Source organism: Melozone crissalis, unplaced genomic scaffold, assembly GCF_028551555.1.
Source record: "Melozone crissalis strain CALT ecotype California unplaced genomic scaffold, PUWL_Pcris_2 ptg000086l_1, whole genome shotgun sequence".
In the NCBI taxonomy this organism is placed as follows: domain Eukaryota; kingdom Metazoa; phylum Chordata; class Aves; order Passeriformes; family Passerellidae; genus Melozone; species Melozone crissalis.
Window position 1 is genome coordinate 2080142 of NW_026535863.1, and position 53135 is coordinate 2133276.

The 53135-nt window shown below is 51.0% G+C and overlaps 1 protein-coding gene across 1 annotated transcript; it reads left to right on the plus strand.

Annotated features, from left to right (window-relative positions):
- The first annotated feature begins 23555 nt into the window (after window positions 1–23555).
- On the plus strand, window positions 23556–52258 carry SLC6A17 (solute carrier family 6 member 17). The gene is made up of 12 exons (XM_054290830.1): window positions 23556–23917; window positions 32904–33308; window positions 38763–38920; window positions 40148–40274; window positions 41731–41912; window positions 43328–43438; window positions 45094–45335; window positions 45611–45803; window positions 46647–46839; window positions 47154–47313; window positions 48516–48678; window positions 50738–52258. The coding sequence occupies exons 2-12, from the start codon at window positions 33023–33025 to the stop codon at window positions 51104–51106; spliced, it is 2184 nt and encodes a 727-aa protein (XP_054146805.1). The 5' UTR covers window positions 23556–23917; window positions 32904–33022; the 3' UTR covers window positions 51107–52258.
- Window positions 52259–53135: the final 877 nt, after the last annotated feature.

Genomic DNA, 53135 nt, shown 5'->3' on the forward strand with positions numbered 1-53135 from the left:
GCCTAGTCTCCCAGGCTGAGATCCACACACTGATTCCAGCAGGGCTGACTCCCAGCCCAGCCTGGATCCATCAATTCACTTTTCCCCAGGAAAACAACCACGTCTGGGCAAGGGCACAGCAGCTCACAGCTGCTCAGATGCTTCCCAGGAAGGAGTGAGGTTCTATCCGGCCCTAAAAGGGGCATTTTCCCTCCTTGGGTGGGAGGGAGAGCATGTGCTACAGGAAAAATAATTCACCTGGAGTCAGATGTGGTAAGATCCATCATCCTGCTGGGACACCCCACCCTGCTGGGGCTCCATGAGCTGCAGCCCCTGTTCCTATGGGGGACCCATCCCCAGCATGTTCTACCCGGGTAGGTGAGCTCAGGGGGACCTGGGCTCTGTGACTGTCCTGGCAGCTGCTGATCCACCCTCCCAGCCCCATCCTGGCTTCCAGGGCCTCCCATCAGCCCCAATTTCCTGCAGCTCCTGGTGATAAGAGGCTGATGCTCAGCCATGGAAACCTGATGCCCCGATGTCAGGAGCACAGCTCCTGGGGGATGTGGAAATCTGGCTGAGAATGAGCAGATCTCGCTGCTTTCCCTCCTTCCCACTGCAAAAAACCCCTTTGGAGGATGGATGGGGTCTTAGTGCCTCTCACTGGGGTTGTGCTGGGCTTCATCCCCCCTGATCTGTGCTGGCAGTGCTGCATTCTGAGGGTTAAAAGCTTCCAGGTGCACCCCCTGAAGCACCCCAAAAATGTGTGGGTGCTCATTGGGAATTAATATCATCTCTTTTTTAGGCTTTGCTGTGGTTGCTGAGTCCCAGGGACTCGTGGGTCCCACCTGCTGTCAGGGAAGGTGTCAGGGCTGTTCCCATCCCTCTGCTCTCTTCATGTGGGGTCTGTCCTGTCCCCAAAAGGAGGAAGTAAACCCCAAAATCTCTCTCCCAAGCTGGTCTGGGGGCACCTCCTGGGCAGGTTGTGGGTCTGGCCTGATGAAGGGACTGTGGGATACTGGTTTTACTGGGCTGGAGGGGATGTCCCTTACCACAGCAGCCCTGCAGCAATGCTCTCTGCCCAGCAAGGACCAGGGTCATTCCAGTTTATTTATTGCCTTCTTTTCTCACACCCAGGTGTGCTCTGCCTGTGCTGGGTCATCCTTCTGCTCTGCTGGCCCTGGGGTCTTTGTCCTCCCAGCTAATCTTGAATTTTGGCTAGATTTCTCCCTTCTCAGGTATCCCTGTGCATTCTGAGCAGGACTCTCATCCTGCAGCAGCACATCCCAGACCTGACCTCGCTGGGGTGAAACCATCTCCAGGTTTTGCTGTCTCTTTCCCAGGCAGGAATTGATTCAGCTCCAGGACTGTTGGTCCTGCAGGGCAGAGGGAAGGTCCTGAGGTAGGAAAACCAGACCTCTCTGGACAGTGCCCTGCTGGGAGGTCTGTAAATCCAGAGCTGATCCACGCCCAGAAATTACAGTAATTTAATGGAGCTGGTTCCTAGATTGGCTCATCTCCGTGCCAGCCACTGCAGCGACTGAACTAATCTGATTTTCCTGAGGAATTCCTTGTTTGGGAGTGCTGGGATCCCCTGCTCTGCTGCAAACTCAGTTTAGCTGCCTTGGGGGGTTGTTCCCGTGTGATTGTGCCCTGGTTAAAGAGCTGGGATTTATTCCATGGGAGCTCCAGGGTTTGTCTTCCCTCTCCCCTTTATGGCTTGGAGCACACGGGGTCCCTGCCCTTGGTGCTGTCCCCATTCTGAGGGGACAGCTGGGGTCTGACAGGGTCTGATGTGGGAACCCAGGAAATTCCTCTGGCTGCCCTGGAGGGCTTGAGACCCTGCCCAAGGGGATCAGAGACCTTGGCACAGAGCCCCAGACCCCTGTGCCTTTGATTTAGCCCTTGGAAAAAACAATTACCAACCTTTACATGAGGAATTACAAGCCACGGCACTTTAAGTAGAATGATAGTGAATTTGTCACAGGGTGAAAAAGTAGATTTTGGGTTTTTAGAATGGGGGTTCAGGAGGCGAGATGGAGGAATCTGGGTGTGTCCAGCATTTCTTCTTCTTCTTCTTGGCCTCCATCTTCTGCTGTGATGGTGGCACTTACAGATTGGTTTAGTGTAGAAGCTCACTGTCTAACATAGGTGATAGGTATTGAAAAGCAATTGTAAATATTGTACAGGTAGTTTTTAGTATAAAGACATAACACTGCCCTGGGGACAGGCAGAGTGCCTGGAACTGTCCTGCTGGACAGACCTGGGCAGGAGAGAGAATTTTATAGGTAAGAGACAATAAACAATCTTGAGACAGAGAACTAAAGAGCTCTGACTCGTTCTTCGAGCACCAGGCTGGGAAAAGAGGCTTTCCAACTTTTCTCGGGGTCACTGTGACAAGCCAAAGATCCCGACAGTCTGACAGGGTTATTTGTAGGGATAGAGAGGAGGATTTGGGATCTGCATCCTGCCCGTGCTGCCGCCCGACAGAGCCCAGACTGGGCAGGGATGTCAGTCCAGAACCGAGCCCGCTGCAGGACAAATCCTGCCTCAGCAGCCAAAATCTTCGGTTTTCCACCCAAATACATCTCAGCCAGAAACCGGGTTGTATCCAGGGCGCTCGGGGGTGCCGGGATCCCCTCGGGATCCCCTCGGGAGCAGCCCCAGGCTGGGATGGGACAGGCTCGGAGGGTCTGCAAGGCTGGGACACCCCCGAGCCCCACCGAGATGCTCCACTGCCATCTAGTGACAACGGGACCCGCCACAGGGGTGGCACCGGCCCCGCTGGGTCCTCCTGGCTCCTCCCGAAAGGATGGAGGGGAGAGCGGAACGGTCCTTCCCTAGGAAAAGGGGTTTTTCCTTTCCGTGTTGATTCCTTCCCTGCAAACACAACCCGAACATCTCCAAACCGGGCTGTTCAATCTTAAAAACTGGGGTTTTTTTTCCCAAAGGAATTGTGGGGAACGAGGTGTCTGAGCAGCTTTGGCTGAAAATATATAATATAATATAATATAATATAATATAATATAATATAATATAATATAATATAATATAATATAATATAATATTTTTAATATATCTCATCTTATTTCCTCCTGCACCTCTGTCATGTTGATGCTGGTGCAATGTCAGTGCCCCCATGAAAATATATTCTCCAAGAGAACTCACTTCCTTTTCAAACCAGACATCCTCGGACATCCAGAGCATCCCTCCCTCTCTCATTAACACAGTTAAATTATTTAGCGCCTTTGACATAATTAACACGTTGCAATCTTAAACTGCCAGCAGCTGCCCAGCCCTGCAATTTCTCCTTCCAGCTGCCCGTTAATGCCTCCCTGCGGGCGATTAGAAGGAAAAGGCCACAAATCCCAGCCCTGCGCTAGAGGAGAAGGAAGGGGCAGGGCAGAGAACTCGTGTGCTTTAACATAACTCATCCACCGCAATCCCAGGCTGCTCAGAGGCTGCTGAATCCCCGATTTATCTGGCCCACAGCAATGCAAAGGTGTGTGCGGGGCTGGACCGCTGCTCCCTCCCTGGTTTCTGCAGGTGATTTGGTTTTTGCTCCCTGATTTTTGCAGATGATTTAATTTTTTGCTCCCTGGTTTTTGCAGGCGATATATTTTTTGTGCTGTTTCACTCCTCGGTTTCCCATGGAAATCACTATGTGAGGATGATGCTGATGCGCCTCCCATCTGTAATTCCCTTTGCATATGCTAATTGTGTAATTGTGAGAGGTAATTAGGCAGGGAAAGGAGTTGGGAAGCAGGGCTGGGTCACTGTCCTGGGCTGGATCTGCCTGAGGTCCCTCGGTGGCCCTGAGGCACATCAGGCAGAGGTGCTCTCTGCTTTCCCCATCACCCTTTCAGTGCTCAGGTGTCCAATCCTCAGGTTTATCCCGGCTCGGGTGGCTCCCTCAGGAGCACCAGCCCATTCCAGCCCCACATGTGCCAGAAGCTCCTCATGGGCAGGATACCCTGTGTGGGTCAGACGCATCTCCCATGAGCTCGCGTGTTTGTGGAGGGATGTCCTCAGCCTGTCCCCTCCCTGCGATCCACCTTGGATAAACCTTCCTGGGATGCTGGAAAAAGGAACCTGAAGTTCCAACGGCCAGGATAAGGTGGGGAGGGGAGAGCTGGGAGCAGGATTTGATCCAAGATTAAAAATCCAATTTTCACCTGCAGCTTTTTCCTGTTGGTGCTCTCAGCTGGTTGTACTGAGCTGCTGGGTGAGTGACCTCTTTTGATGTATATGGTGGTTTTAGTTTAAAGAATCACTTTAAAGAATTTACTTCTTTAAATTCTTTTCATGTCAAACTATGACATTGTATTTTCCCAGTTGTGCCTGGCAATCCTTCAGGCAGGTTTTTATTTTGGTCCTGAAAACACAGGGCACTTATTCACCTCCACATGTGTGACAGTGTTCACAGGGGTCTGAGGATGAGGGAAGAGATGAGGATCTGACTCCATGTTTCAGAAGGCTTGATTTATTATTTTATGATATATATTACATTAAAACAATACTAAAAGAATAGAAGAAAGGATTTCATCAGAAGGCTAGCTAAGAACAGAATAGAAAAGAATGATAACAAAGGTTTGTGGCTCGGGCTATGTGTCTGAGCCAACTGGGCAACCAACATGGGCCAATCACAGATGCACCTGTTGCATTTCACAGCAGCAGATAATCAATATTTACATTTTGTTCCTGAGGCCTATCAGCTTCTCAGGAGGAAAAATCCTAAGGGAAGGATTTTCCATAAAAGATGTCTGCGACACACATCCTCCACTGATGCCCACAGGTCCGTCCCCATCTTTTGGCTTTGCTGGGATCATTTTCCCCACGGCGATTAACAAGCAGAGACTGAGCACTGACCAGGTGCCAGCTCCTCACACCCAGCACTGGGTGAGTGCAGCTCTCTGCAGCTCTGGATTTCAGCACCAGCCTTCCCTCAGGAGGGGATTTAAACCCCAGGCACGGCATGTTTGTTCTGCTGGCAGCTCTGATCCTGTTTGTAAACACTGCAGGGAGGGATGGGCACTTCTGCTGCTTGTCCAAACTCTGAGCTTCCCAACCAGATCCCTGCTGCCCTCTGGCATGGTGAGAACAGCTGCCTTTGCCCCTCTGCATCCCAACCCCACAAGTTTTGTAGGATATCAAGTGTCCCCTGCGGCAGGGCAGCACACAGCTCAATATTCCCAGTGTGCAGCACTGGAATCCCCTGTGGGACCACCCTGCAAACGTCCAGGGGTGCCAGGAGCTGGAACCACAGCTCCTGCTGCCTTTTCCTGCTGTGTGGGGACACGTGGCTGCAGCATTGTCTCTGCATTTCCCTCCCAGGACCGTCCCTGCTGTGAACAGCAATTAACAGGCTCTGGTTAATGGGATCCGTGGTGGTTCTTGGCAGCTCCACCCAGCCCAGGAAGGGTTGGGGGGGTCTTGGGGAGCCCCTAAAGGGCAGGTGGTGCCCAGCTGTGAACCAACAGCAGCCCCCGGAGAGGGGATGCTGCACGGTCTGGGTCCATCCATGCTGCACATGTGGTGAGGGAATAATTAACAGCCAGGGTTCCCCCCAGCCCAAACAAAGGGTGAAAGGGCTGTGGGGATAACGGTGGCTTGTTGTTATTGTTTGTGTTATGGTAGGGCAAACAAAACACCTCATGAACTGCAGCCCTTGTGATGAGGGGGACCCCCAAACCCACCCAGAGTGGTGCAGCCTGGCAGGGGAGGTCCCCCAGTGGGAGATCTCGCACTCAGAAGGGATGCCCAAATTTTATTTTAATTTTAATTTTATTTTTAATTTTATTTTTATTGTTTATTTTAATTTTAATTTTATTTTAATTTTATTTATATTTTGATATTTTTATTTTTATTTTTTAAACTTTATTTTATTCTATATTTTGATTTTCATTCCTGCTCCTGCCCATTGGCAAAAGTGATTTTGAGGTGTGGGGAAAGGGGAATGGGAACACTGAGTGAGGGTTTTGGGGATTCACAGGTGTGAGGGCAGCAATGGAGAGCACAAGGAGGTCTTGGGGATGCTGACAGATCCTAAGAAGCTGCTGTGGGGAGCAGAGGGGTATTTATAGCCTAGAGCAGAACTCAGCAGCCTCAGGTGCACTCTGAGCACTCCAATTGAGGCCTCCTTAAAAAGCTGCAAGGGCTCAGGCGTCTGCCTGGTTCTGTGAAGCCTCTGCAGCTGCTCCCAGCAGCTTTTCCTTCCCCTGCTCCAGCGTGGCTCTGTCTCCAGAGGTTCCCCAGCCCTGGTTTGGTGTCAGAGCCATCCCTGGCAGGTGCTACTCTCCAGCTCTGTTGGGGAAGATGAGGCAGGAAAGCTTTATAAATATGATTGTCAAAAGATTTTGAGAATATGGGAACTATAAGTGAGATTGAAATGAAAGCAAGCTTTGAGATCCCTCAGTTACTGAACAACTGGAAAACAATGGTGTGGCCACTGAAGGTGATCCCCCTTTTGATGGAACAACACCCTCTGCTTGCAGACAGCCCCAAGGGTCAGAGCAGACCCTACAGCTTGGCAGAAGGGCCCAAAGAGGAGTTTTTAGGGTTTAAAATGTAACACAGTGTGGTAATGTAATGATTCTTACAGGCTGTATGGAAATGCTGTAGGATTTGTATCTTGGACTAGATTGGTTAGTGAGAACTAGAATATTCAACACAGAAGAAGATTTATGGTATTGTAATGGGAACCTCGCTCTCTTACTCTCTTATCCTCTCTTTTATTCTCTCATCCTCTTTACCATGCTCTTGTCTTCCCTCTCTTTACCTCTTTTTGGGGCTCTTCTCTCAGTCCTGCTCCAGCTGTTGCTGGCAGCTCCCAGCAGGGCCCTGCACTGAGGCCGTTTGCAATAACCCACAAGTTCCCAGCCCTACACAGCTCAGCCCCACAAAACGCAGCTCTGCCCTCGTCCCTGGACTGCTCGGGGGCTGGGGCTCACCCTGCCCCATTCCCTGGTGCTGGGGATGGTTCCCCTCAGCTGCAGCCCCTCAGAGGAGCTGTGACAGCAGACCTGGAGCGAGCCCGAGTGGTGCAGAGCGCTCACAGATGGTCGGTGCCGTCTGGTCCCCGCCGCCGCCTCCTCCTCGCTCTTCCTCTCCTCCTTCTCTCTCCCAGCTCCTCTTATTCTTCTATTTTGCTGATTTATCCCCCTGAGGACTACCCAGCCAAGCAGGACCCCCACATTCTCCTGCACCCCCAGCCCCTATTCCCACCCTGTGCATGGTGCAAAGCCAAAGCTTCAGCTGTCACAGACGTCTTTTATGGAAAATCCTTTCCTTAGGATTTTTTCTCCTGAGAAGCTGGGAGGCCTCAAGAACAAAATGTAAACAATGGTTATCTGCTGCTGTGGAATGCAACAGGTGCATCTGTGATTGGTCTCATGTTGGTTGTTTTTAATTAGTGGCCAATCACAATCAGCTGGCTTAGACTCTTTGAGCCACAAGCCTTTGTTATCATTCTTTCTTTTTCTATTCTTAGCTAGCCTTCTGATGAAATCCTTTCTTCTATTCTTTCAGTATAGTTTTAATATAATATATATAATAAAATAATAAATCAAGCCTTCTGAAACATGGAGTCAGATCCTCATCTCTTCCCTCATCCTCAGACCCCTGTGAACACGGTCACATTCAGCTGCTAAGGAATTGGTGTGAACAGTTCCCTCTGAGGGGAAACTGAGGCACAGAGGAGGCTCAGACCTGCTGGTTCCACCTTCCTCTCCCAGCTGCAGAGAGCATCCACGTGTTTTGTGTCCTTGGCTCCAGACCCAAGCATCTTTTTGGAGGAGCTGTAAATTCCAGGTACCAAAGAGAAGGGAAGGTTAGAACATCCATAAAATCAGCCTGATTGGGTGATTTATCTCCCTCTGCACCCCCAAATTCTTCCTTTGATTCCTGGATTGTTCTTAGTCCCAGGGATAAAATCTCCATAAAATCAGCCCGGTTGGGTGATTTATCTCTCTTTGCACCCCAAAACTCTTCTCTTAACTCCCCAGATCGTTCTCAACTCCAGGGGTCCATAAAATCAGCCTGATTGGATTTATCTCCCTCCACACCCCAAAATTCTTCCCTTGACTCCCGGATTGTTCTCAGCCCCAGGGGTTAGATCTCCTTAAAATCTGACAGATTGGATGATTTTTCTCCCTTTGCATCCCCAAACTCTTCCCTTGACTCCTGGATTGTTCTCAGCCCCAGGGATTAAATTTCCATAAAATCAGCCTGACTGGATGATTTATCTCCTTCTGCACCCCCAAACTCTTCCCTTTACTCCCCAAATCCCTGATTGTCCCCAGCCCAGGGGTTAAATCCCCAAGTGGCACAGCCAAAATGGAGACCCAAGCCTCTGAAAAGGCCATGGGCTTTGCAATCCCCTCTCCCCTCTCCCAAACTCTTCCTTTGACTCCCAGGTTGTTCCCAGCTCCAGGGGTTAAATCTCAATAAAATCAGCCTGACTGGATTTATCTCCCTCTGCACCCTAAAATTCTTCCCTTGACTCCCCAGAACCCAGATTGTTCCCAGCCCCAGGGATTAAATGTCCATAAAATCAGCCTGACTGGATGATTTATCTCCTTCTGCACCCCCAAACTCTTCCCTTTACTCCCCAAATCCCTGATTGTCCCCAGCCCAGGGGTTAAATCCCCAGGTGGCACAGCCAAAACGGAGCTCCAAGCCTCTGAAAAGGCCACGGGCTTTGCAATTCCCTCTCCCAAACTCTTCCCTTGACTCCCAGATTGTTCTCAGCCCCTGGAGTTAAATCTCCATAAAACCAGCCTGATTGGATGATTTATCTCCTTCTGCATCTTCCCTGGACTCCCCAAATCCCAGATTGTTCTCAACCCCAGGGGTTAAATCCCCAGGTGGCACAGCCAAAACAGAGCCCCAAGCCTCTGAAAAGGCCACGGGCTTTGCAATCCCCTCTCCCCTGTCCCAAACACGAATTTCCCCCGCTCCCCCTCTGCCCGGACCCCCGCTGCCCGCATTCCTCCGCGCTCCCTTTCCCCCCGAGCCCTGCAGCAGCGGGGACGATCCCGGCTTGATCCGAGAGCCGCATTGTTTGTTCGGAGGGGTTGATTTCTCCTCTCGTTTGTCTCCTCGCCTCCTCCGGGCTCTCTTTGGCCGCGCCAGTTTTGTTGGACGCCCGGAGCTCCTCGCGGGTGGCAGCGGCTGATGCGGCGCGGACAATGGGGCGTGCTGGGCAGCGAGGAGGGACGGGCACCCACAGGCAGGATGGCTTGGATGGTTTCCCTCTAATGCTGATCTGCATTTCCACTGGAAGATGTGTCCCTGATCCCCCGTGCCCGGGGATGCCCGTGGGAGGGGTGGTAGGGTGTTCCCAGTGGGATCCTAAAGCTCTAAATGCTCTTGGATAGGGAGCAAAGTCCCGTTTGTAAATCCTCCCCTGATCCCATTAAGTGTTGCTGGATCTCAGCGCTGGCTGCAGCTTCCCCTGGCTCCGGGTGGTGCTGGAGCTGTGGGAGAAGGGGTGGGGCAGGGCAGAGGAATCTCCACTTGGAGCCAGCTCAGAAAGCTCTAAGGGAAAGGAGGAGACGCCAGAAACAAGGGAGGATGGAGCAGGTACAAACCAGACCCTCAAGCACAGCCAGCCCTGCTCATCCAGGTGGGAAGCTCTGGCTGGGAGCACCTCCCGCTGTCCTGTTAATCCCCACCCTGCTCCCGCTTGGTTTTGGGGAGAAATCTGCCTTTGGGAGCTGTTTCACCCTCGGAGGAGGCACTCAGGTGGGTTCTAAAGGCAGCTGTCTCCTCCCAGAGGCACAGGAGGGGGCTGACGTGGATGACATGGGAAGAGCAGCTCCCTCCTGATGCTCCGAAACTCCTGGAGGAAGATCCCTGGAGGCGCCCATTCATGCCTTGTAGCCATGATATTTTCTGAAAAATCCTTTCCTTAGGATTTGTCCTCCTGAGGAGCTGAGAGGCCTCAGGAACAAAATGTAAACATTGATTATCTGCTGCTGTGGAATGCAACGGGTGCATCTGTGATTGGTCTCATGTTGGTTGTTTCTAATTAATGGCCAATCACATTCAGCTGGCTTGGACTCTCTGTCTGGGACCCAAGCCTTTGTAACTCTTTCTTTCTTTTTCTATTCTTAGCCAGCCTTCTGATGAAATCCATTCTTCTATTCTTTTAGTATAGTTTTAATATAATATATATCATAAAATAATATATCAAGCCTTGTGAAACATGGAGTCAGATCCTCATCTCTTCCCTCATCCTCAGACCCCCGTGAACACGGTCACAATGCTTGGTTTCTGTCAGGTAAGGATAAAAATCCCCCTCTCAGAGAGCCTTGCCAAACGGCAGGAAATGTTTCCCAGCCTGAAAAATCCCCCTGTCCCTGCAGAGCTCCTCGGTGCGGGATGCTCAAGGCACGACCCGGCACCCCTGGTGACACTCAGAGCTCACCCCAGGAGGTTCTGCGTGGGCAGGATCGCTCCTCAAAGCCCTCCCGAGCCTGATTCCCTCCCCTGGCTGTGTTTCAGGCAGGCTGGGGCTGTGTGCTGAGAGCAGAGAGCAGAACCAGCCCGGGGCTGACAGGGGGAGCTGCCCTGGCTGCTGCCAGCCCTGCTGGGAGCCTGGCTCGATGGCAGCAGGGACGGCATCCAGGCTCCTCTCTCCAGCAGCGTTCCTCATTCCTCGGGGCTTTTTCTGTCCTTAAAGCTCGATGAGGACCCTGGAGGGTTGAGGGGCACCAAGGAGGGAGGGGAGAGTAGGGCAGCTCATCCCAAGCCGCCTGTCTTCACGTGGATGATCGTTTCCAGCTGAATTTCTGCGATGGGATTTTTAATTTTTTTTTTTTTAATCAGCTGCTTTAGTCCTCCCAGTGACATCTCCCAGGCCTGAGCCCTCCTGTGCTTGTGCAGCTCGAGTGGGGCTGGATCACAGAGTGAGACATTCTGGTACAGGGCAGATGTGGAAACACCTGGCTTGGTGATCCCAACAGAGAAACCTGGCTCAGTGATCCCAACAGAAACACCTGGGCTGGGTGATCCCAACAGAGAAACCTGGGCTGGGCCCGTTCAGGGGAAGGAAAGGGTCCCTTGGCCAGGTGTCAGAACCCAGGACATCCCTCTGGCTGTCCTGAGCAGCCCAGACCCCTGTCAGGGGACTCAGAGACCCTGCCACAGAGCCCAAAATACCCCTGTGTGTTTGATTATGATCATGGAGCAAGTTACCAACCTTAGATGAAGATCAGCAAGCCGCAACACTTTAGGTAGAATAATAGTGAAGTTATCATGGGGTGGAAAAGTAGATTTTGGGGTTTCTGGTATGGGGGTTCAGGGAGCAAGATGGAGGGATCTGGGTGTGTCCAGCCTTTCTCCTTCTTCTTGGCCTCCATCTTCTGCTGTGATGGTGGCACTTACAGATTGGTTTAGAGTAGAAGCTCACTGTCTAACATAGGTGATAGGTATTGGAAAGTAATTATAAATATTGTACACATAGTTTTAAGTATAAAGACATGACACTGCCCTGGGGGAAGGCAGAGTGCCTGGAACTGTCCTGCTGGATGGACCTGGGCAGGGCAGGAGAGAGAATTTTATAGATAAGATACAATAAACAACCTTGAGAATGAGAAATGAAGAGCCCTGACTCCTTCTTCAAGCACCAGGCTGGGAAAAGAGACTTTCCAACTTTTCTTGGGGTCACTCTGACAAGCTAAAGATCCCAACAGCCAGGTGTTCTGGGTTTATTTCAGACCAGGGGTGCTCTCAGGGCACTGAAGGGTGGCTTTGTGCCATGTGGGGGTCAGGGGGTGTTCCTACAGCACCTCCTGGCTTTGGGGACATCCAGGGAAGAACAAAGAGCGTTTGTGTGCCTGGTGCTGGTACTGGGATCCAGTGGGATGTGCTGAGACACAGCCAAAAATGAGAATTCCCAGCAGGAGGGAGAACAGGCTGGATCATTGCCCCCATGGCCCAGCCCAAACTGCTGGGTCAGAGGTGGTGGGAGGCTCGGGTGAGGCTCTCTGGGGGTGTTTCAGGGATGAGCTGTGTGAGCTCCAAGCTCAGTTCGTGCTGTGCTGCAGCACTGCCGAGCTCTGTCCAGCCACCAGAGCCAGCACAGTGTCCTGCTGCTCTGTCCCTGTCCAGGTCCTTTGCCTCAGGTGGCTGGAGAGGCTGGAATGAGGAATTTGGAGGCTTGGAATGAGGAATTTGGAGTCTTGATGCTGGTTTGGGGCAGGATGCAGCACTTCATGTGATCCAGGAGTGCAGCTGGGGTGGAGACGATGGAACAGGGTTTGATGGGGTTTTTTGAGGTGGTCTGTCAGGACAAAGGAAAGATTTTTATTTGTGTCAAGGTCTAAAAAGAAGAAGGGAGTAGGATGAACCCCCCATTCTGTGTGGATCCATCCCTGATGCCTCACTCCCCAGACCCACCCTGTTGGGACGCAGGAAGGATTTTTCATTTGTGCCAAGCTCCAAAAAGAAGAAGGGAGCAGGCTGAACCCACCACCTGCATGGATCCATCCCTGATTCTTCACTCCCCACACTCACCCTGTGGGGCTGATGGAGCCATCCTGCCCCAGCCTGGTTGCTGGCTGAGCTGGGCATCTCACAGCCTGCTTTTCCACCTTTTCCCTGTTCTCCCCAAGGGATCATTAACCCCTCCCTGCCCCTCAGTTCTGCTCAGCTGCCAAGGTGTGACCTGGCTGTGTGGAGCCAATGCTGCAGGGAAAGAGAGAGATCAAGGCCAGGGTGGCTCTGTGCCTGCTGGGGGGAAGCTGAAAAGGAGATTTGGGAACGTTTTTGCCTGGAAACTTATAGAGAGCAGCATCCTGGGGAAGAAGGTGTGACGTCAAACGCAGCGCTTAAAATATACCCAGGGCAAAATCACATGGCAGCTGGTGAAACAGGAGCTCTGAGCACGAGTCCCAGGGGAGCCTGGGGATCTGTGCTCCTGCAGGAGCTGCTTCCCAGCCCTTGCCATTGATAATTTAGGGATAAAATGTTTCTAAAATCATGGGATATTCAGGGGAGTTGGAAAGAAAGGTTGGCCCCTGGGAAAATGTTAGGCTTTACTGGATCAGGTGAAACTGCACCTGTATAATCATTTAATGGCTGTGATAAAAGATATGGTTGTTATATGATAAATGATATGAATTTTAAATGTGGTGATTGTTTGGTAATTGGATATAATTATTGTTTAATCCTGACAAGAATAATGAGAAAAGATGTTTGGGGGGTTTGATGGAAATTACAAAAATCCATGTTTGGATGAAATCAATGTATACAATAGGACAATATAAGTTTAATAATTAATATGTAGTTATATGTCAGAACTCAGGACATTCCTCTGGCTGCCCTGGATGGCCTGAGACCCTGGCAGGGGGCTCAGAGACCTTGGCACAGAGTCAGAAACACCTGTGCCTTCGATTTTAACCCATGGAAACAATTACCAACTTCGTGTGAAGATTTACAAGCCACAAGAGTTTGAACAGAATGATAGTGAATTTGTCACAAGGTGAAAAAGTAGAATTTTGGGGTTTTAGAATGGGGGTTCAAGAGGCAAGATGGAGGAATCTGGGTGTGTCCTGTACTACTTCTCCTCCTTCTTCTTCTTCTTGTCCTCCATCTTCTGCTGTGATTGTGACACTTTTGGATTGGTTTAGAGTAGAGATAGACTGTTTAACATAGGTGATAGGTATTGGAAAATTATTGTAAATAAATACAGGTAGTTTGTAGTATAAAAAGATAACACCACCCCAAGGGCAGGGACTGTGCCACAACTTAACCTGCTGGACAGATCTCAGCAAGTCAGAGAAAAAATGGAATAGATAAGGAAAAATAAACTCTGAAAAGCAGAACCAACAAATCTTGACTTCTTCATCTGTTGCAGGGCTGGGAAAAAAAGACTCTTTAATATCTCAGGAATCATTTCAACCACAGAAGCCCAAGAGTTATATAACAATAAGTGTATAAAAATGTGTTCATCCCGAGCCCATGTTGGAGAGAGGTTTGGGTCTGTAGCCCTGACACTCAGAGCTCTTCAATAAAAGCACCTGCATAGAATCATCCTGTGATTCTGTGTTCCTAACACCATGACCAGGGAGCTGCTCTGCCAGCCCGGGGACAGCAGGGAGGGCCGTGTGCTGGGAAGGATGAAAGTTTGACAAGAAAGACTCACAGATATGCGTGCTTGGCTTGGCAGAAAGATTTTTGAATGTAGAATCTGAAGAAGGAATAGAGATGGAAGCAAGTTTTGATATAGAAGAATTGCTGAGCCAGTCTTACTGGATAACCAAGCAGGCAAAGGGTCTGTTAGTTAGAAGGGGTTTTTATGACTTAGAGGAAAGGATAAACTTACTTTAAACAAGAAGATGTTTTTACCAAGCAGAAAGATACCACGGGCAAACAAGTCAGCAAATGTGGCAAGTAGAAAAATGGTCTCCAAATTTTCTACTGCAAGAAAACTGAAAAACAACTTCTAGCTTAAACTGTAATGCACTAACTTTTAGTGACTGGAGAGTAGTAACATTTTAAACCCTAAAAACTCCTCTTTGGGCCCCTTCTGCCAAGCTGTAGGGTCTGCTCTGACCCTTGGGGCTGTCTGCAAGCAGAGGGTGTTGTTCCATCAAAAGGGGATCACCCTCAGCTGGCCACACCATTGTTTTCCAGTTGTTCAGTAACTGAGGTATCTCAAAGCTTGCTTTCATTTCAATCTCACTTATAGTTTCCATATTCTCAAAATCTTTTTCCAGGCAATCATATTTATAAGGCTTTCCTGTTTCATCTTCCTCAACAAATATGGTAATTACAGTAGTTATGGTAGGCTATAGATGAAAGTTAAGGTATAGATTGGTTCTACTGTATTGAGATGCTCAGCAAAGAAAAGTATATAATGCATTGTAACCAAAAGAAAAGTATATAATGCACTGTAACCAAAACCAAGGGGTCTCCAGGCCTGCCTGCAGCTGGAGCTGACAGCTGTAGGCACAGGTCTGTCACCCACAACCCTGGACTGTTGTGACATCTTGAATGCAATAAACTGCATTTTGGAGAGCTGCCTGGAGTCCCACATCTCTCATTCAGGCTCTTACAGCTGGGGAGAGCAGGCAGGGCTGGGGAGAGCAGGCAGGGTTGGGGACAGCAGGCAGGGTTGGGGACAGCAGAGAGGGCTGGGGACAGCAGGGAGGGATGGGGACAGCAGGTGGCCGCCTGTTTCCCATCTGCTCCCACAGCTGGGGCCATGGCTGCTCGGCCCCGAGGCGATTCTTGTGTGACTTCTGTTGGAAGCAGCTACTGGTGGGGACTGGCTGGATCGTGTCTGGCTGCTTCTCATTAGCTGGGTAGAAAATGCTGCTGGGTGCCAAGTTGCTGAGGGTCACCATGATGAGCAGCTTGGAAGGGTTGGCTCAGGAGCTCAGGACATGATTTTGCCACACAGAAGATGCAGGCTTGGGTAAAAATCCTGCATTTTTGGCACTTTGAGCTCTGCAGAGCCCACCAGGCAGGTTTGCACAGTCAGGATGAGCACTGCAGGAACAAGCCAAGTGCTGGTTTGGGCAGCATCAGACAAAACCATTGCAAACTCCTTCCTGCAGGGCTGTGCTCTCCCTTTGGGCCTCGGGGTTAATATCAAACTGTTTTTAAAGTTTTTGCTCTGTTTCCTTGATACAGGAATGTTTAAAAAATGTAACATGAAAAAATGTAAAAGGAATGTTTAAAAAATGTAAAAAATGTTATCTTAACTTCCTGAAACACTTACTGCTGATGTATTGATTATGTAATGTGAATGTATTGATTTTTATGATAAGCATTATTTATAAAGTATTGTCATTATATTTTTAGCCAGCTCTCATCTGCTTTCCCATCTCCTTGTGTGATCACCTACAAGGGACGTGTCGCTTTCAGGATCCTTCTTTTTGTTCTCTGCTGACATCTTATAACCAGCCCCACTCAGAGAAACTTGCCCCAAGTCAGACTGAGATTTATATTTATATTTATATTTATATTTATATTTATATTTTATTATTTTAGATTTAGATTCATACTTATATTTTAGTTTTAGTTTCTATTTTTATTTTTATTGTCTTTATTTTTAGTTTGTTTTGTTGTTTTTATTTTTATTTTTATAGTAATTTTTATTTTTATTGTTTTTATTTTTATATTTATTTTAATTTTTATTTCATTTTTATTTATTTTTATTTTTACTTTTACTTTTACTTTTACTTTTTATTTTTATTTTTTTATTTTTATTTTTCATGTATTTTTATTTTTACTTTTTATTTTTATTTTCATTTCCAAGGACAAAATGTCCAAGGACCGTGTAGCTCCCCAGAGTGGGTCCAGGCACTGAGACCATCCCAGATCCCAACTCAGGCCTCTGTGCAGGGCAGAGAGGGCTGGATACAGCTATGAGAGAGGGATTTGGGGTCTGTCCCACTGAAAACCCTCCAGGGAGATGGAGCTGGCTCAGATGGACCCTGCAGACGGTGAAGGGCAGCACCAGAGATCTGATGTGAGGATCAACATCACCCAAACTATGGGAAAAACCCTAAAAAGCTCTCTGAGATCACCCAAATCCCTTCGAAAAATGCATCCAGGCCACCAAAAGCAGCTGGAAATGCAGTGCCAGGCTGAGCTGGAGTGGTGCCACCCAGCCCTGGTGCTCCTGAGCTCGCCCCGTTGCACAACATCACCCTGGCTGCCTCTGCCCCGCTTGGCATGTGGAGAAAATTAATACCAGAACTCTGGAGCAGCAGCAGCAGCTCTTTAAAGCATGTCCCAGTGCTTGGAGCCCTTCCCAGGGGCCGTGGGACATGGTTCTCATTCCTCTGCCTGGGCTGGGGTTTATTATTTTTCCCTCTATTGTGCAGAGTCCCCTTTATTCCCTGCATGCCTATCCCCCGGGGCTGAGGGAAGCAGTGTGGTTTTCTTGTGCTCAGACGTGGCTTGCTGCCTCCTCCCAACCACCCTTTTGTCTTTCTGACATGATCTTTAGGCCAAAAATAGATGATCCCTGCCCCTTCTAACACAGCCTACAGGTGAGTGCATGGAGAGGCACCAGGCTGGGTTAATTAGAACCCCTGAAAAGGGGAAATGATGGTTTTAAAGGTGATTTTCTCTGTGATTCCTGATGTTTCCAGCTGAGGCTGTCTGCCATCAACCCCTTTTATGGGGACACACTGCCCTGTGATGCTGTCATCCCACTCTTGAGTGACCCAAGAGGTTTGGGATCCTTGGAAGTGCCACCAGGTTGATAGTCACAGGCTCAAGCTGTCCCTGAGGAAGGGACATCTCTGAAAAAGGGAGATGAGGCTTTTAAAGGTGATTTTAACTGAGATTCCTCATGTTTCCAGCTGGGGCTGTCTGCCATCAACCCCTTTTATGGGGACACACTGCCCTGTGGTGCTGTCATCTTACTCTTGAGTGACCCAAGAGTTTTGGGAGCCCTTGGAAGTGCCACCAGGTCTGTGTGTGCTCAACAGTCACAGGCTCAAGCTGTCCCTGAGGAAGGGACGTCTCTGAAAAAGGGAGATGAGGCTTTTAAAGGTAATTTTTTCTGTGATTCCTGATATTTCCAGCTGGGGCTGTCTGCCATCAACCCCTTTTATGGGGACACACTGCCCTGTGGGGCTGTCATCCCATTCTTGAGTGAGCCTTTGGAATTGCCACCAGGTCGATGGTCACAGGCTCAAGCTGTCCCTGAGGAAGGGACATCTCTGTGATGGGGAAGCAAACCCAAGGGGAATGCCCTGCTTGGGATCCCAGCCGTGCTGCAGCCTCTCCCATTCTTGGACACTTCTCTCTGCCTCATGGGATGAGAGAAACACCCTGGCAGAGAGAGCTGGGATTGGGATTCTTGGGTGCAAAATGTTCTGTAAGAGCCAGAAATTCCTCTGCTCTGAGTCAGGCCGGGCTCTCCTTCCCCGGGTCTGCTCCTTCCCCTCCTTGTTTGCAGTTCTGGCCCCGAATGAGCCACGACAGGCCCTGGCTTTGCAGGCAAATTCCTATTTAGAAACCAGAGGGCTTTATCCCCTGCAATTATTATCACTTGAATGTAGGTCGGCTTGACAGCTTAGGTGGAAAATCATCTCCAGAGCGTTCTGGCACTCTGCACTCACTGTCCTGTTAATCCCCAGCCTGTTCCCAGTTGGTTTTGGGGGAGAAATCTGCCTTTTGGGGGCTGTTTCACCCACAGAGGAGGCACTCAGATGGGTTATAGAGGCATAGGAGATGCTCAGGTGGGTTCTAAAGGCACAGGAGGAGGCTAGGGTAGATGAGATGAGAAAAGCAGCTCCCTCCTGATACTCCAAAATGCCTGAGGGGGAGATCCATTCATCCCTGCGCTCCTTGGAGGTGTCCATTCAAGCCTGGTTTCTGTCCATCCCGGTTTGTCTGTCCGTCTGTCTGTCCGTCCCTCCCCACAGCGTCTTTGGGAGCGGCTCTGCCGCATCCCTCCCGGGAGGCCCCGCTCATTCTCCGCCTGCTCCATCCTCACCCTCTCCCTCGGATCCTCCCCCCTTGTATTTTTCCTCCCGAAATCACAACTTCCAATCCTTTAAAAAGCCTCCCCCGCGCCGGACCCCCCTCCCCCGGGCCAGCGCGATGAATGAATGGCTGGTGGCCGTGTGATGCCATTTCCATGGTGACAGATGGCAGCGGGAAATGCGGGGATCAGGGTCACATGAGAGCAGCGGTAAATTCAGGCAGTTATTTATAGGCTGCTGCTCCAGCGTTTATGGAAATGCGTCTGCCTTGGACCGTGCTATCAGCCCTCCGCCGGCTCTCCGGGGCACTGCTCTTCCAGGAGAGACATTACTCATGCTCTGCTTTAATCCAGACTGTTCCTGCTGCTCAGCCTGGTGTCGGAAAAGTACCGGGCAGAGGGTCTGGTTTATTTTTTCCTGTGCCTGAATCTCTCTGAATCAGCTTCAGCCAAACGCAGCCGTAACCTTCCTGCATCTGCCCTGGCATCTCCTCTGCTGGTGGCTGCAGGGTGACAGTCTGGGCCATAACCTGACTTTTTGGTCCTAGAAATGTTCATGGCAGAGCCCAAACCCAGCTTTGTCTCATCTGGTTTTAGCTCTGATACATCTGGGATTATTTCCATGCCTCTGCTTACCGACCAACCTTTTGGTGATGTGTGGTGAACTAAAGGGAGATTTTAAATCCACAGGGGGAGGATTTGAGAGACCTTAAGGTGTCATTGAGTTTACCAACCAACATTTTGGTGATGTGTGGTGAACAAAGGCAGATTTTAAATCCACAAGGGAGAATTTGAGAGATCTTAAGGTGTCATTGAGTCAGCCCATCTGCAGTGGGGTTATCCCTGCTCCCCGATGAGATGTGCAGGAGCAGGGAGCTCAGTGGCTGGTTCAGCCCCTCCTTCAGAAGGATCCTTGGTTTCTCTTTGCTTAAGACCCCCTAATCAGGTTGCCTGATCGTCTTTCTGTTAATCTGGGTGTGCTGAGTTTGCTGCTGCTGGCACTTGCAGCCTGTGGGATCTGCAGCTCCCCTTCCCCAGCCCTCCAAGCTCAGGCCCATCTTCCCATGGAGGCAAGAAAAATCCCCATCTTCAGAAATCAGAGTCAGGGAATCATGGAGTGGTTTGGGTTGAAGGGACCTTAAAGCCCATCCAGTGTCACCCCTGCCATGGCAGGGACACCTTCCACTGTCCCAGGTTGCTCCAAGCCCTGTCCAGCCTGGCTTTGGACACTTCCAGGGATCCAGGGGCAGCCACAACTGCTCTGGGCACCCTGTGCCAGGGCCTCACCTCCCTGAGGCGTCCCCTGTCAGATTATGCCCTTTTCTGACCTTGTTTCTTGTTCAATTTCTTGTTTCTAGTTCCATTTCTTGTTTCTATCTCCATTTCGCTGTCCTATTCCATGACATTTCCAAGGCAGCATTTCTTATCTCAAGGTTTACATTTCTTATCTCAAGGTTTGCAGATGCACACCATGTGAGCCTTCTGTCAAGCTTTGTAGAGAATTCTCTACAAATCCATTTCCCACATCCCCTGCATGTGCCCATTGGGGTCCTGGCTGTCTGTCCTGTCCATGTCTGCCTGTCCCAGCCTGGGCATCTCCTCCTTGGCTTCCCTGTTTTCTTCCCCACCACCCAAGGGATGTTCCACAGGGAGGGCTGTGCCACAAACACAGGAAGTGCCAAATCTTTGGAGACATCACAAGGACTGACCACAGCCCAGAGCTTGGCAGGCACTGACCACATCCCACCTCTCCCAGGCTGTCTTGGTTTGGAAAGCCAGGTGTCTGCTAAGGAAGGCAGGAGCCTTCCCTGAAATGGAAAATGTAACCCCTCCCTCTGAATTGTTATAAATTTTAAGTTAAGGGAACTCTCAGGCAAAAATATGGGAGCAGGAATAACAGTTCTCTACTAGGGAAGAAAATAAAAGGATAAAATAAACAATGCAGTACACTAGAACAACACTGACAGAGTCAGAACCCAGCCTGACACCCTGTGGGTCAGGCTGTTGGCAGCAGTCCCATTGGAATTGTGGCTCAGCCCTCCTGCAGTGTCAGGGCTGGTTCTGCTGGAGCAGGGATCCTGGAGAAAGGTGCAGCCTCTGCCTCTGAAGATGCAGTGGAAGAAGAGGCAGCTGCTGTTCCTCTGGGCAATCCAGTGCAGAAGCTGTGCTGGTGTTCCAGAATCTCCAGATTATATCCAGGTAGGAATGCTTGGCTCCTCCCTCTGGGCTCACATCTCCCAATGGGATGCTGTAGTTCTTAGCCATGCAGTGACATTCAATAGCTGTTATCAGCAGGTGTCTCTTCAGAGGAAGGATTGGGTGGAAGATGTCAGCAATGGAGAGAGAAAGGGAGACTGACTCAGTGATCAGAATCCAATTTTATTGTGGGATACAAATGCTTATATACTATTTCAGGGAGACTATGATTTTATTTTTAAATTATTTAAAATCACATACACAAACTTTTATTATTTAAAATCACATACATAAACTTATGCATATAGCAACATCTCTTGCTTGCAGAGTTTAATGGGATTTTCTTTTTCTGGTAACCCGTTTGATTTCATCTTCTTGCAATCCAGGTCTAATTTTCCAAGTTCTGTTTGTTTTTGCCAAGGCATCCTGTTATCAAATCTCTTTTGTTAACCAGGTCCAAAGTCCATCCTCTGTCTTGTGTCCCCCAACATTCCAACAGGGGAGATAAGGAAAACTGCCCGCTGGACAGAAGCCAAGTGCCACCCAGATGGCAAATGGAATCCAATTTTCAATCCAGGACAGGGGCTGGATGCATCACGCATCACTCCTGGATCAGAGGAGATGTTGCCACACTGGGAGTGTGTTTTGATTTTTAAATCATGAGTGTGATGGGTTCATTCCCTTTTCAGGGCTGCCTTCCCCAGAGCCAGGCTGGGAGAGGCACAGTTAATGGAGTGTGGCTTGTTCCTCCCAGGGATAGGCAGAGTTATGGCCATTGCTGCTGGCCCGGCTCCCAAGCACCTGGGAGAATTGATCCTTCTGTGCCTAATAGGCTGGAAAGGCCAGGAATGTGTATAAACACTGTGATCCAGGAGCTGAGGCAGCGTGGCTTGGGGATGGAGGTTTGAATCCTCTGGAGTTTCTCTCTTCCAAACGTGCTTTTCCTCCTATCAGGGTTTTTCTTGCTACCGGCATCATCAGCACCAGAAATACACTGGTTGGGAAATGCAGCCAGGCTCCATTGCTGAATGTGTATTTTCAGGAGCAGGAGACTTTTCTGTGAGATATTTAACCAGAAATGAGCTCTTCTGAAAACTTTTCCCCAGTTTTCCCTGCAGTAAAACCTCATAACAGCCCTGTGCTTTTCCTGATAAATCAGATTAGAGGTTTTCTGAGGGCAGCACAGAATAAATGGGGAAGGCTGAGCCCTCCTGCTGTCCTGGGCTCTGCCCCCCACACCAAGCAGCCTGAGGAGCTGTGGGAAATTTGGCTTAAAAAGCTGGATTTGGGGTTTGCTCCCCCTCAAGAGATGTTTGTGCTCCCCACACCAAGCAGCCTGAGGAGCTGTGGGAAATTGGGCCTAAAAAGCTGGATTTGGGGTTTGCTCACCCCTCAAGAGCTGTTTGTTCTCCCCATACCAAGCAGCCTGAGAAGCTGTAGGAAACTGGGCCTGAAAAGCTGGATTTGGGGTTTGCTCACCTCAAGAGCTCTTTGTGGTCCCAACACCAAGCAGCCTGAGGAGCTGTGGGAAATTTGGCCTAAAAAGCTGGATTTGGGGTTTTCGCACCCTCAAGAGCTGTTGGTGCAAGGCATTTCTGCCTTTTCCAGATGGAATGTGCTGCTGTATCCCACGTCCTGCTGGGAAGGAAAGGGAAGTGGTGTCCTTTCACCTGAAGGGTTTTATTGTCTGCATTAAGGGTGGGTGTAAGGTGGAGCCCTCAGAGCAGCCTTGCTGGAGCTGAGGGGCCTACAAGGGAGCCAGAGGGGGACTGAACCCAGAAATTGGAGTGACAGGACAAGGGGAGTGGATTTGCACTGAAAAAAGGGGAATTTTGGTCAGATATTAGAAAAAAATCCTGCCCTGTGAGGGTGGGCAGGCCCTGGCACAGGGTGCCCAGAGCAGCTGTGGCTGCCCCTGGATCCCTGGCAGTGCCCAAGGCCAGGCTGGACAGGGCTGGAACCAACCTGGGATGGTGAAGGTGTCCCCCATGGTGGGGTGGAATGAGAAGGGCTTGAAGGTCCCTTCCAAGCCAAACCATTCTGTAATAAATGCAAATATCTGCAATATCTCAGAGCTGGCTGGGCCCAGCTCAGCCCATCAGGCCAGGGCTGCTCCTGGCTCCCCTGGCAGGGGAACTGCTGTGCCCAGGGCTGTGGTGTCCCCTGAGCCCAGGGCTGCCTCTGGGCTCCCCGAGTGTCCCAGGGCTCAGCACCAGCCCTGAGCACCCTCACACTGAAGGGGCAGCTGAAGGATTCACACCTGAGTGAGGGGAGCAGAGTTTGGGGCCTGGCCACTGCTGCTGCTCCCTCCTGCGTGCTCCCAGCCAAAGAAAATCCTCTGAAACACCAAATTATAAAAGAGATATTAAATACCTCTTTCAAATAATGAAATATAGTGAGTTTAGATTAGATTTTAGGAAAAAAATCCTTCCCTGTGAGGGTGGGCAGGCCCTGGCACAGGTGCCCAAAGCAGCTGTGGCTGCCCCTGGATCCCTGGCAGTGCCCAAGGCCAGGCTGGATGGGGCATGGAGCAACCTGGGACATTGGAAGGTGTCCCTGCCCCTGGCAGGGCTGGGATGAAGCGATCATCAAAGCTCTTTCCAATGCAAACCACACTACAAGTCTCTGACAATAAATCAGGGCAAAGGGGCTCCCAAACCCCCCAAACCCTCCCTCCCCCAGGGGAGGCAGCAGCCAGCAGGGCCATTTTAAAGGGATTTTCTTTTCCCCACAGCAAAACCAGACCCACCCCTTTGTGTCAGGACTCGACGCTACTTTTTTTTCGCCTGCCAGAGCCTCCCTCGTTGCAGGGGGGGTGGCCGGGCACCCCAGCTTTGACGCGCAGCGCTGGTGACTCAAGCCTGCGTCAGGGGCTGCGTGTCCCTTCGCGCTGATTTTTTTTTTTTTTTTTTAATAATTTCTCTCTTATTTTAAATTTTCTATCCCGTTTCTCCGCTGATTTCCCGGGAGCCGCTCGGAGTTGCCTCCCTCCGGCGGGGCCGGGCGAGCCCAGCGCGCATCCACCGGGCGGCGGCGGCGGGGCGGGCGGGGACCGTGAGCGGAGCGGAGCCGCCGGTGCCTCGGAGCATCCCCCAGGAGCCCTTCCCGAGCCCTGCCCGCCGTTCTCGGCCGCTGCCGCTCCCGTCTGCCCGGCTCCCTGCCACCTCCCTCCGCCCGCGCTCTCCTCTGGTGATTTCTGCCGGGATTTTGCGCCGTTTCCTCCAGCACCGGGCGAATTTCTCCTGGAATCGGGTTGGTTTTATCCTCCCTAGGAGCCGCCGCAGCGCCGAGGTGAGGATGCTCCCCCCATCCCCGCCCTGCCCGCCCTGGTGCCCCTTCCCCAGCGGGGAAAAGATGCTCAGGACCTGGGTGAGGTTAATGGAGGGGACAGCCCAGCCTGGACGCATCAGGCGTGGCCCTCGGGTGGTGGCATCCAGGGCTGGGGGGACATTTGAGGGCACTCCAGGGGCTGGGGGGTCACGGCCGGGGGTGGCTCTGGGTCCCTGCCCGGCTCCTGCTGCTGGGGGGGCTCATCCCGTGTGAGGATGGGTGGGAATGCAGCCTCCAGGTTGACCTTGACGGTAACATTGGGAGAGGAGAAAGCATTGGGCTGCAATGAGTATTTCAGTCCTGGTCCCTGGTGTGGTGATGGTGTTTTTGTCCCTTCTTTTATTTTTGTGCTGCTCTTTGAGTGTTTGGTTTGAGGTAGAAAATGGGGTTTGGGGTCCTTTTCACCAGGAAACGGGAATTTCCTGGTGAAATTCCCAGGATTGGGTGTGGGGAGCCCTCTGTGCACGCTGGATAAACCCAAAGGTGTGGGTTTTGGGCTGGTCCAAATTTCCACCGCTCTCGGAATGTGGGGCTCAAAGCAGCTGAGGAATCTGCTCCCAGCTCTTTGTAGAGGACCCAGAAGGTGAAATGCTGCTCCCTGGATCACGCCTTGTGTCTGAAGCACCTGAGCTTCCAATCCATCAGGAGCTGATGTAACTATTTCTGGTCTTGGGAGGAAAAAAACCCGGAGCAGGGCGGCAGCTGAGCTATTCTCGGCAGGGTGGAGAGTTCCTTGTGAATATTCCTCCAGAGGTGTCAGGACTAGGTCAAGGAACCTGGCTGGGGCTGTGACTGCTCCCAGGGAAATAAAATGTGGGTCTGAGCTGTCCACTGGGATGGAATGGAGATGGCTGTGCTGAAATCAGTAGGGATAAAAGGGTTCATTTTAAATCTGGAGTGACTCCACTGCTGCTTGAGGCTTGCAGAGAAATCTGGAGTTCCAGCAGAGCTGGAGTCACGAGGATCAGATTCACCCCAAATCAGATGCTGACCTGCCCACGTCCAGGTGAAATCACTGCCTTGGGAGGAGCAGCCCTGCTTTCACCCCATCCCGGGCTGGGTTTGGGTTTGTTTGTTTACAAACGTAGCAGCAGCTCCATGAATTACAACGGGGAAAAGCAGCACTCAGGGCGGGCTTTGGGTGCTGCCTTTTCGTTGCTTTTTAGGGCAAATCTTGGCTGGTTTGGGGCTCATTCAGTAACCTTTGGCTGGAAGTGGATGAGTTACAAAGGATCGCTGAGGTCTAAGTGGAAAACGATCATCTGGTGAATCAAACCAGCCCTGAAGGGGTCATATGATGGTTGCCTTTGCTCTGGTGTCACGTTATTGCAGCTGTGTGTGTTTTCATGCTGCTGAATGAGACATGAAAGGAGCCCTAAGCCCATGAACCCACGGGCTCACAGCTTCGTGACAAACCCGAGTGCCAGGGCTGCTTCTCTTGTGACCCATCAGCAAAACCCACCCGGAGGTTCCTTGGCACCTCCTGGTCACTGTCAGGTCACAGCCGTGTCCCTCTGGGGTGGGACAGACCCACCTGGTTGAAATGCTCATTTTTAATTCGCCCAACGTCATCTTGTGGCTTTTCCTGCCTCAGTTTCTCCTTTCTGGATCTGGGGCTTCTCCTCCCGTGCCTGTCTTGTGACCCATCAACAAAAACCCATCCGGAGGTTCTGTGGCACCTCCTGGGGACAAAGAGTTGCTATTGGGTCACAGCCATGTCCCTCTGAGGTGGGACAGACCCACCTGGGCTGGGCAGAGCTGGTGCAGCCCCAGCCCTGATTTCTGGAGAGGAATTTGGGATATTTATAACATCTGGGCGCTCTCAGCCAGCGGGGTGGGTGTAAGACAGAAGCGGGGGCAGCTCTGATTCATCAGCTCTCCTGTGTCACGATGCTAAAGCGGGAAGGGAAGGACGAGGGGCGGCTCCAGCTCGGGGGGAAATGTGAGAGGCTGGGCTCCTTAAGCCTTAGCCAGCCCTGGGGTGCTTCCCGTGCTCTGTCACCTTCTGACACCGACCCCAGCTGCAGTTTGTGCCTCCCCAGGGGTGGGTGTGAGGAGGGGACAGCCCTGGTGGCACTGTGTCACCCTGTGTCATTTCCACACAGTAGCAGAGCTCGTTTTAACGAGGGGACAATGGGAGCAGCCCTAATGAGCCCAGATGGTAAAACCCCTCTTCCAAGGAGCCACAGGCCGGGCAAGGAGGAGCAGATTTAAGATGGAGGTGTCTTGGACCAGCCTCTCTGGTGGAAAAGGGAGGTTTGAGTGGTGGAGGCCGTGGGAAGGCCCTCAGAGCAGGGCAGGGGTGGACAGAGCTGCAAAAGCTCTGCCTTGGGCAGGAATCTCTCCTTGGGGCTTTGAAGAGAAGTTTGGATGCGCTGGGAGGGCCCTGCCCTTGGTTTCCTGTGGCTTGGAGGAGCTGGATGCTTCCCAAATGACCAGCTCTGCCAGGGCCATCCCCACCCCAGCAGAGAGGCTCCCCTGACCTCAGGGAGCAGCAGGAAGGGGCCTGGAGCTGTTCTTCTCATGCTTGGGATGAGCATCCAGGTCTCCTTCCCTTGGCTCTTGGCTGTGCAGCACAGAGGGAGGACAGGAGGGATCCGTGCTCCTTCCTCCTCCTCTGCTCCTTGGTGACCTTGGATCTGTCCCTTCTCCTCCCTGGGCCAGGCTCCCCATCTCACTGAGCAGCCTTGCCCTGGGTGCAGCATTTCCCTGGCTCTGTGTGTATCAGGAGCTGCAAATTGATGCTCAGCTCTCCCAGCCCCAAGCTGAGAGTAGATTTCCACCTCCCGAAATCCCTCAGCTCCTCTGTCCCCACTCCTCCGTCCTTTCCCTGCTCTGTGACCTTGATGGGGTGAGCTGGAGCTTCCCAGGCCTGCTGAGCTGGGTACTGCACCAGGAACATCTCTGCCCTCTCCTTTAGGAGCTGTGGGGGATTTCTGTGCAAGCTGAAGGGGGAGAAATGGTAATGGTTGGGCAGGGAGGGACCAGCAGAGTCCCCAGGGATTGAAATGCTCATTTTTAATTCACCCAATCTCATCTTGTGGCTTTTCTTGCCTCAGTTTCTCCTTTCTGGACCCAAATGAGGGATAAATGTAGAATTTGGACACAGGAGTGGAGAGATTCCCCTGCACCCCATCATTTGGACCCGGAGCACGTTTGCTGCTCTCCTTGGGCTCTGCTGTAAATCCCCATCTCCTCCCTGCCTTCTCCTGCTCTCCCAGGCCCAGCTGAAAGCTTTGCTGACACATTTCCAGCCTGTTATTGCTCCCCAGCTGCTTTCCCAAGAAAGCAAGGATGGGCAGAGCCAGAACACGTGGCCTGGAGCCTCCCTCCTCCCCTGGCCCTTGGTGATGCTGCTGCCAGGGCTGGGAGTCTGGGGAGTCTTCATTCCCCCCAAATAGCACCCCAAAATCAGATTTTCTCCATGGCTGCTTTTGGGATCAATGGAAAGCTCTGAGCAAGGATTAAACCCCTGGGTGTGACAAGGCAGGAGCTTTCCTTCTCTCCTGACCCTTAGTGATACTGGGGATGTGGGGAGTCTTCACTCACCCCAAATAGCACCCCAAAAAGCAGCATTTCCCCATGGCTGCTTTTGGGATTTTTTGAAGCTTCTGAGCAGGATTAAACCCCTGGGTGTGACAAGGCAGGAGCTTCCTTCCTCCCCTGACCTTTGGTGATGCTGCTGTCAGGGCTGGGGGTCTAGGGGATCTTCACTCACCCCAAATAGCACCCCAAAAAGCAGCTTTTCCCCATGGCTGCTTTTGGGATTGTTGGGAGCTTCTGAGAAAGGATTAAACCACTGTGTGTGACAAGGCAGGAGCTTCTCCATCCCTGCCCTTCCCCTGGTGGGTTAAATCCAGTTTGTCCCATGGCAAACCAGTCCCACGTGCCTTAGATCTGCTGCTGTGGTGGTGCCCACACCAGTCCAAAGGGATGGGGTGCTTGGAGTCCCCCTGTGTCACCTGGGCATGGATGGGGACTCTCACTTTGTGCCAGCAGGAGCCCTGGACTCAGCCCAGGGCTCAGGGAATGGTGGAATGGTGCTCAGGGCTCAGGGAATGGTGTTTGCTGTCTGATGAGTTCAATGTGAAGGTTTCCACCGGGACCAGGGAAGTGGGAATCTCATTCAAGGACACAGCCAGGGACATGGAGCAGGATGAGGTGAGTTATTCCCTCCCCTTGTAATGCCTGCAGCACAAACTGGTCCTTTCCAGGGTCCTGCTGTGGCAAAAGCCACATTCCCTCTCCAGCTGGGTGCCACCAGTGCTGGTTTTACCTGGGCAAAGCTGTGGGTGCAAAGGCAGCCCTGGTCTGGCAGCACAAGTGAGGTTCTTGCAAGCCATGGGCTCTCAAAGACCCTAATCTGTCTTCTAAAGAGAGAGAAAAAATGCACATTTAAGAAAATTAAGGTCATGGGGACTAAGTAAACAAGCTGAATCTCCATCTGTCAGTGACAAGGGTTTTCTATCTCGCTCCAGCCCGGAAAGCTCCTGCTCATCAGCTGATCTGCCTTGTCTTTCTCACAGGGTGGTTGTTATTTTTGGCAGATGATTTTTTGATTAAATTCCCTTTTCCTACCAAAGGAATGCGCAGAAATACCTTTCTCAGATGGATTTGGGCTGTGCTTTTTCGTTTGAGGGTGCAGCCCTCGGGGCTGGTGCAAAAAGCTGGGGAAATGAGGAGGAAGAGCCCTGCTGACCTGGCTTTCCCTGGGCCCTGTTCCTGTCTGTGTGGGCTGGTGGCTTCGTGCAGGCTCTGCCTGGGCTCATCTCCCATTCCCAGCAGGGATGGCGATGGAGAAGGCTGGGTGTGCTCATCGGGAATGATCCTCTCTCCTCCAGCTGGGATCTCTGCCAGGATCTCAGGCTGGGGCTGAGCCATGGGGATACAGCAGGAACTCCCCAGAGCAGCCATGGGGCACTGCCAGAGCCATGCCAGGAGCAGGATCTGGATCTCTTCTCAATTTTCCCCTCTAATTCAGCTTGGGCATGGGCAGGAAGGCTTGTACCTGTCCTTCACCCTCCTGCCAATGTTTGGAGAGCCCATCCCCATCCCGTTAAAGCATCCCTGCTGATCCCACAAATCCTTTGGGAATGTTGCTGTCTGGAGTGTCCTACAAGGCTCTGAGAGCCTCTGGGGCTTTGTGGGTGCTGGAAGGACCCTGCTGATCCCCCAAATCCTTTGGGAACGTTGCTGTCTGGAGTGTCCTCCAAGGCTCTGAGAGCTTCTGAGGCTTTGTAGGCGGTGGAAGGACCCTGCTCTTTCAGGATCTGTGTCCTGGTGCCTCCCAGCTCCTCAGAACAACTTGGGGGGACCTAAACTGAGGAGAGGAACAGGCTGAGATCCACAGGGATGCTGTGGGGTCTGTGCTGACCCCTGGCTCAGCACCACCTACCCTGGAGCTGGCATCTCCCAGGGTTGGGGTGTCCCCTAAAAGCTCTTTGGGTGCCCTCACTGTGGGTCACTGTACTCTGGGGGCTTGGCCAGCACATCCTGCATCTTCTTGGCTCTCTCCCTAATCCTAAAGAGAAACTTTAGAGATCCTAAAGACTTATTTTAGGGGTCCTAAAGAGATATTTTAGAGATCCTGAAGAGAAACATTAGAGATCCTAAAGAGAAACTTTAGAGATCCTAAAGAGATATTTTAGGGATCCCAAAGAGAAACTTTAGGGATCCTAAAGAGATATTTAGGGGTCCTAAATAGATATTTTAGAGATCCTGAAGAGATATTTCAGGGGTCCTAAAGAGACGTTTTAGAGATCCTGAAGAGAAACATTAGAGATCCTAAAGAGAAACTTTGCAGATCCTAAAGAGATATTTTAGGGATCCTGAAGAGAAACATTAGAGATCCTAAAGAGAAACTTTAGAGATCCTAAAGAAATATTTTAGGGATCCTGAATAGATATTTTAGAAATCCTAAAGAGATACTTTAACCCCAAGCCCTCCTGGTGCTCTGCAGGAGCTGCTGAGCAGACAGGGAGCAGCGAACAGCCCGTGGGTGATTTATCCAGCTCTGCACAAACCCACACCGAGCCCGAGCCAGCTCGGATGGGAATCCTGCCCTTTCCTGGCTGCCGGGTGGTGCCCTGGCCGTGCTCGGAGCCCATCCCCAGCCGGCTGAGGATGCTCCAGCCCCGGGCAGCCACGTGCCGGTAATTGCCGCGATCGAGCAGCGAGCGCTGCTGTGAATGAGCCCTCGTTAGGAAATTAAACATCGCCGGCCTGGCCTCGACAAAATAACTCAAGCGGCTTCTCCGGAGGAGCCGGATCCGGGAAAGATGTGGAGCCGAGATGGTTGCTTGGCAACGGATGCAGCCGACGGTTGAAAATAGATTTTTAATTTTTTTTGATACAGGAACAGGGCCTGGGAAAGGGGGAACTTCCGACAGGGGTGAGAAAACACCGAGGTGAGGGTGGCTGAGGGGGAGGTTTCCTGCTCCTGGTGCTTTGCTGATGGGCTTTGCTGCCTGGGCTGAACCCACTGCCCTGAGTAGGGATGGGATTTTGGGCTGAGCTGGATCAAAAATGTCCAAGAGGAGATGAAATAAACAGGGCAGGAGACTTTTTCTTCTTTAAATGCTTTATTAAAAGTGATCAGCTCAAGGTTGGGAAGCTCGATGAGTCCGTGGTTTCTCCATCGTTGCTCCCAGGGTGACTCGGAGGAGGAGGAATATGCAGCTTTATCCACTGAAGGGCAGAGCTGGGGGTCCCATCCTCATGAAAACAGTGGGGATATACCCCGTGTTACGACTTTTGGGTTTTCCAGTCTCGTGGTCTTGGTTCCAGCTGAGGTCTTTGCTCAGGATGAGGGACAAGAAAGGTTCTCAGCATCTCTGCAGGCTCATCACTCTATTCCTCATGTCCAGACATCGCTCTGATCTCTTAATTCTGTGTTGGCTCATTGTTTTTGGGGTCTTTTCGGTAAGTTTGGTGGGGTAGCTTCTCATGGCATGCGGGTCCCGAGGTTATTTTGCATTCTCTCTGATGTCCCCTCCTCTCACCCATCTGGGGAGAAGAACCATCAACTTAGCCCCAAGCAGGGCTATATTGATACAAAAGGAGCAATTAATGAAAATGATTTATGGTTACAATAACAAACAAACAGGTAGAACTTCACCTTGGCAGCACTGGTTTCACTCTGCAACCCTTTTTTTCTCCAAAATAAGATTTTTTTGCTTATAACAGGAGAGAAGAGCTGGGAATGGCTCTGGAAAAGCCCCCAGGGTGGGAGAAGGTGGTACTGCACCCAGCTGGGGTGGGTCAGGTCTGGGAGCAGAGCACCACCATGGCCCAGGCACCAGCCTGGTGTCCCCTGGGAGCAGAGATGGAGAGGACAGCAAAGACAAGAGTGCAGCTCTTCAGGAGGGTCCCTTTTCCAAGCTGGGGGATTTATTGTGGCAGGTCTGTGTTTTCTCCCCAGCTGATGTTGCACCATGGTCCAGTTTGGGTCCAGTCTCTGTCCCATCTGACCCCAGTGCTCCCAGTATGGAGAGGAAGCACATGGTGCTTTCCCAGTTTGGGGATCCCCAGCCCAGTGGAGCAGATTTCCACAATGAACCCAAGATTTTTGAGGCAGGGGGAAAATCTGCAGGGCTGGGCTGGGTTCTGGGCACCTCCTGAGGTGCTTCTGTGCAGGATTGCTCCTCCTGACCCACTCTGAAGGCTGGGGAAGTGAAGGTGCCAGGGGTGATGGCTTTGCCTTGGCTGCTGCTGTTTTTGCAGCTGTTATCTGCTGTAAAGCTGCCTGGGGAGATTGAGCACCAGGCTCCAAGGCTTTTCAGTCACTCTTGATAACTTTCTGGGATGCAGAGATAGCCTGGGCATGTGTCACTGTGCCCTGAGTGCTCCCAAGCTGTCGTGGAGCGAAGCTGGGGCTGTTCTGATGGTCAGGAGGGGAGGGAGCAGGACAGGCAGGGCAGAGCCTGGGTTTGGTGTCAGGCCTTGGGAGGTTCAGCTGCTGGGCTGGAGGTGTTAGAGGAGAGAAGAGGTGTCACAGGTATGTGACCTGTCATCACCTGTCACTGTCCTCTGGAGCACAGGGAAACTCCTCTCTCTGGGACACAGGAGGCTCTTCTCCATTTCTCCATGGATGAGAGCAGCTGTGGTTGGCCTTGGTACCCTGGGAGTGTCCAAGGACAAGGCTGGACAGGGCTTGGAGCAGCCTGGGGCAGTGGAAGGTGTCCCTGGTCTATGGATGGTGTCCCTGGTCTATGGGTGGTGTCCCTGGTCTATGGAAGGTGTCCCTGCCCATGGCAGGGGTGGGCTTGGATGAGCTTTAAGGTCCTTTCAACCCATACCATCCTGGTACTCTCTAATTCTCAACCAGAACGTTGCTCCTGGTCCATCATTCCTGGAGCAGGAGACCCTCCAGGTTCAGGTGAATGTCCCAAGACACGGGGGTTGGACGCCCTTCTCTCCTGGTGCTGCAGGTCCCACCAGCTCACAGGGATGGACACCCTTCTCTCCTGGTGTTGCAGGTCCCAAATCACAGGGGATTCCTTCTCTCCTTACAGGGGAACCTTTCTCGCTGGGTGCTGCAGGTCCCACCAGCTCACAGGGGGTGGACACCTTTCTCTCCTGGTGCTGCAGGTCCAAAACCACAGGGGATGGACACCCTTCCCTTCTGGTGCTGCAGGGATGGATACCCTTCTCTCTGGGTGCTGCAGGGATGGACACCCTTCTTTCCAGGTGCTGCAGGTCCCAAACCTCAGGGAATGGCCACCCTTCTCTCTGGGTGCTGTAGGTGCCAGCTCACAGGGGGTGGACACCTTTCTCTCTGGGTGCTGCCACTCCCACCAGCTCACAGTGGTGGACACCCTTCTCTCCTGGTGCTGCAGGTCCCAGTCACAGGGGATGTTCACCCTTCTCTCCTGGTGCTGCCGTTCCCACCATCCCACTGCAGATAAGCCAAACCCAACTGACCCTGGCTGACCCTTTCCCCACACAGGTCCTGCTGATGAAGAGGAGGTGAGCCCCGAGCTGTAGCTCCCACTCTGTGCTGCTCCCTGCGGGACCTTCCTCCTCTTCCTCCTCCTCCGTGCCCGATCCCGCCCCGGGGCCGCCCCGATGCCGAAGAACAGCAAGGTGACGCAGCGGGAGCACAGCAGCGAGCATGTCACCGAGTCGGTGGCCGACCTGCTGGCCCACCAGGAGCCCGTGGACTACAAACGCAGCGTCCTCAACGTGACAGGGGATGCGTGGGACAAGCAGAAGGAGGGGGACGAGGATCTGGAGGCGGAGAACCGGCCGGCATGGAACAGCAAGCTGCAGTACATCCTGGCGCAGATCGGCTACTCCGTGGGGCTGGGCAACGTCTGGCGCTTCCCCTACCTGTGCCAGAAGAATGGAGGAGGTGAGACATGGGCAGGGATGGGCTCAGGGTTTGAAATGGGGCAGGGATGGGCTCGGGTTTGGTGTTGCTGAAATGGCTCCCAAGGGATTAAAGAGTCTTTTTGCCAACCCCGTGACAGAAGAAGTCGAGATTCCTCAGCTCTGGTTTTCAAGGTTTATTTTCTGTTATCTATTCCATTCTTTCTCTGACCCACCGAGAGCTGTCCAGCAGGTTGGGTTGTGGCACAGTGACTGCCCTTGGGGTGGTTCTAGTTCTTTATACTGAGAACTACGCGTACTTTATTTACCTTTATTTACCCTACCTCTGCCAGAAGAATGAAGGAGATGAGACATGGGGAGGGATGGTCTTGGGTTTGGTGTTGCTGAAATGGCTCCCGAGGGATTAAAGAGTCTTTTTCCCCACACCTGTGACCAAAGAAGAAGATGAGATTCCTCAGCTCTGGTTTTCAAGGTTGTTGATTTTTCCTTATCTATTCCATTCTTTGAGATCTGTCCAGCAGGTTGGGTTGTGGCACAGTGACTGCCCTTGGGGTGGTGTTAGTTCTTTATACTAAGAACTACATGTACTTTATTTACCTTTATTTACCCTACCTCTGCCAGAAGAATGGAGGAGGTGAGAGATGGGGCAGGGATGGGCTCGGGTTTGGTGTTGCTGAAATGGCTCCCGAGGGATTAAAGAGTCTTTTTCCCAGCCGTGTGACCAAAGAAGAAGTTGCGATTCCTTGGTTCTGGTTTTCAAGGTTGTTTATTTTTCCTTATCTATTCCATTCTTTCTCTGACCTGCTGAGGTCTGTCCAGCAGGTTTCCAAGAGCAGCCCAGAGGGTCAGGTCCCTCCCAGCTGTGCTGAGCCCCACTACCCTTCATAACACTGATTACAGAGTGGGTTCCTCATCATTAATCCAAACCCAACCATGCTGGAGGGAGCCAGGACAGTGCCCCTGTCCTCTCTGTGTTCCCAGTGCTCCATCTTTTACCATGGCCCCAGCCCTGCAGCTGCCCTCAATAATTCAAACATCTCCCGTGTCACATCAGGATGAGTCATTCGTGAGTGCAGTCAGCACTCCCCTCCCTCCCAGGGCTGCTCAGCCACGTTCCCTTCCCTCCCCATCCAGGATGGAGCTGGAAGTGCCTGACTCCTGCATCCCAGCACCTCCCAGAGCCCTGCTTGGCTCAGTTTGGCTTGGTTTTGGCTAAGCACAGCTCTTCATGGGTGTTCACCCCAAATTCAGGGCTGGGAGAGGTCAGTACAGCCCTGCTGGCTTCATCACACAGCTGGCCTCTGATTGCCAAGAAAGTTTTCCCCACTAAATGAGATTTAGAACCACATTTCCCCATTAAATGAGATTTTAAAACCAGATTTAGAGCCAGAGGTTGGAGAAGCAGCATCCTCCTTCTCTGCAAGGATTAACCCGGCTGTGCTTCAGTTTCCCCATGCCACAGCAATCTGTAATTAACCATAATTAGTGCACTCAGTGAAAAATCCTCAGCTTAGGCTGAGCTCTCTGCTGTCCTGTTATTTGGGGGCTTTTTTCCTCAGCTGAGCAGTTCAGGGGTTTGGGTGTTGGGGAAGATGAAACAGGAAAGCCTTATAAATATGATTGCCTGCCAAAAGATTTTGAGAAAATGGAAACTATAAGTGAGATTGAAATGAAAGCAAGTTTTGAGATCCCTCAGTTACTGAACAACTGGAAAACAATGGTGTGGCCAGATGAAAGTAATCCCCTTTGGATGGAACAACACCCTCTGCTTGCAGACAGGCCCAAGGGTCAGAGCAGACCCTGCCAGCTTGGCAGAAGGGGCCCAAAGAGGAGTTTTTAGGGTTTAAAATGTAACACAGTGTGGTAATGTAATGATTCTTATGGCTGTATGGAAATGCTGTAGGATTTGTATCTTGTACTAGATTGGTTAGTGAGAATCACAATATTCAACACAGAAGATGATTTATGGTATTGTAACGGGAACTTCACTGTCTTAACTCTTACCTCTTGTCTCTTAGCTGTTGCCTTTTACTCTCTTACCCCGTTTATTCTCTTACCCCCTCTTTTACTCTCTTACCCTTTTACTCCCTCACCCTCTCATCCTCTCTGCCCCTCTCTTCTCTCAGTCCTGCTCCAGCTGTGGCTGGCAGCTCCCAGCAGGGCCCTGCACCCAGGCCCTTTGCAATAACCCACAAGTTCCCAGCCCTGGCTGCAGAGATCTCTCGTTTCCATCCATCCCCACCGTTCTACCCCCGACGCTCTGACATTTGGGGGGGACGGACAGACAGACAGACAGACAGACAGAGCTTTCCTGGCGCTGTGAGCAGCTCCAGGATGCGATGACTGTGGCTGCTTTCCCTGCTGTTCTCCCAGCAGGTGTGTGCGGGGGCCGAGCGGCTCCGTGCTGCTGCCAGGATGGGCTGCAGCCAAATCCCCGGGACTCGGCGTGCCGGGAGCCAGCAGGGGCTGCCAGCTCTGCCCTGGTGCTGCACAGGCATGAGCTGCTCACCTTTACAGGCACCACAGCAGGGAAATCTCCAATGCTGGACAAATCTGCATCTGAATCTGTCTCGCGTCCACCTGTCTGCAGGGTGAGATAGCCAGGAGAGTGTTGCACAGATGGGATGCTCATGGTCCTCCCTGGATTTCCCTGAGCTCCAGCTCTGCTCTCTGCCTCTCCTTTTACCCTCCTTCTACCCTCACCCTGGGCTGCTGCACCTCAATATTGCCAGCTGGGGTCTATGTGCAAATCAGAAATGGGATGGGACTGTTAGGAATGTGCCTTGAGCTGTTTTATTTTCCAGCCTCACTCTCATTACATGGTTATGACAATAGGAAGATGCCACTGGCTCACATCCCAGGCTGCAGATGAACAACTCAATGTTACAACTCACTTTAAAAGTTTTTTGACCAATCACACAAAGCAAAAGCACATTGACAGTATTTATATCTGCATAATATATATTCTATATTGACAGTAGTTCTATCCAACCACTATAAGCACATGTACCTGTGGTTAAAACAATGCTTGCTTATTTAGAATACAATACCTGCTTGTAAGCCTTAAAATACAATGCACAGAGCTCCATTATTAAGCTTCAACGTTCCTAATATCTCACTAGATACACTTTTCTGTAGCTTAGGGAGTTATTCTAGACAAGCATTAATACACAGACCGTTGATCTATTCGTCCTTACTTTTCTACTTATATAACTTTTCTGCTAGCAAACCTTATGGCTGCTGCTTAGCTCCAATCACAGTTCTGCTGTCTCTAAGGCCTTTTGCAGCTGTCCCAAAACCCTCCGATTTTATGGATTCCTACACTCAATTTCTCTCCCTGCCTCCATTTTTAACTCACCATCCCCATCCATGCTGGGGCTGGTTCACTTATCAGAGTCCCTGCTTGGAGCAGCACCCCCTGCCCTGGTCCTGCCTGGCCGGGGGAGTGGTGTGTTTCCGTGTTCACAAGGGTCCCTGGATGAGGGAAGAGATGAGGATCTGACTCCATGTTGCAGAAGGCTTGATTTATTATTTTATGATATATATTATATAATACTAATATATTATATAGTATATATAATATATTATATATATTATATTATATTAAAACTATACTAAAAGAATAGAAGAAAGGACTTCATCAGAAGGCTGGCTAAGAATAGGAAAAGAAGGAATGATCACAAAGGCTTGTGACTGAGACAGTCAAGACAGCTGACTGTGATTGGCCATTAATTACAAACAACCAACATGAGACCAATCACAGATGCACCTGTTGCATTCCACAGCAGCAGATAATCAATGTTTACATTTTGTTCCTGAGGCCACTCAGCTTCTCAGGAGGAAGAATCCTAAGGAAAGGATTTTTCATGAAAAGATGTCTGTGACAGTGGTGGCTGTCACTGGAGTGTCAATCCAGGCGGGAATTTTGGTTGCCTTTGGACCTTCTGCTGCCCTGCAGGAGCCAGGCCCATTCTCCTGAGCCCATTCCTGAGCTTCTGGCAGGAGCTGGAGCTGTTCCTCAGGCAGAAGGTGCAGCGTGAGTCATCGCATCCCTTACGGTCATCGCTTCTGCTTTGGGAACCACCAGCTCCTCTCCAGCCCCAGCACTCAGACAGACATTAATTGAGTTTTAATCTGAGCTGTTTCCACTCCTTGGCCATGCAGGGTGGCACATGGCACGGTGATGGTGCTGCTGGGAATGTGGGATGTCCAGGGGGATGTGTTGGGACAGGGGGACAGGACAGCTCCAGGAATGTGGCTGTGTCCCCAGGGGTCAGCTCATGGAGGTGGCTCCTTGCACATGGTGTCTCGGTTTGGAAAGCCAGGTGTCTGCTAAGGAAGGCAGGAGCCTCCACTGAAATGGAAAATGTAAACCCCCTCCCTCTGAATTGCTATAAATTTTAAATTAAGGGGCTCTCAGGCAAAAATATGGGAGCAGGAATAACAGTTCTTTATTGGGGAAGAAAATAAAAGGATAAAATAAACAATGCAGTACAAAGAACAACACTGCCAGAGTCAGAACCCAGCCTGACACCCTGTGGGTCAGGGTGTTGGCAGCAGTCCCATTGAAATTGTGGCTCAGCCCTCCTGCAGTGTCAGGGCTGGTTCTGCTGGAGCAGGGATCCTGGAGAAAGGTGCAGTCTCTGCCTCTGAAGATGCAGTGGAAGAAGAGGCAGCTGCTGTTCCTCTGGGCAATCCAGTGGAGAAGCTGTGCTGGTGTTCCAGAATCTCCAGATTATATCTGGGTAGGAATGCTTGGCTCCTCCCTCTGGGCTCACATCTCCCAATGGGATGCTGTAGTTCTTATCAGCCATGCAGGGACATTCACTGGCCATGGACAGAAGAGATCTGGAGGGAGGACTGGCTGTAGTAGAGATAAAGAAAGCTGCCCAATGAACAGAAGATAACTGCCTCATCTCTGACAGATGGCAATGAAATGCACATTGCTTTGCAATCCAGGACACATTGGAGATTTGTCTGTGTGGATTCAGGGTGTCCTTGGGGGCCTTGGGGTCAATCCCACATGATCCACACTGGCAGGGAATGCAACAGCCATTGCTTCCACACGTTTGCTCCTCTGCACAGCTTGTCCTCTGGCCCAGCTCTGATCTGCATTCCTGGACCACAAAACTATGGAAACCTTTAGGCTGGAAAAGCTCTTGCAGATCATTGAGTCCAAATATGAACCCAGCACAAGGCCACCACCAGCCCATGTTCCCACCTGGCACACCCCCATGGTTTTTAAGCCCTTGCAGGGATGGGGATTGCCCTGCTGCCCTGCATAGCCTGTGCCAGTGCCTGACCATCCTTCCATGAAGAAATTTGTCCCCATATCCAATCTCAGCCTCCCATGGTACAACTTGAGGCTGTTTGCAAATGAAGTGATGGACCAGGCAGAGCCTGCTCAGCTCTGCCCTGCTTGTCCATCTGTCCTCGGAGCAGGGAGATTTGCAATGACTTTTCTCTCCCCTTCCAGGTGCCTACCTGGTCCCTTACCTGGTCCTGCTCATCATCATCGGGCTGCCCCTTTTCTTCCTGGAGCTGGCCGTGGGGCAGAGGATCCGCCGGGGCAGCATCGGCGTCTGGAACTACATCTGCCCCCGCCTGGGGGGCATCGGCTATGCCAGCTGCCTGGTGAGCACAGCCCTGCCCCAGGGACCCTCCAGGGCCACTCTGGGACCCTCCAGGGCCACCCCGGGACCCTCCAGCTTCACCTGGGGACCCTCCAGGGCCACCCTGGGACCCTCCAGCTTCACCTGGGGATGCTCCAGTCCCATCCCAGGGGACCCTCCAGGGCCACCTCGGGGACCCTCTAGCCCTGCCCTGGAGTCTGCAGGGTGAGGCAAACCTCGAGGAGCCCCAGGGTGTAGGAATGGGCTCTCTGTTAACAGAGTGACAAAACTATCCTCTGTCTCCTTAAAAAGGAAAAAAGCCCAGAAGTTTCTCTCCTCAATTAGGTGAAAGGACACCTTATAGGACTTGGGGGACTTCACCGCAAACTTAAGGATAGCCAATTGGACAGGAGCTAAAAAGTCTCACCTAATCAATTTACTAGAAAAAGAAGTGAACAAAGAAACAAATTGCTTTTGTGAGGTGTTTTACCAGGAGCAAGAACCTCTTGCACTTAGCTCAGTTTTTCTCTGTTTGTTATTTTGCCTTTTATTAAACCTTTTTGTTTCCAACACTGCAACAAGAGCCATCCTGCTGATTTTATGCCTCCAAAGGTAGCTGAGCTATCTTGGGTGAGTAATAGACCTCCAAGAGCTCATGAGACCTGGCTCAAAGAATCTCCTGTAACACCAGGGGGAGGCTGGAGAGGTCAAGAGGTGTTTTTGCAGCTCCACCCATGGCTAGGGGCTTGTGACCATGTTCACAGGAGTCTTAGGATGAGGGAAGAGATGAGGATTTGACTCCATGTTTCAGAAGGCTTGATTTATTATTTTATTATATATATTACATTAAAACTATACTAAAAGAATAGAAGAAAAGGTTTCATCAGAAGGCTAGCTAAGCTAAGAATAGAATGGAATGATAACAAAGGCTTGTGGCTCAGACAGAGAGTCCGAGCCAGCTGACTGTGATTGGCCATTAATTAGAAACAACCACATGAGACCAATCACAGATGCACCTGTTGCATTCCACAGCAGCACATAACCATTGTTTACATTTTGTTCCTGAGGCCTCCCACCTTCTCAGGAGGAAAAATCCTAAGGAAAGGATTTATCATAAAAGTTGTCTGTGACACGGGCTGGTGTGGGAATGCTCCCACCCCTGGTCCCGGCAGCCCCAGAGATGCCCTGGGCACATTTCACTGCCCTGTGGTTTGATGCTGTGTTCTCCTCCCTCCTTCCTCCCTTCCAGGTCTGTTTTTTTGTTGGTCTCTACTACAACGTTATCATTGGCTGGAGCATCTTTTACTTCTTCAAGTCCTTCCAGTACCCCCTGCCCTGGAGTGAGTGCCCCATCGTGAGGAATGGCTCGGTGGCTGGTGAGGCACAGGGAATGGGCTGGGAGGGGGCAGGGATCAGGCAAGGGGGGCTCTGGGACACTGGGGGACGTGTCACCAAGCCCAGCAGAACGTGGGGCCACAGCAGGTAGAGGTTCCTCTCTGGTCCAACTGACCATGTGAAGAGCTTCCCCTTGGGTTGGATGAGTGTCTCTGGTGTTCTCTGTCCCCAGTGATGGGATTTGATGCCAGTTTGTCAATCCAGAATCCCCACTGATGGGATTTGATGCCAGTTTGTCAATCCAGAATCCCGAATCCTCACTCATGGGATTTGTTACCAGTTTGGGAATCCACAAACCCCACTGATGGGATTTGATGCCAGTTTGGGAATCCAGAATGGGATTTGATTCCAATTTGTCGATCCAGAATCCCCACTGATGGGATTTGATGCCACTTCAGGAATCCAAAGTCCCGAATCTCCACTGATGGGATTTGATACCAGTTTGGGAGTCCAGAATCTCCACTGATGGGATTTGATGACACTCTGGCAATCCAGAATCCCGAATCCCCACTGATGGGATTTGATGCCGGTTTGGGAATCCAGAATGGAATTTGATACCAGTTTGGGTATCCAGAATGGGATTTGATGCCACTTCGGCAATCCAGAATCCCCACTGATGGGATTTGATGCCAGTTTGGCCATCCAGAGTCCCCACTGATGGGATTTTCAGGCTGCCTCAGTGCTTGAGGCCAGGATCTCACCCAGGATTGTGGAGGGAAGCAGTGAGAATCAGGCAGGGGCTGCTCCACTGCCTGACTGAGACATGGATGGAGCTAATGAGGTTTTATAACATCTGAGCATCAGCCTGGGACTCTCTGAGAGGTTTTATAGCAAATGAAAATGTCTCTCCCCGTATTTAACATCTCATTTTCACCTGGCAGTAGTTTTATGTCCTGTCTCTTCTTTTCCCTGCTAAGAATAAGCCCCATAAATTTCTGCCCCTCAGTTTCCAGGGGTGTCTCCCTTCCCTGGCTGCCTCCAGCAGGTCTGTGTGACCGTGTTCACAGGGTGTGAGGATGAGGGAAGAGATGAGGATCTGACTCCGTGTTTCAGAAGGCTGATTTATTACTTTATGATATATATTACACTAAAATTATACTAAAAGAATAGAAGAAAGGATTTCATCAGAAGGCCAGCTAAGAATAGAATAGCAAAGAAGAATGATAATAAACGTTTGTGGCTCAGACTCTCTCCGATCCAGCTGACTGTGATTGGCCATTAATTAGAAACAACCACATGAGACTAATCACAGATGCACCTGTTGCATCCCACAGCAGCAGATAACCATTGGTTACATTTTGTTCCTGAGGCCTCCCAGCTTCTCAGGAGGAAAAATCCTAAGGAAAGGATTTTCCATAAAAGATGTCTCTGACATTTGATCAGCCCAGGAGACAGTGGATGCCTCTCCCCTCATGCTCTCCTGCCTCTCTCCTGCAGTTGTGGAGCCAGAATGTGAGAGGAGCTCGGCCACCACCTACTTCTGGTACCGGGAGACCCTGGACATCTCCAACTCTATCTCTGAGAGCGGGGGGCTCAACTGGAAGATGACCCTGTGTCTGCTGGTGGCCTGGAGCCTGGTTGGCTTGGCCATGATCAAAGGCATCCAGTCCTCAGGGAAGGTGGGTGTTGGTGGCCACCTGAGCCTGGCTGGGCTCTGTCCTGGGAGTGGGAACCTGCTGGACACACTGTCCTGTGTCCCATTTCCAGAGGAATGCTGTGTCCCCTGGGATGGTCACACCCGCTCCACAGTTGGGGTCACCTCTGGAGGATCAAGAATAAGATCAAAAGAGGGTTTAGGGAAGAGGCTTAGTTCAACTGATACATGGAGCCAGGCCTCAGCCACACCAGCATAGAGAATCCCCCTGAGCTCCAGCACTTCTCAGAATCACTTTGGTTGGAAAAGGCCTTTGAGGTCATCAAGTCCTACCTGTGACCCAACACCACCCTGTCAACCAGACTATGGCACTGAGAGCTACATCCAGCCTTTCATTAAACACCTCCTGGGATGGTGACTCCAGCAGCTCCCTGGCCAGCCCCTTGTGGTGCCCATTCGCTTGTTCTGTGAAGATCTTCTTCCTAATGCCCACCTAAAGCTCCCTTGGTGCAGCTTGAGGCTGTGTCCTCTTGTCTTTCCTGGGAGCAGAGCCTGACCCCCCCCTGGCTGCACTCTCCTGTCAGGGAGCTGTAGAGAGTGATGGGGTCACCCCTGAGCCTCCTCTTCTCCAGGATAAACAGCACTGACAGAGTCAGAACCCAACCTGACAGCCTGTGGGTCAGGGTGTTGGCAGCAGTCCCATTGGAATTGTGGCTCAGCCCTCCTGCAGTGTCAGGGCTGGTTCTGCTGGAGCAGGGATCCTGGAGAAAGGTGCAGTCTCTGCCTCTGAAGATGCAGTGGAAGAAGAGGCAGCTGCTGTTCCTCTGGGCAATCCAGTGGAGAAGCTGTGCTGGTGTTCCAGAATCTCCAGATTATATCTGGGTAGGAATGCTTGGCTCCTCCCTCTGGGCTCCCATCTCCCAGTGGGATGCTGTAGTTCTTATCAGCCATGCAGGGACATTCAATGGCTGTTATCAGCAGATGTCCCCTCCCCAGGGGGGAGTGATTGTGGTCACTCAGAGAGAGAGAAGGAAAACTGCCCACTTGACAAAGGTAATCTGCCATACAGATGGTAATGGAAAACATCTTGCCTTGCAATCTGGAAGAACAGGTGAAGAATCCCTGCCCTGCTCCTGCTGGCCACACCATTCCTGATCCAGGCCAGGAGCCATTGGCCTCCTTGGCCACCAGAGCACTGCTTGCTCATGTCCAGCTGCTGTCCATCAGTGCCCCCAGGTCCCTTTCAGCCTGGCCACTGCCCAGCCACCTGCGCCATCCTGCCCGAGGGGTCCCACAGTTCATCCCTGGGGATCCAGCCCATCCTGGGGAGGGAAACGCTCCCTTCTCCCCCCTGTGAGCTGTTCCAGGGCTGGGTGGGAGGGTGGCTGGGCCCAGGGGCAGGAATTGAGGCTCTGTGTGTGTTCATCTCTCCTGCTCCAGGTGATGTACTTCAGCTCCCTCTTCCCATACCTGGTGCTTGTTTGCTTCTTGGTGCGGGGGCTGCTGCTGCGTGGGGCAGTGGATGGGATCATGCACATGTTCACACCCAAGGTGAGAGTTCAAAGTTCTACTTTCCCTCCTGGCTGGTCATGCCCTATTTTCCCTTATTCTCTTATTATTCCCCTTAATTTCCTCCCCACCCCAAAAATCAAAGTACCAGCCCCAAACTTGGGGACCCCGATAGATCATCAGGATGTGGAATGGCCCCCAAAATTCAGGATGGGGCCAGGACAGCCTGAGCCTCACAAACTCCATCCTCAGCTACCCAGATGCAATATTATATTTATTGCTTCTATTAAAATTTTCAAATATCAATATTTGAAAATTTTAATGTATTTCTATATACATTCCCTTGGGCACCTCTGTACCCCCCAATATATTTCTGGGGGGCACAGAGGTGCCCAAGGGAATGTATAAATACAAAGATTTAATGGAGAGATGCTAGCTGGCAGAAAAACCTCTGCTGGTGGTATGCACTTATTAATTGAGCAGCTAATTAATTAATTAGGCGAAGATGTAGATGAATCAGCTCAGCCGGCGAGGCTGTTAGAAGACATTAATTATAGTTCCTTGATGAATGATGCTGGGAGGTCTCCAGACTGCAGCTCTGGCTCCTGGGAGAGGGAGAACGTGGCTGGGGGCGACCACAGCAGAAACTAAGAGGGTTTAACTCTTGTTTAAGGTTTTGAAGGCCTTCAGTTTAGGTAATCCTAAATTCCTTAGACAATGGTAAGGATTATAGGGGAGATAGGAAAGAGGATGATGGACATGGTGGTTAAGATGGCAATTATGATGCTGGTTGGTTTGCTAATACGTCATTGTTTTATATGGTTTGTGGTGTGTGTTGTCCTGACCTCTCTGTGCCTCAGTTTCCCTCTCTGTGTGAATGAGGAGTATCACCGGCTGGGGTCTCTGTACAAATCACAAATGGGACAGGACTGCTGTGGAACTGCCTTGAGCTGTTTTATTTTTCAGCATCAGTCTCATTACGTGGTTATGACAATGGGAAGATGCCAGCAGCTCACATCCCAGGCAGCAGACAAAGAACTCAATGTTACAATTCACTTTATAAGTTTTTTGCCCAATCACACAAAGCAAAAGCACATTGACAGTATTTATATCTGTATTCTATATATTGACAGTAGTTCTATCCACCACTATAAGCACTTGTACCTTTGGCTAAAACAATGCTTGCTTATTTCAAATACAATACCTGCCTGTAAGCTTTAAAACACAATGCACAGAGCTGCATTATTAAGCTTCAAACTTCCTAATATCTTGCTAGATATACTTTTCTGTAGCTTAGGGATTTATTCTGGACAAGCGTTAATACACAGACGATTGTTCTATCTGTCCCTGCTTTTCTACTTTTTAAGTAATTTTTCTGCTGACCAACCTCATGGCTACTGCTTAGCTCCAGTCACAGTTCTGCTGTCTCTGAGGCCTTTTTCAGCTTTCCCAAACCCCTCTGATTTTATGGATTCCCGCAATGAGAAGGACCTCTGAGTGCTGGGTAAAGCCAGACCTGAACATGGCAGATCATGGAATAACAGAGTGGTTTGGGTTGGAAGGAGCCATAGAGATCATTTCCTTCCACCACCCCACCAAAGCAGCCACAGCTGCCCCAAAACCATCTCAGCCCTTTTAATGTAGCTCTGGGATGGTTCATCAGGCCACCTAACTCCTTCTTCTGTCTTCCCTCCAAGCTGGACAAGATGCTGGACCCTCAGGTATGGCGTGAAGCAGCCACGCAGGTTTTCTTCGCCCTGGGCCTGGGTTTTGGGGGGGTCATTGCCTTCTCCAGCTACAACAAGCAGGACAACAACTGCCACTTCGATGCCACCCTTGTCTCCTTCATCAACTTCTTCACGTCCGTGCTGGCCACCCTGGTTGTGTTCGCTGTGCTGGGCTTCAAGGCCAACATCATGAATGAGAAATGTGTGGTGGAGTAAGAATTGCTTTTTCTCTGTTTGGGGTGGGCAGGTCTTTGCTGATGCCAGCTGTGGTGGGTCTGGAGCTGGATGATGCTGGGGTTTGGTGGGCCCAAGTTCCTGATGGTCAGGAGCTGGATTTGCAGGGATGCACCTCTGTAGCTGAGGGATTTTGACATTCAGCTCCTCCAAGCTAAAATCCAGCCCCAAGATGGGCTCAATCTGCAGCTGGGTGTGAATCCAACGTGTCTCAGGTGCATTGCATCACCTGAGAGGTTCTGCTGTCCCTTAGGAATGCTGAGAAGATCTTGGGCTACCTGAACACCAATGTGCTGAGCCACGACCTCATCCCACCCCACGTGAACTTCTCCCACCTCACTGCCAAGGACTACAACGAGATGTACAGGGTGATCATGACGGTGAAGGAGGGGCACTTCAAAGAGCTGGGCCTGGACGCCTGCCTGCTGGAGGATGAGCTCAACAAGGTACCTGGTGGCATTCCTGGTGGGACCAGCAGGTCACTGTGTTCACGGGGTCTCAGGTTGAGGGAAGTGACGAGGATCTGACTCCATGTTTCAGCAGGCTTGATTTATTATTTTATGATATAAATTACATTAAAAATACTAAATACTAATACTAATATATAGTATTAATACTACTACTACTATTATTGCTAATTATTACTAATATATAGTATTATTACTAATATATAGTATTAATAATGCTACTAATACGAAATATAATAAAAGAATAGAAGAAAGGATTTCATCAGAAGGCTAGCTAAGAATAGAATGAGAAATAATGATAACAAAGGCTTGTGTCTTGGAGTCTCTGTCCAAGCCAGTTGCCTGTGATTGGCTATTAATTAGAAACAACCACATGAGACCAGTCACAGATGCACCTGTTGCATTCCACAGCAGCAGATAATCATTGTTTACATTTTGTTCCTGAGGCCTCTCAGCTTCTCAAGAGGAAAAATCCTAAGGAAAGGATTTTTCATAAAAGATATCTGTGACAGGTCACCCGCCCCATTGCCTCTCCCTGTGTCAATCCTGGGCATCTGGAATGGAAAAACAGCTTTTAGAGACCATCCAGGAATGGAGAATCCAATTCCATGTTGTTTTACCCAGCACACAGGGGTCCTCCTGGGGTGGGAGAAGCTCTGTCCAGTACAGGTTGAGCAGGGTCATCACCAGCCCATCTCCAGTACCAGACTGGGTTTTTTCATTCCTTGAAGAGGGTTTGATGAGGGAAACCTGAGAGGGGCTCAAACTCTGTGTCCCTGACAAGCTTCTTCTCATCTTTTGATCCTCTCCCCACCTCAACAGTCGGTGCAAGGGACTGGCCTGGCCTTCATTGCCTTCACAGAAGCCATGACCCACTTCCCAGCCTCGCCCTTCTGGTCTGTCATGTTCTTCCTGATGCTGATCAACCTGGGCTTGGGGAGCATGATCGGGACCATGTCGGGCATCACCACGCCCATCATCGACACCTTCAAGGTGCGCAAGGAAGTGTTCACAGGTGAGGCCTCTTCTCCTGCAACCTCCTTGGGAAGGGCTGGGAGGTCCCTGTTGCCTTGAGAAGTCACCCCAGAAGAGGGTGGACATGGTGGGGGGTGAACTGGGCCATGCCCATGCAGAGAATGGACCTTCTGGAGGTCTTGGTGTCCCTCAGGAGGCTCTGCTGGCCATGCCCATGCAAGGAATGGACCTTCTGAAGGTTCTGGTGTCCCTCAGAGTCCTCTGCTGACCATGCCCATGCAGGGAATGGACCTTCTGGAGGTCTTGGTGTCCCTCAGGAGGCTCTGCTGACCCTCTGCTGTTTGCTCCCCACAGTCGGTTGCTGCATCTTCGCCTTCGTGGTGGGGCTGATCTTTGTGCAGCGTTCTGGAAACTACTTTGTCACCATGTTTGACGATTACTCAGCCACGCTGCCGCTCACCGTGGTGGTCATCCTGGAGAACATCGCTGTGGCCTGGATTTACGGCACCAAGAAGTAAGGAAGTTCTACAGCAAAAGGGATAACTGGGGTGTAACTCCTGACTAGAAACCCTCCTTCCACCTCTTGGTTTTTTCTCCAGGAGCAAATGCTCCATGGGCAGTTATAGAGGCAGGAGTTTGGTTCACTTTGATCCTCCTGCCCTGCCCTGGTGTAACACAACCCCTTCTCATGGGTTTCTCCTCTTGGTTGTGATGCTCTGTTGCTTGTGATGACCCATTTTTCTGAGGTTTCCAGGTCCTCCTGGAAGGGGAGGCTGTTCCCCATAGTTCTCCTTGTTCAGAAGTTGTCCAAAGCAAAGGCAGCTCTGGATAACACTCAGATGGTCTTGTCCTGAGGAGTTTTCCACAAATTCTTCAGGCTTGAGGGATGCTGAGATGGTCAGCTGGGTTCTTCAGGCTGTACCTTGAGCATTAGCAGGGCTCCTGGGAGGTTGTTTCTCACTTAGAGATGGATGTTGTGGACGCCCTGGAGGGGCTTCTCCTAAGTGACACCCCATTGGCTCCCTCCCCTGTTCCTATGCCTGAACAGAGGTGTTCCTGAGGCTCTCCCTCCCTTTTCCCTGATTGGGTCTCACCTTTATACTGCCTGGAGCCCAAGGTCAGCTGGGAGGCCCCTGGGGGAGAGAGCTGGACCTTGGGGGAGTGTGTGTCAGAGAGGAGAACATCTCACTGCGCAGCTGAATTAAACATCTGTGGATTGTGACAGTGGTCACAGGGGTTTTTGGACGAGGGAAGAGATGAGGATTTGACTCTATATTTCAGAAGGTTTGATTTATTATTTTATGATATATATATAACATTATAACTATGGTAAAAAGAATAGAAGGAGAAGTTTCATCTCAGAAGGCTAGCTTAGCTAAGAATAGAATGGAAAAGAATGATAACAAAAGCAGCTGGCTCGGACAGAGAGAGAGAGCCAGCTCTGCCATGACTGGTCACTAAATCTAAATATCTACACGAGACCAATCACAGATGCACCTGTTGCATTCCACAGCAGCAGATAACCATTGTTTACATTTTGTTTCTGAGGCCTCTCAGCTTCTCAGAAGGAAATATCCTAAGAAAGGATTTTTTGTAAAAAGATGTCTGCGACAATGGATATTATGCAAAAGCCTTTTTTACTCCTTTACCCTGGACTTCACTAGCAGCAATTCAAGCTGCAACAGGATGTCATGATTCCATGTTTTTCCTTGTCAGGTTCATGCAGGAGCTGACGGAAATGCTGGGATTCAGGCCCTACCAGTTCTACTACTATGCCTGGAAGTACGTGTCCCCCATCTGCATGGCCGTGCTCATGACTGCCAGCATCATCCAGCTGGGAGTGAGCCCCCCGGGATACAGCGCCTGGATCAGAGAGGAGGTGAGCACAGCTCCCTCCCCTTCCCCACCCTGCCCCAGTCTCAGGTTTTGGGTTGTTAATTGCAGCCCTGAGATGTGCAGGGTGTCTCTGTTTCAGCCAGTGTGCCTGAAGAACGAGTCAGAGCTCTTCAGTTTTCAGTCTTGAGGTTGTTTATTAATTCTTATCTATAAAATTTTCTTTCTGCCCAGCCGAGATCTGCTCAGCAGGGCAGCCACAGGCACTCTGTGTTGTCCTTTTATACTACAAACTACATATAACATATTTACACTTAATTCCCAATACCTATCACCTATGTTAGACAGTGCACTTCTACTCTAAACCAATCCCAAAGTGCCAACATCACTGCAGAAAATGGAGAACAAGAAGAAGAAGAAGAAGAAAGGCTGGACACACCCAAGTCCCTCCATCTTGTCCCCATAACCCCCATACCAAAAATCTTAAAATCTACATTTTCACCCTGTGATAATTTTATTATTATACTATTTAAACCTCTGTGACTTTCAGGTCCTCATACAAAGCTGGTAACTTGCTCCAGGGGTCAAAATCAAATCCCCAGGTGCTCTGGGCTGTGTGCCAGGGTCTCCGAGCCCCCTGATGGGGTCCTGACAACTCTGGACACCCAAAGGGATGCACTGAGTTCTGACACCCCAGCACAGCAGGGGCAGCTCAGGGCTGCAGAGCACTCTGCTCATCCCAGCTCTGCCCATTCCTCCTTGGGTGACATTCCCACCCTGTTCATCCTCTGGGAGCAGTTTGTTCACGCTGCCCAGCTATCTCCAGCCAGCTCTGCCCATGGGCTGAAGCTTGTGTTGATTTTGGTTGGCTCCCACAGCTCCACGCTGTGCCTGTGTGAGGATCCTTCCCCTCAACCTGAGCCCACCTTTGTGTGGTGTCCCTGGGTCTGGCACGAGGCAGGAGGAGCTGTCTGGTGTTTCAGAGATGTTGTACCTTGTTGGGAAGGATGAAAGTTTGACAAGAAAGTCTCGCAGATATGTGTGCCTAGCAGAAAGATTTTTAAATGTACAGTCTGATGAAGGGATAGAGATGGAAGGAAGTTTTGATAGAGAAGAAAAGAATTGCTGAGCCAGTCTCACTGGATAACCAAAGAGGCAAAAGGTGTGTTAGTTAGAAGGAGTTTTTCTGGCTTAGAGCAAAGGATAAACTTACTTTAAACAAGAAGATGTTTTTACCAAGCAGAAAGATAGCACAGGCAAACAAGTCAGCAAATGTTGCAAGTAGAAAAAAGGTCTCCGAATTTTCTACTGCAAGAAAACTGAAAAACAACTTCTAGCTTTGAGTGATTGGAGAACAGTAACATGAATATTGTAATTACAGTAGTTATGATAGGCTATAGATAAAAGTTAAGGTATAGATTGGTTCTACTGTATGAAGATGCTCAGCAAAGAAAAGTATATAATGCATTGCAACCAAAAGAAAAGTATATAGTGCATTGTAAGCTAAACTAAGGGTCTCCAGGCCTGCCTGCAGCTGGAGCTGACAGCTGTAGGCACAGCTCTGTCACCCCTGGACTGCTGTAATGTTTTGGATGGGATGAACTGCATTTTGGAGAGCTGCCTGGAGTCCCACATCTCTCATTTAGGTCCTTACAGTACCTGGTGTGTGACCGTGTTCACAGGGGTCTGAGGATGAGGGAAGAGACGAGGATCTGACTCCACGTTTCAGAAGGCTTAATTTATTATTTTATGATATATATTACATTAAAACTATACTAAAAGAATAGAATAAAGGATTTCATCAGAAGGCCAGCTAAGAGTAGAAAAAGAAAGAATGATAACAAAGGCTTGTGGCTCAGACAGAGAGTCTGAGCCAGCTGACTGTGATTGGCCATTAATTAGAAACAACTGCATGAGACTAATCAAAGATGCACCTGTTGCATTCCACAGCAGCAGATAACCATTGTTTACATTTTGTTCCTGAGGCCTCCCAGCTTCTCAGGAGAAAAATCCTAAGGAAAGGATTTTCCATAAAAGATATCTGTGACACCTGGTGGGCATCACCGCTGCAGCAGCCCTGACACGTTGATATCTGTCTCTTCCAGGCTGCTGAAAAGTTCCTGTTCTACCCAACGTGGGCCATGGCCATCCTCATCTCCCTGATCATCCTGGCCTCCCTCCCCCTGCCCCTGGTGTTCATCCTCCGGCAGTTCCACCTGGTGTCGGACGGCTCCAACGCCCTCTCCGTCACCTACAAGAAGGGCCGGATGATGAAGGACATCTCCAACCTGGAGGACAACGACGAGACGCGCTTCATCCTGAGCAAGGTGCCCAGCGAGACGCCGTCGCCCATGCCCACGCACCGCTCCTACCTGGGCCCCGGCAGCAGCTCCCCGCTGGAGATGAGCGCGGCGCCCAACGGACGCTACGGCAGCGGGTACCTGCTGGCCAGCACCCCCGAGTCTGAGCTGTGATGGTGGCCTGCCCGCCGCCCCCACCAGGAGAGGAGGGCGCACCTGGCTGTCCAGGCAACGGGAAAATTAATTATTAAGGGTGAAGATGAATTAGTGACTAAGACGAAGAAGAAACCCCCCTGTTAAAATCGTTAAGCAAAGCAGCCATTTCTGAGGTGATGTCGGGAAGAAGGGATGGCAGGAGGGGCAGGACTCCTCTGGCAGCCCTCGGTGGAAAGGCAGGAGCCCTGGACTCACCTCCAGGGAAGGGAAGAGGAGCAAGAGATGCTGCAATACCTTTCCAAGAGTTGTTCTCGTGCAGCTCAAATCCGAAGCAAAGAATCTCTCTTTTCTAAGCAGCTGATGGTTGGAACAAGGACCTGGCAGCAGGTGGGAAGCCAATCACACTTCTCCCTGTCACCCAGAGCTCTTCCCTCCCTGTCTGTTGTCCTTTAGCCGGGAGGAGTCATGGCCTTATTCCAACGAGCACAATTAATCATCAATGTTCATAGCACAAGAAGGTGCTGTTGTTGTCACCATCGTTGTTGTTGTTGTATCTCCTGTAGGTTTTTATAGCTGTGGACACACCCAAATAAGCCCCCAAATTCTGACCAGGGTTGGCAGGGAGCAGCGTGGGGCTGGCTGTGGTGTTGGGGTGTGTGAGACAGGGCAGGGTGAATCCCTGGAATCTTTGTTGCCACCAGCACAGGGATGGTGGCTGGGAGTTCTTTGGAGATGTCACAGCCATGGGACGGAGTAGCTGGGATGCTCCATGGGTTGGATGGTGCTGAGTGTCAGGAGGACCCCAGAAGTGGCAGTGGTTTGGGGCTGTGAGCCTGTGTGGGGTCTGGGTGGGGTTGGTGTGATGGGGGTCAGGAGGGCTCTCCTGACGTGTGGGATGCTCTGCTGAACCAAAATCCCTGGCATGGTGACCATCTCCTCTCACTCCTCTCTTTAGGTGTCCCTTTAGAGGGACAAGCAGAGGAGCTGTGGGACATCCAGTCCTACCACACTCCTGGTTTAGCTCTCAGGAAACCACCCCTGACTTCCCTCCTTGTCCCAGTACCGAGGTGAGCTGGGCACTGGCTCTCTCTGGATGTGCCTCCTCATTTCTCCTCGTGTCCCCTGGGGTTTGGCATTGCCTCCTGTCACACCCACAGGAGCTCAGCAGCCTTTGGAGGGGGGTGACCAGCTCTTGGGGACCACAGGCATCCAAGGGACACTCCTGGAGCCAGTGCCAGGTCCCCAGCAGCTCTGGATCCAGCCTGGGGAGCCCTTGTGAGAATCCAGGGGCCTCTATTGTGCCCATCCATGGTTTTGGATGTGATCCATGATGTGCCCCTTATGTTGTTTCTCTCCAGGCTGTTTGGAAAGGGTGGGCTCTTCTAGCTCTGAGTCCTGAGGGTCATTTCCCTGAGTCCCACCTGTAACCAAGCACTTCTGCCAAGGGTGTCAGGATAGCCTGGCATTGTCCCCTTTTCCTTGGGGACACAGAAGCAGCACATTCTCGCCTCTGCTGCCTCCAGGGGCTGGGGAATGCCTCACCCTGGGTCCTGCTGGGCTTAGGTTGTGCATGAAGATCTTTGAGGCTGCTCTGAAGGCCACATTTGTAGGTGCTGGTCCATGAGCCCTTCTCTCCTCTGCTTTCCTGTCCATTGCTTTTCTTTCACCTTGGTTTTCCTTTTGGCTGGAGCTGAAGGCAGGAAGCTGCTGGTCCATTCACCACACCCCTGACTTAATTTCAGCATCCCTGGGGCCAGCAGGTTCCCACAGTGACGTCTCTTGTGGGTGTGATCCTTCATTCACAGCCTTCTCCGTGGGCTTGGCTGGTGACCTGGAGACTCTTCCTGGACAATCAGCTCAAGCCCTTCATTAACTGTTTTTCTGGGGGGAAGATGGAGGAGTGGAATGAACCAAAGCAGCTCAGTGATGGTTCCAAGATCTGTGAGTCAGGATCAGCCACGCTCCTCCAGAAGTTCCCCCTTCCTCATCCCCTCCCATCTCTTTCTCCTTCCTCTGCCCATGCAGGAGGGACACAGAAATGTCCCCA

Excerpts from the sequence above, each read along its gene's own strand:
- SLC6A17 (XM_054290830.1), top strand. The coding sequence starts at position 33,023 with ATGCCGAAGAACAGCAAGGTGACGCAGCGGGAGCACAGCAGCGAGCAT. Across the intron at positions 33,309-38,762 it reads GTGCCAGAAGAATGGAGGAG|GTGCCTACCTGGTCCCTTAC; the intron begins GTGAGACATGGG and ends CTCCCCTTCCAG. Across the intron at positions 41,913-43,327 it reads GCATCCAGTCCTCAGGGAAG|GTGATGTACTTCAGCTCCCT; the intron begins GTGGGTGTTGGT and ends CTCCTGCTCCAG.